The following is a 72,089-nucleotide window of genomic DNA, read 5'->3' as shown; positions in this document are numbered from 1 at the left end:
TCTACTTTGTCTTCTTCTCTTTGTCTTTTATTTCCCGCCATCATGGTTAATTTTCTTGGCACAAAGTCTCATCTCGCAGAACGTGAAAGTGTCTCTCTTCAAAAGATCACGTCTTGCCGCAGGATAAAAAGTCTCGTCTCCCAGGATTTTTTTATTATAATAGAGGGATATAGCAATATGAAACAGTCAAGTACTGTGAATGTAATGCAGTTAGTAATTTACCGTAAATTCTTTTACAGTGTATTAATTACCCGAGGACCACTGTAATTTTTAAGCTCCATTTGGAGAGGATTCGTTTTTACTCTTTGACAATGGGTGGACCCCTCCAGCAACATCTTAAACTGATTTCAGTCTTACTTAACAGGCAGAAAATTATCTGTGAATTGTAGTGATTGTACTTCTGAGATCCATAATATTGTATATGATGTACCACCAGGATCTATTCTGGCTCTGCTGCTCTTTTCGATCTCCAGCTACGCAGATGACACGCGGCTTCATTTATTGATAGCGGCTGATGGCCCTGACGCTCTGGGCTCTCTGATCCTGTTTCTTACTTGTATTTCCGAATAGACGAGCAGAAACTTTCTCAAACGAAATAAGGAGAAAAAAACAGAAATTTTAGTGATTGGCAAAAATGGATATAGTAAGAGTATCAGAAATAAACTTAATTAAAGTCGGAGGTAAAGAATTTAGGGGTAATCATCGACTCTGACCTAAACTTTAAATCACATATTAATTAGATTACAAGGACCACACCTTGTACAAGGTCCTTGGGTGTGTGGGAACTGTTAACATTTGAATTTGATAATTGTATATAGATATATTATTTACCCTCTACAATCATCTGTAGTAATAAAATGATGGTGCATCAGAAACACTAACACTGCCTTTACGAAAACATTACCAAATGGCATAAAACAGAGACATATGCATTTCATTTTTCATTCCAACAGATGGTGCACCAGAAACATTAACACTGGTTTTATGCATTCCATACCAAATGACTTATAACAGAGGCATATTCATTGCATTTGTCATTCCAACAGGTGGGTGCATCACAAACATGAACACTGGTGTTATAGATTCCATACCAAATGCCACAGAAGTTTACGCATTGCATGCTGTGCTGCAGATGTTAACACTGACTTGTACATTAATTGTTTAGATTTTGTCCCGTCTTAGACAGCATAGTACAGCTAGTACCATATAAAACAATGAAGTATCCACTTCTCTTTAAGCATTCAGTCAATAAATTGTATTTTATCGTACTTTTATTCATGTCCTAAATATTCCTCCATACTCCTCTGCTCCCGTTAAACTTTGGAACATTAGAACATTAGGACACTCTGGAAGAGAACAGGCCATTCAGCCCAACAAAGCTTGACAGTTCTATCCACTTATTTCTTCCAAAAAAGCATCAAATTGAGCATCAAACATTGTGATCCTTGGCATTACAAATGTAAAGTCGGTGCGTTAAGTTTGTCCTTTTTAAAAATTCCAAAATCTGTGATTGCAGCTTTCAGAATAAAAAATGGTTAATCCTTAGAAATCAGGTACAGGCATTTTTAGAAACTCTTTTAGGTGAAAGGCTACATGTTTTCCATATCCGTCATGTCCGTGTATTTGATTTATGTATTTGAAGTTGTGCTAAAAATATTGGAGCTTACAAGTTTCTTTCTTTAATATAGTAGGTTTTTCAGACATGGTATCTTTTTCATATTTAAAACTAAATACTGGACTGGGAAGCATTCCATTTTTTGTTTTGTTTGGTTTTTGTTAGTGTCACGTCCTTTATTGACGGCCATAGAATATTATTACATTTGGGACAAGGCCAGGCTTCAGATTTTTTTCCCAGCAGCATTCTTTCGACTAATTGGTAAATCGCGTACTCAAGGACAGAAGCAGAAATTAAGGGGAAGCGTTTTTCAGCTCTAAAGCCAGGGGGAATCTTCTTTAGGCAAAGAGTTGTGGAAACCTGAAACAAACTACCGAGCCACAGAGTTGAAGCAGAATCCCGGAAAACCTTCAAGAAGGATCTGGAGGTGACATTGGGACATTTTAGCCACTAGCTAAACAGACGAGTGACAGATGGACTGACTGGTCTCCTCTCGTATGTCTCATTTCTTATGTTCCTTCACTGAAGAGGGACCAGAAAAAGTATTAAGATGTCTCGCTGCTGGTGTGCGCCTCGACTGAACACTGCAGGCCTCCTTCTTATTACTAATGAGCTCTCTGGTGGGGGTGATGGTTGGGATTTTAGTGGGGTCTATGATTGCAAATCTTAATCATTTCTGTGATTATATATAGGATCCATTGTGTTTCTGATTGAACACACTCTTTAAGTCATTTTGTTATCCTAAGACTTATGATTGACTTTCATATTATAAAGGTTCTTCTGTAATGCATAAGACATGGAAAAAATAAAATTAATATGAAACAAAAAATCTAGTTAAGTAACTTCCTTCGTTTTTGTGTCCTGCAACATTTTCCCCATTGCAAAGTCCCATTGAGCCCTGATATAATAATATCATAATAATTCTTTACATTGATATAGCACTTTTCTCACTACTTGAAGCACAGGGAGAGGGGAGCCACTTCAACCACCACTAAGGTGTGGCATCCATCTGGAGGATGAGATGGCAGCCATTTTTGTACCAGTATGAGATAGTTAGCCGATGAGAGACAGTGATCAAGGGATGATAATGGCTTGTGTAGGCTGTCACCCCCATGTCCTTCCACACACACACACACACATATATACCACACATGTGTGTCTGTGAATTGGCTCAGCTCAGGCACGCAATACCACTCTTGGGACAAGAAGACAATTTCTTGAGGGTGAAAGGCTCTGACTTCCTTTGTCTGAGATGTCCCGCTCCTTCCTGCCTAGGCGACATAAAAGTGGCAGCTCCACAACCTACTGCAGGATGGAACTCCATAGACACACCGTAGTGAAGATCCATCAGTGGCAATTGCTAATTTCATTACCTCTTCACTATGTGCTTTTGCCATGGAGTGCCTGTTACTGAAAAGAGAGGTTTTTTTTTTAGTTATTATTAATGGGATGGCTGGGTTGGCACCACAACTTTTCTTGTCACCTTGTCTTTCCCTCATAATATATACTAGCAAAATACCCGCGCTTTGCAGCGGAGAAGTAGTGTGTTAAAGAGGTTATGTAAACATATATATACATATATATACATATCTACATATACACATATCTACATATACATATATATACATATATATATATATACATATACACATCCATATATATATATACATATATATATATATACACATATCAACATATATATACACATACATATACACACATACATAAACACACACATATACATATATACATATACACATACATACATACTGCATTGTAACACGGGCTGTGATTGTTACATGGGAGGGAGACGACAAATCACAACTTCCCGCTTTCTAATCGGGCCTGTGATTGGTGCTTTGACGGATTCCCAGATCCCAGAGAATGTCCCCTTAGGAGAGGCGTTAGGCGAGTGTAATTGAATAGCGGTGCTGCAAGTTTAGCTTTACACCTGTTTTTAAGGCTTATTGACTGAAAGGGGCTTTCATGAAAAAACTTAGGGCTTTGCTACAGGATACACCCTCCACAAGTTAAGGAAGTAAAAATAAAGGTATATATTTCTGTTTTATTTAAACCTTTTAAGTTTGTATGCGGGCGGCATGGTGGCGCAGTGAAAGGTGCCAGTTAGGAGACCTGGGTTCGCTTCCCTGCGTGGAGTTTGAATGTTCTCCCCGTGTCTGTCTGGGTTTCCTCTGGGTACTCCGGTTTCCTCCCACAGTCCAAAGACATGCAGGTTAGGTGCATTGGCGATTCTAAATTGTTCCTGGTGTGCGGGTGTGTGGGTGTGTGCGCCTGCGGTGGGCTGGCACCTTGCCCGGGTTTGTTTCCTGCCTTGTGCCCTGTGTTGGCAGGGATTGGCTCCTGTATTTAGGGTATAGCGGGTTGGATAATGGATGGATGGACATTTGTATGCATAGCCCCATTTGCCCGTTTTCGTTTTTTTTCTTTCTTCAGTAATATTTCAGCAAACCCGGAGCTTGTCAGTTCAAATCCTGGTACTGACACCACTGTGTGACCCTGAGGAAGTCACTTCACCTGCCTGTGAATGTAAAAAACAAAAATAATGTAACAAATTGTACCTCAGATGTTGCAAGTTGCTGGAATAAAGGCATAAGTCAAATAGATAAATATGTATTATACACATAGGAACTATTCATTTATTTTCAGTTAAGTCATCTGCAGCAAACCTTTATAAATGAGGGTTTCTCCTTTTTAGACTGCAAACTGTTTCTTCGTCATTGACGTTTTCTCTTGGAGAGCTTTTTTCATTTCATTGAAAATTAAAGCAGCAGCTGCCAAAATATGTAGCTTTCTTATTAATTTTTCAACATTGTGTAAAATAATTTTATAAAGTAACATAAAAGGTTTAAATACTGGTTATCCTTTTACACTAAAATATTACTAAAGAGATACAAAAAAAGTAAAATGCATATGTTCTTTTTCTTTAAGGAGATTAAGTATTACTGAAGAAAGAAAAAAAAAACTAAAACAGCCAAATGGGGCTATGCATACGAACTTAAAAGATTTAAATAAAATAGAAATATATACCTTTATTTTTACTTCCTTAACTTGTGGAGGGTGTATCCTGTAGCAAAGTCCTAACTTTTTTCGTGAAAGCCCGTTTCAGTCAATAAGTCTTAAAAAGAGGTGTAAAGATATTGACAATAAGCTACGCAAACACACCAAGACATGCAATCGTTTAAATCAAGGTGCGAGTCGAAAAACACCATCTGATACTATTAGTTAACGATTAACACATTTCTATATGTATTGTAAGCATACAATACAACTGATAATATGTTGCGCTTATTTATCTGGTGTTACCGACAATTTTGCTTGTTTAACGGCTGAAATCCAATGTGGTTTGTGCCCTTCAGAATGAAAACAGTTTGCATTTATCTTTTTAATAAAAGGCGAGCTTTTAAGCCTGAGAAATCACCCCGTAAATGCACACGTTTAATTCTTTATCACTTCAAACAACTAAACTATCCAGAACATTTCAGGCATATATCCAGCATTCAAACTATGTATAAAAAGCACAACTGTTAAATGAATTCAGCATTTCTTAATTGAAAATGTTCCTTTAATCCTCAACATGTCTCAATGAGTCGTTCTGGTGGTTTTACTTGACGTTTTGATCTTCTGGTTAATTGTGTTTGCAGTTGAGATGTTCTTTCCTGATTTATACTTGTATTCTCGTTAATATTTGTTTCGCTGGTGTTAGTGTTCTGATTAGAGGTTATTGGTCCTTTGATGTCTCGACGGTTTCTTCTTAGAACAGCTCCTATTACGCAATTCCGTCACATACTGGTCTATTGTTTCGCCGCTTTTCTGGAAACATGTAAAAAACTTCTGCCGCTCTAACGTCACATTGCGCTTTGGGTTGCAATACGTTTCGAATTTTTCAACTATTTTGTTTAATTTCATATTGTCTCCATTTTCTTCAAACTGAAAATTGTTATACACCTCTAGCGCCTCTTCGCCAATTACATGTAGAAGCATAGACGCTTTCATTTTTTCACTTTTCCTATCTGCTTCAATCGCAGCAAGATACATCTCGAATCTCTGTTTAAATCTTTTCCAATTTTCAGCTACATTTCCCTTTAACTGGAGATTTGGTGGGGGCTGTAATCCTAACATATTTTTTTTCGCTTTTGCTAGAATGTCTTAGCGCTTTCTGACCACGTTTTTGGGTTACTCACAGACACGCGACTCATTCAAAAGCTGAACCTCTTCTTCACATTCCTCTTCCAATCCGCCACTTCTGACACCATGTAGTGATCCTGTTAGGTTCGTAGTTTAATCAATACACAGGATTGAAAGATATAATAACTTTTTTAATAGACAGACTTTAGAGACATTTACTGTACAAGTTACTACTCATTCTTTAGTTCACGCCCATTCTCCTACTTGCATCGGCATTCACAGGCATTACTAATCATTCTGTAAGTGTCCCTTAATAGACCTTACTAATCAACTATCATTACAAAATCCAACGTGGTTTGTGCCCTTCAGAATGAAAACAGTTTGCATTTACTTTTTTAATAAAAGTCGAGCTTTTAAGCCTGAGAAATCACCCTGTAAATGCACACGTTTAATTGCACATGTGTTAATATGTATGCTTACACAGTATTAAACCCACCAAGACATGGAATCGTTTAAATCAAAGTGCTGCGCTACCTTCTTCCAGATCGGCCCCAAGGCGTTTCACGTGATTACGTAGGAGGTGTGATGACGCGATACGCGACTCCGCCCCCCGTCCATTACAGTATATGGACAAAAAAGAGGTTCCAGTTATGACCGTTACGCTTTGAATTTCGAAATGAAACCTGCCTAACTTTTGTAAGTAAGCTGTAAGGAATGAGCCTGCCAAATTTCAGCCTTCCACCTACACGGGAAGTTGGAGAATTAGTGGTGAGTGAGTGAGTGAGTGAGTGAGTGAGTGAGTGAGTGAGTGAGTGAGTGAGTGAGTGAGTGAGTGAGTGAGTGAGTCAGTGAGTGAGTGAGTGAGTGAGTGAGTGAGTGAGTGAGTCAGTGAGGGCTTTGCCTTTTATTAGTATATATATATATATATATTGTCGCAGTAGAGGCGTGGAACCACCTCTAACACCCTCAGGTACCACTCCAGACACTGGATAAAAGTCCAAGACTTCTTTATTTTGTTACAACATGCACAAAACACCCTCCACTCCACACTCATATAAACACAATAATAAACTCTCTTCAAAACCAATCCTCCTCGCCCAGACACCTGCCACCCTAAATCCCAGCTCAGCTCAGTGTCTGGGCTTTCCCACAGTCCTTTTATATCCCCTGACCCGGAAGTGGTTCCTGTCCAAACCCACAAGTCCTTATTCCTTCCGGGTCAGGGTAAACAGTCCTTTTCTTCAGCCCGGGAGCATGTCGTTCCTTCCTGTCACGTGACTGTGACGTACTCACGGGTTATAGGGCAAATAAGAGTCCACGAGCCCCCCTACAGCGACTCCCGGTGGCCCCCAAGGTATCCAGCAGGGCTGTGTATAAAAACTACATAGTCCATGAGGCCCTGCTGGAACTCGGGGCACGTCCACGCTGCTGGGAGAGCTCCTCCTGGCGGCCTGGGGGGGGAGGGCCGGAGTAAAAAGCCGGCAATCCATCACAATAAATATATATATATGATATATATATATATATATATATATATATATATATATATATATATACATACAGTGTGGTACCCGGCTGTGGTTCATGCCTGGCAGGGATGCCCAGGAGGACCGGAGGAGGGCTTGTGCCTCCTCCAGAACACGAGGGGTGTCTGCCCTGGTTGCTTTGGGGGCCATGGGTACAGAGCTTGGAAGCTCAACCCTGTAGAGGCCTGTGGTCACCGCCAGGGGGCGCCCCAATGCCTTGGGAGCCCTGGAAGTGCTGGGGGGGAAAAGTATTGGGGACACCAGGAGGACTTCCGGATACACAGACAGAGCTTCCGCCACACAGGGGTGTGTCAACGGAGGCTCCTCAGGATGCACCTGGAGTCCATCAGGGGTGTATAAAAGGGGCCACCTCACTCCAGTCAGGGGCAAGAGTCGGGTGGAAGATGACGAAGCTCAGAGGAGAGGAGTGGAGGCAGACCAGAGACTGAAGGCATTGTGTTGTGTGGCTGAGGACTTAAGGGGTGATTGGTGCTGCAGCACTGGGTATTGTGCACTTGGACATTGTATATAATGTATAATAAATGTGTGTGTGTGTAGTGAAACCAACATGTCTACCTGTCTGTGTCCGGGCTGTTCCCCACAACAGTCATGGCCGAAATTATCGGCACCCCTGGAATTTTCCCAGAAAATGCACCATTTCTCCCAGGAAATTATTGAAATTACAAATGTTTTTGTATATGCATGTTTATTTCCTTTATGTGCATTGTAACAACACAAAAAAACAGAGAAAAAAAGCCAAATCTGACCTCATGTCACACAGAACTCCAAAAATGGGCTGGACAAAATTATTGGCACCCTTTCAAAATTGTGGGTAAATCGTTTTATTTCAAGCATATGATGCTCGTTTGAACTCACCTGTGGTAAGAAACTGGTGCTGGCAATACAGCAATCACACCTGAAGCCAGTAAAAATGGAAAAAACGTTGACTCAACCTTTCTGTTGTGTGTCTGAGTGTGCCACACTAAGCATGGAGAACAGAAAGAAGAGCAGAGAATTGTCTGAGGACTTGAGAACAAAAATTGTGGAAAAATATCAACAATCTCAAGGCTACAAGTCCATCTCCAGAGATCTTCATGTTCCTTTGTCCACTGTGCGCAACATAATCAAGAAGTTCACAACACATGGCACTGTAGCTAATCTCCCTGGACATGGATGGAAGAGAAAAATTGATAAAAGACTGCAACGAAGGACAGTCCGAATGGTGGATAAACAACCCAATCAACTTCAAAACATATTCAAGCTGTGCTGCAGACTCAGGGTGCAACAGTGTCAGCTCGAACTATCCGTCGACATCTGAACGAAATGAAACACTATGGCAGGAGAGCCAGGAGGACCCCACTGCTGACACAGAAACATAAAAAAGCCAGACTGGAGTTTGCCAAAATGTACTTGAGGAAGCCAAAATCCTTCTGGGCGAACGTCTTCTGGACAGATGAGACCAAGGTAAAGCTTTTTGGTAAAGCTCATCATTCTACTGTTTACAGAAAACAGAATGAGGCCTACGAAGAAAAGAACACAGTACCTACAGTCAAACATGGTGGATGTTTTGCTGCCTCTGGCACTGGATGCCTTGACTTTGTGCAAGGCATCATGAAATCTGAAGACTACCAAAAAATATTTGGGCGAAATGTAAGGCCCAGTGTCAGAAAGCTGGGTGTGCGTCAGAGGTCATGGGTGTTCCAGCAGGACAATGACCCCAAACATACCTCTAAAAGCACCCAGAAATGGTTGACGACAAAGCGATGGAGAGTTCTGAAGTGGCTAGCCATCTAAATCCCACTGAACACTTATGGAGAGATCTCAAAATTGCTGTTGGGAGAAAGTGCCCTTCAAATCTGAGAGACCTTGAGCAAAAGAAGAGTGGTCGGAAATTCCAGTTGAGAGGTGTAACAAGCTTGTTGATGGTTATAGGAAGCACTTCATCCATCCATCCATTTTCCAACCCGCTGAATCCGAACACAGGGTCACGGAGGTCTGCTGGAGCCAAACCCAGCCATCACAGGGCACAAGGCAGGAACCAGTCCAGGGCAGGGTGCCAAACCACCGCAGGACAGGAAACACTTGATTTCAGTTATTTTTTCCAAAGGGCATGCAACCAAATATTAAGTAGAGGGTGCCAATAATTTTGTCCAGCCCGGTTTTTGAGTTTTGTGTGACATGATGTCAGATTTGGCTTTTTTTCTCTGTTTTTTGTGGTGTTCCAATGCACATAATGGAAATAAACATGTGGATACCAAAACATTGTAATTGCAACAATTTTCTGGGAGAAATGGTGCATTTTCAAGGAAAATTCCAGGGGTGCCGATAATTTCGGTCATGACTGTATATACTGTAATGTCACTTCCAGGTTATGGTTCCCTGGACCCTTCCAGCCTGGCTTCTTTGTAAGGGGTTCTGCCATCATCTTGGGTCAGTCTGTGGTTTGACTCCAGTCTGAAAAGACCTTTGATAGTTTAGGAAATTCTTGTTGTTTCTTTTTCCATCAGTTATATGAGGTTCGCCTAGGAGGAGCCTCAACACTTCATCTTGTTTTTATCTCTTAATTTACAATATAAAAGCAAAAATTAGAGATGCTTTGACCAATAAAAAAGACATTGAGAGTTTGCTATTCATAAAAAGCATCTCCAAATATGAAGCATGCGTCACAAAAAAGAGTTATCTCAGAAGATGAATGATCAAGAATAGTTGATTTACATAAAGCTGGAAATGTTTACAAAGTCACTTCAAAGTCCATAGTTAGACAAACTGTATATAAATGGAGAGGATTTAGTACTGGAAGACACAATGCAGAATGTTTAATATGACAGATAGATAGATAGATAGATAGATAGATAGATAGATAGATAGATAGATAGATAGATAGATAGATAGATAGATAGATAGATAGATAGATAGATAGATAGATAGATAGATAGATAGATAGATAGATAGATGAGAAAGGCACTAAATAATGGATACAGTGCATCCAGAAAGTATTCACAGTGCATCATCACTTTTTCCACATTTTGTTATGTTACAGCCTTATTCCAAAATGGATTAAATTCATTTTTTCCTCAGAATTCTAAACACAACACCCCATAATGACAACGTGAAAAAAGTTTACTTGAGATTTTTGCAAATTTATTAAAAATAAAACAATTGAGAAACAGGATTGTCTTGAGGCACAAATCTGGGGAAGGTTACAGAAAAATTTCTGCTACTTTGAAGGTCCCAATGAGCACAATGGCCTCCATCATCCATAAGTGGAAGAAGTTCGAAACCACCAGGACTCTTCCTAGAGCTGGTCGGCCATCTAAACTGAGCGATCGGGGGAGAAGGGCCTTAGTCAGGGAGGTGACCAAGAACCCGATGGTCACTCTGTCAGAGCTCCAGAGGTCCTCTGGGGAGAGAGGAGAACCTTCCAGAAGGATAACCATCTCTGCAGCAATCCACCAATCAGGCCTGTATGGTAGAGTGGCCAGACGGAAGCCACTCCTTAGTAAAAGGCACATGGCAGCCTGCCTGGAGTTTGCCAAAAGGCACCTGAAGGACTCTCAGACCATGAGAAAGAAAATTCTCTGGTCTGGTGAGACAAAGATTGAGCTCTTTGGTGTGAATGCCAGGCGTCACTTTTGGAGGAAACCAGGCACCGCTCATCACCAGGCCAATACCATCCCCACAGTGAAGCATGGTGGTGGCAGGAACTGGGAGACTAGTCAGGATAAAGGGAAAGATGACTGCAACAATGTACAGAGACATCCTGGATGAAAACCTGCTCCAGAGCGCTCTTGACCTCATACTGGGGCGACGGTTCATCTTTCAGCAGGACAACGACCCTAAGCACACAGCCAAGATATCAAAGGAGTGGCTTCAGGACAACTCTGTGAATGTCCTTGAGTGGCCCAGCCAAAGCCCAGACTTGAATCCGATTGAACATCTCTGGAGAGATCTTAAAATGGCTGTGCACCGACGCTTCCCATCCAACCTGATGGAGCTTGAGAGGTGCTGCAAAGAGGAATGGGCGAAACTGGCCAAGGATAGGTGTGCCAAGCTTGTGGCATCATATTCAACAAGACTTGAGGCTGGAATTGTTGCCAAAGGTGCATCGACAAAGTATTGAGCAAAGGCTGTGAATACTTATGGACATGGGATTTCTCAGTTTTTTTATTTTTAATAAATTTGCAAAAACCTCAAGTAAACTTTTTTCATGTTGTCATTATGGGGTGTTGTGTGCAGAATTCTGAGGAAAAAAATGAATTGAATCCATTTGGGAATAAGGCTGTAACATAACAAAATGTGGAAAAAGTGATGCGCTGTGAATACTTTCCTGATGCACTGTAGATAGATAGATAGATAGATAGATAGATAGATAGATAGATAGATAGATAGATAGATAGATAGATAGATAGATAGATAGATAGATAGACAGACAAAATCATTAAAAACAAAAGCAAAAATCCTGAAAAGTCAGAAATTCATAAACTTCCAAACTAATCCTGACTCTACAATACTTGATGACCCCCTGTGGAACCTTAGCCTTCAACCAGAATAAATAGGCTGAGGGCGGGCCTTCAACAATGACATCATGGTGGACCCGCCTCTTGGGGGATCCACCCACATAATAATAATAATAACAATGATAATAATAATAATACATTTTATTTATACTGTATAATGCTTTTCCCATGCTCACATAACACAGCCTATATACAGAATATTTAAATACAGAATTATGAAACAATGCAATATTTGAAAAAAATAAATATTTTTTGAAAAATGCAAAATCAATCGAAACACAGAACTAATATAAAGTTAAAAATAATATTTGAACAGCATCAAAAACTTGAGCCAGATATCAGATGTTGAAAATAAGGAGATCAGACTTTTCAGCACTCTGTGATTAATATGCGTTTAAATAGCCGCCATAAGTTGGCTTTTCAGTTTAAGCAAACAAACATTAAGAGGAGACCTGACTGAAGTTTTGAAAATGATGAAGGGATTTATTCCAGTGGGTCGAGACTGTGACTTTAAAATGAGATTATCAAGAACATGGGGACACAGTTGGAAACTTGTCAAGGTTAAATCTCACACAATCATTAGAAAATGTTTCTTTACACAGAGAACCACAGGCATATGGAATAAGTGACCAAGTAGTGTGGTAGACAGGAGGAGTTGATGGATCTCCAAAACTTGACTTGATGTTGATTTGAAGGAATTAGGTGGATGGGATTGGTGGGCTTTTTGGGCTAAATGGCCTGTTTGCATCTTGATTGTTCTAATGTTCTGCATTCCCACTGTGGAATTTAAGATGCTCCAGAGGCTGCTCATCAGCTCTCTTAGTTCTTGTCATTTTTTTTTTGTATTTTAATGCTCTGATGTTTTATATGTAATTGTTATGTGACTTTGTACTTTTCTTGTGCAGTTTCTGACTCTATGTCCATACAAGGTCACAGTAACTTGAATTGAACTGAATCAAACCATAACAGACTGTGATGTAGAGGTTGATTGCTCTTCAGTGTGTTTAAGCTGTTGTATGAGATCACAGGCTCAGAGAACACAAAGAATTAGAGACCCAGATGGAAAAACACCCAGTTTAATGAGGCATTGTGGTTATGAGGAGGGTAAAAAAAAGCTTCATGTTGACAAAGGTGCAGCTGTCATGGAATCCCTGAAGACCCTGAGACTCCATCTAGGCTGTGGTTCCACATCGTGTACTGTACTAGATGACGGATGGGCAGAGCTCCGTTGGGGTCACGGATCTTCTTCCAAGTCTTCTAATTCCTAAGTGTAAAGAAAAAAGAGATGAGTAACTTCTGTTGCAAATGCCAACGATGTCCCCCTGTGTCCCAAAAAACAAGAAATGACTATCCTGTTAAGGTGGGAGACAAAGACTAATTCCAGAACAGGTAAGAGTCCATCCATCCATCCATCCATCCATTATCCAACCCGCTGAATCCTAACACAGGGTCACGGGGGTCTGCTGGAGCCAATCCCAGCCAACACATGGTGCAAGGCAGGATACCACAAAATACTCAGAAAAACCAAGAATCTAAATTCTGGTCTGAGTTTCCCTAACTTCCCAACTCCTGATTTGATTTGATATCTGTCGGTCATTTTCCAACCCTATTAGTCCTGAACAAGGTTGTTGTGGATACTGGGGCCTACACTAACTATCACAGGGATCGAGGCAGGAACAAACCCTGGAAAGAGCGCTAGTTCATCGCAGATCAAACACAAACACACACCCCCAAACCATTTACGAGTGCCAATTCACCTAATCTTCATGTCTTTGGACTATGGGAGTAAATCAGAGCACCCAGAGGAAACCCACACAACATGGGGAGAACATACTTTATTAATCCCAGGGGGGACAGTGTGTTTTTGCATGACCTTTGCTGGCCATTGTTCAGCAATTTTCAGGTTAAGGGCCTTGTTGCAATGAATACTCAAGAGAAACATTTGTCTATTGCCATGCCACCATCAGGCAATTAGCAGAACTGTCACAACGAAAGCAATGTGTAAAATTCTGCACCCCATCAAAGTGACCGATGTATTAACCCGTTAACAACGAGTCACAAATTTACTATAAGGTTAGTGATGAGTGAAGCAATTCATGCAAAAATGAATTTGTATAGAAAGTCTGTTTTCCTTCACAAAACTTATAATCATGGAATAAATCGTTCTTCTCATTCACACAAGAATGTTTTGTTCATGTCTGTAAGTGTTTTCATGTTTATTCATCCGTTCCCTGCGGTTCTGCCTGCATTGTAGTGAAACAGGACAAACTTTAAAAAGCAATAAACAAAAAGGTATCGCTAGCTAAGTAGAGGCAAGGTACGCTCCAAAACGTGGCGAGAGATAGAGTGATTCGAACGGCGTCTGGCACATCAGTGAGGAGGGCCCTACCCGACTTCCCACTCTTGACGTCACGCTTCTCCCTCCCCTCAGCCCATAGCTTCTGTCTCTGATTAGCACGAATGTATCACTCCTGCAAGTGAACTATGATTCTTAGTGCGATGAGAGAAGTCACAAAATCAACTGGAATGTTCAAGCAAATTCTAGAAAAAACCTGATCTAAATCCGTTAAGTAGTTCTCTCGTTCGCTAGCTAAGCAAAAGTAAGGTATGGCTTGAGGCTAGTGTGTGAGTGAGGAGAACCCCGCCCCCCCTTCCCTCAGCCTGCAGCCTTTCTCTCGGATTCACACGAATAAATTGGTACCGCAAGTGAACTATGATCCAGAGCGTGAAGAGAGAAGTCGCAAAATCAACTGGAATGTTCAAGCAAATCCTAGAAAAAAAAACAGATCTAAATCCATTAAGTAATTCTTTCTTGAAAATCGGATAGACATAAAGACAGACAGACAACAGACAAACGTTGGATTTTATATATATAGAGATATGTACGCATTGTTAAGTAATCTCTGCCTGTGTTGTTAAGGATGTGCCTGCTGCCTGATGCAATGTCACAGCAACCATCTTAATTATGATAAGAGCTTCAGTAAGAAAGAGTCTGAACATTGTTAAAAAAGGAAGGCTAAGTAAAAGTATATGAAAGTATCTACCAGTTAAAAAATTAGAAATTAATTTTGGGATTAACACAAAATTGAATTTGCAGCAAAATTATGGTGTTTCATTTCACAAAAAAATGATGTCATCAATAATTAAGTGGAAATTATTATTATTAAAGTTTGGTATACGTAGTGCGGAAAACCACAGACAACCCTGTAGCAGTGCTACTTAAATGGACTGCAAATCCCATCAACCTCAGATGCTCTGTGTTATTGGGCAGCCTCAGCCTCAGTGCCTCTTCCACTCCCTAGATCTGAAAACTGGCTCCACTGCCATCTTGGAGTCAGTCCATAGGCAATTCACATCTGCAGAATATGTTGTTGCATTTATTGTGTGTTTTTCTGCTTATTCCACTTCAATTATAGATGGAATCACCTTAAGGCACCCAAAACCTTTATAATCTCTTGGCTTTATTCATTTCACACAAGCCATGGGGTCAAGGAATTTCCTTCAGAACGTAGAGACAGATCTGTTGAAAGCTATGATAAAATGTCTGCTACATTGAAAGTTCCCGAGAGCACAGTGGCTTCCATAATTCTTAAATGAAAGAAATTTAGAAAAAGAATGACTTTTCTAGAGATGGCCACTCAGGCCAAACTGATCAATCACATGAGATGGGCGTTGGTAAGAAAGGGGACTAAGAACCCATAGGTAACTCTGGCTGAGCTGCACAGAACCTGTGTGCAGATGTGAAAAATTTCAAGAAGGACGATCGCCAAGAGACAAATGAAAGCCCAATTGGAGTTTGCAAAAGGCACCTAAAGGACACTCAGACTATGAGAAATATATTCTTAGAAATATGAAGCCAAGATTCAACTTCTTCTTCTTTCAGCTGGTCCTGTTAAGGGTTGCCACAGTGGATCATCTTGTTCCATATCTTTCTGCCCTCATCATCTTGTTCTGCCACACCCACCACCTTCATGTCCTCTCTCACCACATCCATAAACCTCCTCTTGGGCCTTCCTCTTCTCCTCTTACCTGTTAGCTCTATTTTCAGCATCCTTTTCCCAGTATACCCAGCATCTCTCCTCTGCACATGTCCCAACCAACACAATCTCGCCTCTCTGACTTTGTCTCACAAACGTCCAACCTGTGCTGACCCTCTAATGTTCTCATTTCTAATCCTGTCCATCCTCGTCACACCCAATGCAAATCTTAGCATCTTTAACTCTGCCAACTCCAGCTCTGTCTCCTGCTTTCTGGTCAGTGCCACCGTCTCCAACCCAGATAACATAGCTGGTCTCACTACCGTCCTGTAGACCTTCCCTTTCACTCTTGCTGATATCCGTCTGTCACAAATTACTCCTGTCACTCTTCTCCACCCATTCCACCCTGCCTGCACTCTCTTTTTCACTTCTCTTCCACACTCCTTGTTACTCTGTACTGTTGATCTCAAGTATTTAAACTCATCCACCTTCACCAACTCTACTCCTTGCTTCCTCACCATTCCACTGACCTCCCTCTGATTCACACACATGTATTCTGTCTTGGTGGTCCTACTGACCTTCATTCCTCTCCTCTCATATCTCCAGCTCTCCAGGGTCTCCTCGACCTGCTCCCTACTCTCCCTACAGAGCACAATGTCATCAGCAAACATCACAGCCCACGGTGAATCCTGTCTAATCTCATCTGTCAACCTGTCCATCACCATTGCAAATAACTCCTACTGAACACCTCACCACTGTCACACTTGCCTCGTACATATCCTGTACCATTCTTACATACTTCTCTGCCACTCCCAATTTCCTCATCCAATACCACAGTTCCTAACGAGGCACCGTGTCATATGCTTTCTCCAGGTCCAATATTCTGTTGAGTCAAAACTCTAAAGCAAAGTCAGATTTATGTTGAATGTGGAATGAACAATGATGGAGGCCGATTGCTCTTGTCTGTTTCAGGTTATTTCAGAGACAATTGTGGGTTCTTCTTTTTTTTTGTGGAGGGGTACCAACAACTTTGTCCCCATTTGTATGTGTGAAAGTGCATGAGTAGCCCCTCAGTGGTTCTGATGTTCTATCCAGAGACAGTTCCTGCTTTGTGTCTGATGCCACCAGCACAGGCTTTATCACCCCTTGACCCTGATGTGGATCAAGCAGGAGTGACATTGTCATGTCATGTTCTATCCATCCATTACCCATTTCATTCAGGGTTGTGTAAGCTGAAACTTATTGTTGAAGCCTCTGATGCAAGTTAGCAACTAACCCCGGAAATGGCATCAGGCAGTCATATGTAACACTCACCGACACGTACATCCACGCTCACTCACAAAGGTCGATTTCGAGTCACCAATTAACCTTAAATGTTCATCTTTGAAACGTGGGAGGAAAATTCGAGCAACAAAACAAACTTTCTCAAACCAGTTTGATCCAATTCAGGGTCTCAAGGAACACACAAACAACACATACGGTCACATACAGGTGCATAGGGGACAGCTTAAGGGGTCTAGTGATTGTAATTCCATGCCACTCCTGAGGATGACGCTGTGTCCTAATCCTTTTTCTCCTTCTCCCTCTGCAGAGCAGAACATTGATGACAGTAGCACTGCTGAGATCACTTCCTGTGATCGTCCACCTGGACCCGCCTCTTCCTGACGGTAGGACATAAAAGCAGAAAATCCGCCATCATGAGTCAGTTCTGTTATGAAATCATATCTGTGAAGACGTCTCTGCAATTGTTATGTGTTTTCTTTTGCTGCCGGTCATTCAGCTTTATTGGGTTACCAGGGTGGTACCCCAAACTTTCTCATGGTCATATATTTCTCTTATAGTATACACCAAGGGTGGGCAAAGCCATTCCTGGAGGGCCGCAGTGGCCACGGGTTTTTCTTCCAACCCAGTTGCTTAATTAGAAAACAATCCTTGCCAATAATTACATTCATGACTTGTTAGTGCTTTAACTCTGCTATGTCAAGTCATTCTCATATCCTAGACTTTTTTTTCATTCTAAGGATATCATCCAAATACTTTGAAGTGTAAAACGGATGAGTAATTCTCAATCCTTCACTTTTTTTCTCTTCTCTTTCCTTCCAAGTATTTAATTAAACCAAATAGTGCCTGATAAATACACACAGGTGTAAAGGGTAACAAGCAAAATGGATAACTGCTGGTTTCTTTTGTCATTTGCATCTTATTACTAATAAGTAGCAATTAAAAACCGAGAATGTAGCTGTTTAAGACTTAGATAGATAGATAGATAGATAGATAGATAGATAGATAGATAGATAGATAGATAGATAGATAGATAGATAGATAGATAGATAGATAGATAGATAGATAGATAGATAGATAGATAGATAGATAGATAGATACTTTATTAATCCCAAGGGGAAATTCACATACTCCAGCAGCACCTTACTGATACAAAAAACAATATTAAATTAAAGATTGATAATAATGCAGGTAAAAAACAGACAATAACTTTATATAATGTTAATGTTTACCCCCCCCCCCCCCCCAGGTGGAATTAAAGAATCACATAGTTTGGGGGAGGAACAGTTTTCTCAGTCTGTCAGTAGAGCAGGACGGTGACAGCAGTCTGTCGCTGGAGCTGCTCCTCTGTCTAGAGATGATCCTGTTTAGCGGATGCAGTGGATTTTTCATAATTGATAGGAGCCTGCTGAGCGCCCGTCGCTCTGCCACAGATGTCAAACTGTCCAGCTCCATGCCAAATAAGCAATAAGGGTTCAAAATCTTAATGAGGGAGACAAGTAAAATGAAGCAGAAATGTTTCTAGAGCAATAAGTGCTTCTTATTAAGCAACTGGGTTGGAACAAAAACCTGCAGCCACTGCGGTCCTCTAGGAATGACTTTTCCCACCCCTGGTATACACACTAGGACAAGTAACAACATTGGTAAATCTTTAAGTGAGACATCTTAAATGTAAAAAATTAATAGACCTGTTCAGGCTATGATTCATTTAACAAAAGAGAAGAACAATGTATGGTGAAGATCGTTTGATAAGATAACTGTCCAACAAAGTCTTTTGAAGTATCAGATGAGTTTTTCCATACAATGTGGCTCTGTAGTCAGGTTTGTCTGGCCATAAAACTCTTGTCTCTATTTAAACCATGTTGTAATGTATTAAATTGTAGCATTAGTTTCTCTCTTGCTGTGCTAAAATTTATCAAATTACAACATGGTTTGAATAGACACAAGAGTTTAATGGCCAGGTATGAGGACTGTTTGCATCTCTCAGACTGACAGACAACATGACTACAGATCCACATTGTATGGAAAAACTCATCTGAAACTTCAAAAGACTTTGTTGGACAGTCATCTTATCCAAAGATCTTGACCATACATTGTTCTTCTCTTTTGCTTAATGAATCATGGCCTGAACAGGTCTATTATTTTTTTACATTTAAGATGTCTCACTTAAAGATTTACCAATGTTGTTACTTGTCCTAGTGTGTATACAAACACAGGGAATTCCAGTTTCTGTTTCAGTTTTCTTGCCTGAAGAAGGGGCCTGAGTTGCCTTTGAAAGCTTGCATATTATAATCTTTTTAGATAGTCAATAAAAGGTGTAATTTTGCTTGACTTCTTCACTACATTCATCATGGCTAACACGGTACAACACCCTAGTCTTATAGTACAGTGGGTACGGAAAGTATTCAGACCCCCTTCAATTTTTCACTCTTTGTCATATTGCAGCCATTTGCTAAAATCATTTAAATTAATTTTTTCCCCTCATTAATGTACACACAGCACCCCATATTGACAGACAAAAAAAAGAATTTTTGAAATTGTTGCAGATTTATTAAAAAAGAAAAACTGAAATATCACATGGTCCTAAGTATTCAGACCCTTTGCTCAGTGTTTAGTAGAAGCACCCTTTTGAGCTAATACAGCCAGGAGTCTTCTTGGGAAAGATGCAACAAGTTTTTCACACCTGGATTTGGGGATCCTCTGCCATTCCTCCTTGCAGATTCTCTCCAGTTCTGTCAGGTTGGATAGTAAACGTTGGTGGACAGCCATATTTAGGTCTCTCCAGAGATGCTCATTTGGGTTTAAGTCAGGGCTCTGGCTGAGTCATTCAAGAACAGTCACAGAGTTGTTGTGAAGCCACTCCTTCATTATTTTAGCTGTGTGCTTAGGGTCATTGTCTTTTTGGAAGGTAAACCTTCGGCCCAGTCTGAGGTCCTTAGCACTCTGGAGAAGGTTTTTGTCCAGGATATCCCTGTACTTGGCCGCATTCATCTTTCCCTCGATTGCAACCAGTCGTCCTGTCCCTGCAGCTGAAAAACACCCCCACAGCATGATGCTGCCACCGCCATGCTTCACTGTGGGGACTGTATAGGACAGGCTTCACAACAACTCTGTGACTGTTCTTGAATGGCCCAGCCAGAGCCCTGACTTAAACCCAATTGAGCATCTCTGGAGAGACCTAAAAATGGCTGTCCACCAACGTTTACCATCCAACCTGACAGAACTGGAGAGGATCTGCAAGGAGGAATGGCAGAGGATCCCCAAATCCAGGTGTGAAAAACTTGTTGCATCTTTCCCAAGAAGACTCCTGGCTGTATTAGCTCAAAAGGGTGCTTCTACTAAATACTGAGCAAAGGGTCTGAATACTTAGGACCATGTGATATTTCAGTTTTTCTTTTTTAATAAATCTGCAACAATTTCAAAAATTCTTTTTTTTGTCTGTCAATATGGGGTGCTGTGTGTACATTAATGAGGGAAAAAATTAATTTAAATGATTTTAGCAAATGGCTGCAATATGACAAAGAGTGAAAAATTGAAGGGGGTCTGAATACTTTCCGTACCCAGTGTATATAAAGTGTCACACAGGTCCACATGGAAGGTAGCTAAAGGGCCTGAATGAGGGTAATAACCCGCCAGAGCAGGGGGTGGTGGAGCGTACTGATCCTTTCTCTCTTTCCACTGCAGAGTGATTGACCCTTTAACCACCAACTCCCTAAATATTCCCCATGCCGGGCGAAATCTGAACAATTTTCGTTTTTTTACTTTTTTACATTTATTCAAGCAGTATTTACCTGCTGAAATACCTGCTGAAATGTTTCAAATAAATGGTCAATCAAAGGACGTAGCTTGAACAAGCGGTCACGGTTTGGATCTTTCTTATCTGGCTCAGATAATGGGCAGCAGTCCAGTTGAGATGTTGGGGATACTCCAACTCATCGCCATCATCCGATACGTCATCATTCACAGTATCATGCAGCGCACGTTGCTGATCATCATTGTTGCTAAAATCTTCTTCAGAACTGCTACAATCATGATCAGAATTATTGTCCAAAATCGCCTGCAAAACCTCACTTGAAGTCAGTTTACGTTTCGCCATATTCACAGCTTTCACTTCCGAATCACATCACGTGACCGGCCAATACAACCGCAGAGTTGTCGAAATACAACGTAGTAATAATACCAATGCCAAACTGTCAGTTATACTACGCGCCAGGCATTCACATAACCACAGGCAAATGTGCCGGATAATTCCGGCAGTAAGGCATCAGCAATAACGCTACGATGCCGGATATATCCGGCAGAGGGCGGTTAAGAGGTTAAGGGAAATTCTGCCAGGCCCTGATGATGACACTTCCAGTCCCAGGGCACAATGATGTCACTTCCGGTTCCAGTCCAATGACCTCACTTCTTCTACTCTCCTTTAAAAATACCATCTTTTGTGTCATCAAGACAGCTCTGTTTTGGACTTGAACCTGTACTCAATTTAACTATTTTCCAGCCGGGAAAAATTATACGGGTGGCTGCCCCAAATTTTTTTGTGGCTCTTTGTCTCTTCTTTGACAAATTTAACAAATACTGATAGCTGCATATGGCATATGACAGATACAATAGCTATTGATAATAAAATGTGTTTGAATTTAATGATTGTCTAATTTTTTATGACAGCGTCTTCTCTTCTGTGCTGCATGTAAAGCGTTTTTCTTCCTTGGTTGTCTTGAATGCAAATTATATTCAGGACTGTAAATGTATGTTAGCGTGATTAAAGATGCCCTCAGCAAATGGAATTAATTGACTTTGTTTATATTAACATTATGAATAAATTATACTAAGACTTGTATTTATGTCAAATGCTATTTGTTAAATATTAATAGATATCCCAATGCACTTTAAGTTCACACTAATTGTTTCAGCAGCAATGTAATAATTCATTATTCGTCAAAACACACAGATTCTAATTTCCTTATTATTGGTGTTTTGAGGCTTCTAATTTATATTCAGCAATTTGCCTTGTTTAACAATTCCTAGATATGCAGCGCATTCATGAAGTATTTAGACCCCCTTCACTTTCTGTACTTTATTGTGTTGCAGATTTAATTTTAAAAGAATAAATCTGGCCTTTTTCTCCGTCCATCTACACTCAGTATCCCATAATGACCAAGTGAAGACATTATTTCAGAAAGGTTTGCAAATTTATGAAAAATCAACAACTGAAATCTCTCATTCATGGAGGTGTTCAGACCCTTACTTCACTACTTTGTAGAAGCCCCTTAGGTTGTGGTTCCAGCTTTGACTGTTCTTTTGTTAAGTCTCTACAAGCTTTGCCCACCTGGATTTGGGCAGTTTAATCTTCCAGGCTGATCCCCTTCTGCTCTACTAGAGTTGATGAAAATCATCTGTGAACTGCCATTTTGAGGTCTCCTCACACATGTTCTATGGGGTTTAAGTCTGAGCCACTCAAGGACACTCGGGGATGTGTCTCGAAGCCACTCCAGCATTGTCTTGGCTATATGCTGTGTTGTGGAGAAATCTTCATGAAAAAATGAGCAGAGTCTTCAGAAAGGCAGTCAGAATTTAGACTTTATTGCAGAGCTTAGGAAACAATTGCAGAGCACATACTGTAAATCCAACGACGGATTGGGCGCGGCTCATTTTTATTTCAGTTCTAATCACAAAATATCCCATATCCGTACATGTTATCTTCACAATAATGATCTCGTGCTGTACCTGTTTCCATAACAATTACCTCACCTGGTAAACTTCTTATCCCCGTTTTCCTCTAGGGAGCGCTAGCTCCCTGGTTGAAATAAGTTCTTTGCAATTGTGGCGTCTTAAGTAACCTGAAACTCTCTATTATAAAAAAAAAAATCTTGGGAGGAAGACTAGGGAGACGAGACGAGACGTGATCTTCTCAGAAGACAATTTGACGTCACGCGAGACAAGGCAGTGAGACAACATTTAAAACAAGTTCATGGACATCTAACTTAGCAGTTGTTGGAATGCTTTCGGCATACACACTTCATGTGCTCCCAGCTCTTAAAACAGCAACAAGCAGAACAATGCAACTCGCCAGCAGCAGCAAGCCAGCAGATGATCCGACCGTTTCCCCTTAGTGTACGTTCATCCAACAACCCCCATAAAATGCGATACACGAAGTTGCAAAAGGACATCTGCTTTACAGGCTTTTAAATGATCGACGCACAGCGCAACAAACAAAACACGCAGTGTGCCAGCAGCAGCAGCAGCAGCAGAAAGACAGCAGCTGATCCGATGGCATCTCCTTAGCGTGCGTTTAGCCGACCCCCCTTCACAACACGAGCAGCGTTATACGTCCCGCGAGAAAGAGATGGAAATAAAGGACAAGTATTGTTTTTACAAAAATTTTAAAGTAAAAATGAAAATAATGCACATGTAACAATACCCATAAAAATAACAAGCTCTTTAAATTGTATATCCGGTAAACCAAACCGCGAAGTGAGCAGGGGGCAGAGCCCTCTAGTATAGATATAATATTAAAAGGCAATACCTCTCCCATAGTGATACGGCGGTAAGAAATCACAAGAGAAAATAACTTAGCTTTCTTTAATGATGATTTACGCGGTTGTAACAGATAGAGGCACTGTCGACCCCTTGGACCCCTTGAACCCTCAGATCAGACGTCAGACTCAGATAAAAGTCCAATGACTTTATTTTATAATAATAATGTGCACCAAGCACTCTACACTCCACTATACTCATATAATACACAATAACTACACAATAATCACTATAATAACCAATACAATAATCAATCCTCCACTCCCAGACGCGTTGCCACCCTTCCACCCAGCTCAGCTCAATGCTCTGGTGTTGCTGAGTCTTTTATAGTCCTTTACCCGGAAGTGTTTCGCCCTCTCTGTCCTTTTCTTCACCCCGGAAGCACGTCATTCCTCTTGTTCATGTGACTCTGACATACTTCCAATACGTAGGGAAAATAATTACTTCTCCTCCCTGCAGCGCCATCTAGCGGCCCCCGTGGTATCCAGCAGGGTTGTAAAGGAAAACTCCAATGTCCATAATTCCCTGCTGGCATTCAGGTTACCTCCATACTACAAGGAGAGCGCCACCTGGTGGCCTGGGGGTATTGGCCGGGATAAATGGCCGGCCACCTATCACACGGTATAACAGGTGAAAGGAAGCCAAATGGCAAGACAGTTACCGAAGTGGAAGTTCGATGTATACAGTCTGCCCTTTTTATCGCTGCGCTGGAAGGGTTTTCACGATCGGTTGACGTTATCTCCCATTTATCTGTCGGCTTCCCAGGTGTTTGGATGCTGTCCAATTCTTTTATACTGTTTTCTCCACGTGCAGGCCCCCCTGTAGGCAAATAGTCCAATTCCAAACAAGGAAAGAAGATCTTATGTCACACCGACTCTTACAGACAAAAAATAGTATACATCTGTTGTCAGGCTGACTCCATGTTCCCCCAGCTGTCTTTGTCTATCTGGTCCTATGCTTGGCGTAGCAATTCTAAATTTTGAGCCCCTCTGTGCTAAATCTGGCCTGTACATGTGAGTGGATTTATAAAATTTTTTTGTATAGAGTACAGTGATATTAAACTTATGTTCTTCACAATCCCTAATAATAATCTTTTCATAACAATCATTAGAGCTCCAAGGTCGTACTTGCTGTCTGGCCCGGAGATGACCATCATCTGATCATGTTTTGCATTCTTCACGTTCTCACATTCCTAATCTTGAGCTAATGAAAACTGGTGGCCTTTAAAATCAATCAATCTTCATCATTAATTTGGAACCAGGATGACCACCTTATGAGAAACTGAACTGCTCAATTAATAATTGCTTGTTGAACCAGCATCCAGTAAGACTAAAATCACAGGCAGCCGTGCTGGCAAGTACAGCACACAACTTCACTGATAAGAGCTCAGCTGCTGGAGCTGGAAGCAGGCAGCTATTTTGATAATCAACTCTTAAACTCCTGTAACATAACAGAACTGACTCAAGATGGCGGAATCTTCTGGTTTTAAGTCCTGCCGGCAGGAGGAAGCGGGTCCAGGTGGATTAACATTAGAAGTGATGTCAGCAGTGCTACAGCCGTCAATCTTCTGTTATGCAGAGGGAGGAGGAGAAAAGGCATAGAACACAGCACCAACCTCTAGAGCGGCAGGGAATTTCAATCACTAGACCCCTTAAGTTGTCCCCTATATACCTGTATGTGACAGTATGTGTGTTTGTTTGTTCCTTGAGACCCTGAATTGGATTAAACAGCTTTGAGAATGTTTGTTTTGATTCTTAACTTTTCCTCCCACATCTCAAAGATTAAAGATTAATTGGAGACTCAAAATCGACCTGTATTTAAATGTTTCCGTGAATCAAGAGAGTCGGGGTCATCAGGTGCTATTGATAAATAGAGCTGTGTGTTGTCAGCATAGTTGTGGTAGCTCACATGCCCCGAGATAATCTGACCAAACGGAAGCATGAAAATTGAAAAGAGCAGCGGACCCAGGATGGAGCCTTGTGGAACACCATGTAGAATATCATGTGTCGTTGAAGAATACCACAACTAACAAAGAATTTTCTACCAGTCAGGTAAGATTCAAACCAATTTAAGACACTTCCAGAGAGGCCCACCCATTGACTAAGGCGATTTCTAAGAATATTATGATCAATGGTATTAAATGCGGCACTCAGATCTAAGAGGATGAGAACAGATAAATGGCCCCTATCTACATTTACCCGCAAGTCATTTACTACTTTAACGAGTGCAGTTTCTGTGCTGTGATTTGTTCTGACACCCAACTGAAACTTATCAAGAATAGCAGGTTTATTGAGGTGGTCATTTAACTGCATTATGACGGCCTTCTCTAGGATTTTACTTAAGAAAGGCAGGTTAGAAATAGGTTTAAAATGTTCAAAAGCAGAGGAGTCCAGATTATTTTTCTTGAGCAGGGGTTTAACTACAGCAGTCTTAAGACAGTCTGGGAAGACCCCCGTATCTAATGACGAGTTTACTATGTCAAGAATACTATCAATTAGCACGCCCGATACTTCTTTGAAAAAACTTGTTGGTATTGGGTCAAGGATGCAGGTGGAGGGTCTCAGTTGAAAAATTATCTTATATAAATCGGGTAAATCTATCCTGGTGAAAGAATTTAATTTGTTTATAACGGAGTACTGGGGTTTAAGAGTATTGGGGAGATGTACTATATTGTTTCAAATATCATTCATTTTTTGATTAAAAAGTACAGCAAAAGCCTCACAAGTTTCACTGGAAGTATTTTGGAGGCATTCCATTGAGTTACCTCTGGGTTTATCAGACGATCAATCGTAGAGAATAAGACTCTGGGATTACTAGCATTGTTATTTATCATTTTAGAGAAATAGCAGCGCCTCTCAAGATGGACTATGTTATTGTATTCTGCTATTTTAACCTTCAGTATCTCATAGTGGATAATCAGTTTAGTTTTTCTCCATTTACACTCAGCTCTTCGGCATGTTCTCTTAAGATCAGACACTCTTTGGGTCTTCCATGGTATAACAATGCTAGAAGATTTTTTAACTATCTTTTCAGGTGAGACTATGTCAGCAGCAGCTCTCACCTTAGTATTAACATTTTCCACCTTTCTATTTACATTATTCTCACTATTGTAGTAAGCACTACAAACGGACTGGTTGCTTAGAATGTTTGTAAATTTTGAAGCTGCTGATGAATCAAAGAAGAGTTTTTTAACAATATGCTTCTCGTGAATGTTTTCTATCATTGTTTCTATATTAAATAGTAAAAGAAAATGGTCTGATAGTCCAATATCAATGATCTGCTTCACATCAACTTTTAGTCCTTTTGTATTACTGTCTAACATATGACCTGCTTTATGTGTAGGCTGACTAATAGAATGCCTTTTTTTTATTGTCACTACACACATGTACAATGAGATTAAAAGCAGCTTCTTCAGTGCAGACATATACTGTATGTAGAACACAACAAGTAAATAAACAAATAAACAAATGGTGCAAAAAGTTGCAAAGAAGATACAAAAAAGTTCTGCGACGCTATATACCTATGGAAAGAATAATAACTATTGCACTATTGGGTTATTGCACATAATTTAAATATTGCACAATAATGATGATCATGTGATGTTGGACCCTGAGAGTAATGATATTGTACAGTATACAGATATTGCACAGTTATTATCAGTACCATTTAGATATTAGATATTGCACAGTTGATGGATAGAAGGAAGTCCAGGGGTTGGGAGGTTAGACTGTGTAGTCAGTCAATGTGTGAGTTTAGAATGGTTATGGCTTTTGGGAAAAAAAACTGTTCTTGAGTCTGTTTGTCCTTGTTGTGATGCACCTATAGTGCCTCCCTGAGGGCAGCAGGTCAAACAGATCAGAGCCAGGGTGGGAGCTGTCCTTAATGATGTTTTTTGCTCTGCTGAGGCAGCGAGAAGTGTAAATGTCCATCAGGGAGGGGAGAGGGCAGCCGATGATCTTCTGTGCTGTCTTTACTACTCTCTGAAGCCTCTCCCTGTCTGTCATGGTGCAGCTGCCATACCATACTGTGATACAATACGTCAGCAGGATCTCGATGGACGAGCAGTAGAAGGTCAGTAGCAGGTTGGAGTCCAGGTTGTGCTTTCTGAGGACCCTCAGGAAGTGTAACCGCTGCTGAGCCTTCTTGATGACTGCTGTGATGTTGTCTGTCCAGGAGATGTCAGCAGAGATAAGGATGCCGAGAAACCGGACGGTATGGACCCACTCCACACATTCACCGTTGATGTAAAGGGGGGCTAAGTCGCTGCTGTGCCTCCTGAAGTCGACAATGATCTCCTTGGTTTTCCTGGTGTTCAGAGCCAGATTGATCTTTGAACACCAGACTGCCAACTTCAGGACCTCCTCTCTGTAAGCTGCCTCATCTCCCTTTTAGATGTGTCCGACCACTGTGGTGTCGTCAGCAAACTTGACAATGATGTTGTTGTTGTGGGCCGGACTGCAGTCGTGGGTGTAGAGACAGTACAGAAGGGGGCTCAGCACACAGCCTTGTGGGGTACCGGTGTTCAGTGTGCGAATGGAGGAGTGGTGGGGGCCGAGTCTCACAGTCTGGAGCTGGTTTGTAAGAAAGTCTTTTATCCAGATACATGTGAGAGGGCGGAGGCCAAGAGTGACCAGTTTGGTGATGAGAATGTCAGGAATGATTTTATTAAAAGCTGAGCTGAAATCCACAAGGAGCATCTGGACGTAGCTCTGCTGCTGCTCCAGATGGCTCAGCACAGAGTGGAGAGCTACGGCGATGGTGTCTTCTGTGGATCTGTTCGCGTGATATGCGAATTGGTAGGGATCGAAGTCTTGGGGGAGATAGTCCTTGATGTGCTGGAGAACCAGTCTCTCGAAGCACTTCATGATTACCGGAGTGAGGGCCACAGGGCGATAATCATGTAGGCTGGTAATTTCTTCAGCACTGGAATGGTTGTAGCTGATTTTAGGCAGGACAGAATGTGCTGGCTCAGATCAAAAGAGTCCAGGAGGTTCATGAATTTTTTTACTTTCGGGTCACACTGATTATCGATATGAAAGTTAAAGTCACCGACTATTAGGAGTGTGTCATAGTTTGTAATTACAATTGACCCCAAGTCTGAGAATTCCTCAAAGAAAGACGCATTGTATTTAGGAGGTCTATACACGGATAATACTAGAAACTGAGAAACTCAATGAATAACAATGGCAAGATACTCAAAGGATCTTTACACTTTAACCGGCTCAAGTAAATGTTTGCTAAACCGTCGCCTTTCTTACCTTGCCGATCCGCATGAGCAAAGCTGTAATTCAGAGGCACAGATTAAAACAGCCGCACCATCAGAGCTAAGCCACGTTTCACTTAGTGCAATAAAATCAATTTTCTTATCACAAATAAGATGGAAAACATCTTGTTGGTTAATGCTCTAACATTTAATAAAGCCATTTTTAATGTTTCGGAAGAGCAGAATTGAATTGAATGTGCGTTATGGGTATTCGAGATAGAAATTAACTTATTTTTATTAGCGCCACTCTATGCATATTTTTTTATTTAATCTATAATCTGTTTTTATAGTTTTAATACATTGTTCATCTAGAGGTGTAATTGTAATTAAGTTATTCGTATTAATGTCGCACTGCCTAGTTTTTTTTACATGCATTGAGGTTAGTTATTAATGCAGTGCACTTTGGAGGAAGATTCTGTTACCGAATTATCACATCCTAGCAAAGCATTATGGAAAGGTTTAGGAATAAAAATAAACAACGTCAAGAGAGACAAATTACCTTAGCGATGTTTTCAGAGAGGACCCGAGCGCCAAATCTATTTGGATACAGACCATCCTGCTTGAAGAAACGTGGCCTCCCCCAGAAGAGGTCCCAGTTGTCTATGAACCCGATGTTTTGACTCTCGCAGAAGCCTTTCAGCCAGATATTTAACGCCAGCAGACAACTGTAATACTCATTCAATCTTCAAACGAGGGGTAGGGAACCCAAGATGAAGACTCTTGCAGGTGGGGTCCTCTTCTTTGTGGCTTTAATAACTGCTGAGAAGTCTACCTTGAGAATCTCCGACTGTCGGTGTCTTACGTTGTTCACCCCGGCGTGTATTACAATGGATCCCACTGTCCTGTTCTTGTGCCTCTTGAAGACTGTCGGCGCTCGTCTCATAACATCTCGGAGACGAGCACCGGGAAAACAATATACAAAACTTTTCTGATTAGGGCAAGAGATAGTTAGGTTTCGTACGATTGAATCTCCAATCACAAATACATCACCTGGGGTAGAAGGCAAATTGGGGGTGCAGAGAGGGTTGAACCGGTTCTGGGTGGAGATGCTTGCCTGTGCCAATGGAGGTGTTCTAGCCTTTAACCCCCACCTGCATAGCTGAAACAGGCTGAGTTCTTCATCATTGATGTCATCGCTCCGATGACGAGGCGCTCACTTGGCCTTGAAAGTGAACGGCACAACGTGGAGTCAATGTTACTGAACCATGATTTACTGTGATGATTTCAGATGTCGGGGATTTAAGACTCTGCATCCTGTGCCCATCTAGTTTCTAGACTGGAGTCTGAGTCACACACATTAACCTTGGGGACAGCTTAAAAGTGGTGGTAATTCCTTGCTGATCCACAAGATGGTGCTGTGTAGTAACGCCTCTTCTCTTCCTGCCTTTACAGGCCGGATAATCAACAGCACCAACTACCTCTGACATCACTTCCAGTGTGGACACGCCACTTCCTGCCCTGATCTGTACTTAACAAGACGTGTTGCCATCTTGGAGTAGTCACTTTGAGACTTGCGTCTATAAAGACATCTTTTTGCCGTTTCTCATCATCACATGTATTTTCACTTACCGTATATAGTCGCGGATAAGTTCTTCTTCAGAGAAGTCGGGAGTTGATTTTAGCGTATAATTTCTGGTATTTTATAATGTTGGTTATATAAGTCGAATGCGGAAAACTCACGCTATTGGTCCAAGAGATTATGATATCCTAACGCCCACCTGTGAGAGTAACCGCAGAGCACACAGACTTTGTTTCCTATGTATTGTGCCCACGTGGCCACACGGTAACACCTGAACTATTCTGAAGCGACGTTTGCACTGTGTTGTCTTTTTTGTACCTCATACACCTTTATCGTAAGAGCATCCCTTATCTACAATGGAGCATTCGATTAGAAGAAAATATGAACCTGGTTTTAAATTAAACATCGTTGAAGTAGCGAGATGAATTGGTAACTGCGCTGCTGCAACAAACTTCGATGTGCCTGATAACCTGATGAGAGATTGGAAGATGTAAAAAAAAATGTAAGTGTCGCATTTTTGAACGGGCGTCTAATTTTATGATCGATTTTTCGGGTTTCAAGACCCGACTTATACGTGATTATATACGGTATATGGGATTTCCCATGTGGGTGCCCCAGATCTTTACACTTGTCTGTGTTTGTTTTATTACACCTGGAAGACTTTTGGGTCACTGGACTCCCTGGACTGCAGCCTCCTCTCACATGGGTAACTAAAACCCCTCACCTTAAGGTACTGATGAGAAGTTTCAGGTTGTTCCTATTCTTGTGTTCTGGTGAGGGGCTCCTCAAGCTTCATGTCAGGCTTAGCCACCTGCAGAGGTGATAATTGATACTAAAGGTAATAAGAGCATTTGGTCACACGTGTATTGTCATTGAAGTTTTCATTTGTGACTGGACATTCCTCCTTTGATTGGCTCCTGATATGGAAACAGCAGACTTTCATTGCAGTAAAGCAGTTATTTTGAGTTTGTCTCTTTCCCCGAGTCACAGTTTTCTTGAGGAAAAAGTGAACGTCTGTAAATATTGAACAAGCCGTGTGCTCCGACAGATGAGTGATGAGCAATGTAATTTCTATGAGTCTCTAAGGCTTTTGTCCTCACACAGATTTCTCCTCTGGTTCCTAACCTGTGCACCGTTGCTGCTTTATTGGTTTTAGCTTTAAATGAAGCGAATAGATCTGCCTGAATAAAGTAGACATTGCAAAAATCACTTGAACATGGTCTCTGGGGATTAGCTGCACACACGGAGACGTTGACAAGGAGGCCTGGAAGTCACATCAATGATTGGTGGTCCACGCCTTGCCTCCAGTCATGCTACCGACCCACTTCCCATTTGCATTCAATTCCTCTTGGACCACTGGAGGAGATCTTGTTGAAGCGAATCATCAGAGGATTAAAGAGGAAAACAAACAAGATATGTGTAGATGTGAACACACACACACACACACACACGTCTTTGGATGTAAAGTAAGCTCTTGATAGAGTTGAATGAGGATCTTTGTGTCTTCTATAAAAATCTCCTCTTTTGATTCATCAGTCCACAGAGCATTATCCCAAACGTTTCAGGGGTAATCAAGATGTTGTGAAATGATCAGACAGACACAGGAAGAGGTTTGAGAGCAGCCACCCGTATACTTGAATTAGGCTGCCAAAATTGAAAGGCTGGCTCCAAAGAACAACTCTCAACAGACTTCTGTCCAACAATAGAACAATCATAATAGGCAAAAATGGCGGTTTTAAAGCTGGACAGGGGAAGGGATGTCACCGGGGCAGGGACCTGAAATGATGTCATCGGGAGCAGAAGTGACGTCATTGGTCCCGGAACCGGAAATGATGTCATCAGACCCCAGAAACTAGAATTGATGTCCGTGTGAAATTTCCCGTGGTTGGTCTACCGATTAAAAGGAGAGAGGATCAGTGCACTCTGCCGCCCCCACTGGTCTGGCATGGAATTATCCCTTTGTGAGCCTTTCGGCTGTCTACCATGCGCACGTGTGTGGCAGTGTTTATTGGCAAATGTTAGATGTGCCTTTATGTTCGTCTTGTTTAGCTGTGGTTTTCGCCTTCTAATTCTCCGATTCATGTCATTTTTGCCCAGTATCTTGGTGAGGATTGCTGTGTGACAACAAGGCTGTTTGTACAGCTGTATTGTACTTCCAAGATGGCCATTATAGGTTGTCCATCTAGCTCTGTGAAGGGGATTAGTTAGGTTCCTTTTTGTGTGTTTACCCCATTTTTTTGGCCCACATTGCACACCCTATGTACCTGGAAGGGGGTCTCTCTCTCTGAATTTCCCTTCCCAATTTTTTTATATCTTGTTCTCTTAGAGAGTCAAGGCTTGGGGGCTGCCAAAAAAAAAAAACTCACCTAGTAAAGTCCATTGAAGAATTCCTTGTGTGATTTTGGGCTATAGAAGAAGTCCATCAGTGTTGTTGGTGTTGTATTGTTGTGATGGTGGAATTAAGAATACTGAAGGAGGCCTGCAGTTCCTTAGATATTCATTCATCTTCTTCTGTGACTACCATGTGCTCATGGGAAGATTTTCCACTGTCCCAAGATCTCTTCATGGTTCTGGTGTCCCGGTTGGAATGTGAAACAGAGACCTCCAACACTGGATTTACTGTTTGGTATTTTTATAATTGCATATATTTTCCCCTGCAGTATCTGAGTTTCCTGAAGTTTTGACATCTTTGGATATAAAGTTAGATCTTGACAGAGTTGAATGAGGAAATTTGTGTATCGTATTGTGCAAATTTGGGTTTGGTCTCAAAGTCTGCATGTGGATTCAGGTACTATACTGAATATTACAACGCTAGAACAATCTGGATGAGAACAGGCCATTCAGCCCAACAAAGCTTGCCTGTCCTGTCCACTTATTTCTTCCAAAAAAACATCAAGTTGAGTTTTGAAAGTCCTTAACGTCTTACTATCCCAAGATTTCTTTTCCATTTTGTTTTCTTTCAAGGTTTGACTCTTAGAAAGTCAAGACTTGGGAGCTGCCAAAAAAAATAAGAGACCTGATAAAGTCTATTGAGGCACTCCTTGTGTGATACTGGGCTATAGAAGGAGTCAGTCAATGTTGTTGTTATTGTACTGTGTGATGATGGAAGCAAGAACACTGACCTTAAATGAGCTGAGGGAGGCCTGCAGTTCCTAGGAAAGTCCACTGAGGCATCATTTGTGTGATTTTGGGCTTTAGAAGAAGTAGTTATCCATCTATCCATTCATCCATCCATCCATGTATCCATCCATCTATCCATCCATCCATCCATCCTCTTCCGCTTATCCGAGGTCGGATCATGGGGGCAGCAGCTTGAGCAGAGATGCCCAGACTTCCCTCTCCCCGGCCACTTCTTCTAGCTCTTCTGGGGGAATCCCGAAGTGTTCCCAGGCCAGCCGGGAGACATCGTCCCTCTAGCGTGTCCTGGGTCTTCCCCGGGGCCTCCTCCCGGTTGGACGTGCCCGGAACACCTCACCAGGGAGGCGTCCTGGAGGCATCCTGATCAGATGCCCGAGCCACCTCATCTGACTCCTCTCGATGCGGAGGAGCAGCGGCTCTACTCTGAGCCCCTCCCGGATGACTGAGCTTCTCACCCTATCTTTAAGAGAAAGTCCAGACACCCTGCGGAGGAAACTCATTTCAGCCGCTTGTATTCGCGATCTCGTTCTTTCGGTCACTACCCATAGCTCATGACCATAGGTGAGGGTAGGAACATAGATCGACCAGTAAATTGAGAGCTTTGCCTTATGGCTCAGCTCCTTTTTCACCACGACAGACCGATACAGAGCCCTCATCACTGTGGACGCCGCACCGATCCGCCTGTCGATCTCATGCTCCATTCTTCCCTCACTCGTGAACAAGACCCCAAGACACTTGAACTCCTCCACTTGAGGCAGGATCTCACTCCCAACCCTGAGAGGGCACTCCACCCTTTTCCGGCTGAGGACCATGGTCTCGGATTTGGAGGTGCTGATTCCCATCCCAGCCGCTTCACACTCAGCTGCAAACCGATCCAGAGAGAGCTGAACAGGACAACATCATCTGCAAAAAGCAGTGACTCAATCCTGAGTCCACCAAACAGGACCCCCTCAACACCCTGGCTGCGCCTAGAAATTCTGTCCATAACAGTTATGAACAGAATCGGTGACAAAGGGCAGCCCTGGCGGTGTCCAACGCTCACTGGAAACGGGTTCGACTTACTGCCGGAAATACGGACCAAGCTCTGACACCGGTTGTACAGGGAAAGTAGTAATACAATACAATACAATTGATTTTTGTGTAGCTCAAAATCACACAAGAAGTGCCGCATTGGGCTTTAACAGGCCCTGCCTTTTGACAGCCCCCCAAGTCTTGACTCTCTAAGAAGATAAGAAAAAAATGGAAGAAACTGTGGAAAGGCATTTCCAGGTAGTGAGTGTCACAAAAAGGGGGGTAAATACAACACAATACACAGGAAGGTCCATCAATGTTGTTGTTGTTGTATTGTTGTGATGGTGGAATCAAGAACACCTGACTTTAAACGAGCTGAGGGAGGCCTTCAGTTCCATAGATGCTCATCTGTTTTCTTCTGTGACTTCCTGGATGAGTTTTCGGTGTGCTCTTAGATTAGTAGATTTTCCACTCTCCCAAGATCTCTTCATGGCTCTGGTGACCCGACTGGAACGCGAAACAGAGACGTCCGGCACTGGATTTACTGTTTGGTATTTAAATAATTGAATATATTTTCCCCTGCAATATCTGCATTTCCTGAAGTTTTGATATCTATGGTGTCACACACGTGTGCATGAGAAGCAGCTAAAAGGCTCGAATGAGGATAATTCCATGTCAGACCAGGTGGTGGCGAGATGCAATAATCCTTTCTCTCTTTCCAAATCCTGCCTGACCTTGATGACGTCACTATTGGTAACGACCTCGAGGATGCCACATCCGGTCCCGAAATCGTCACTGCCTGTCATGGTCAAGATGATGTAACTTCCGGTCCCCGATAATGCAATGGATGCCACTTCCAGTGCCAAAGATGTCCTTGCCAGTAATGGTCCTGATGACGTCAATTCCGGTTCCTGATGATGCAATGGATGCCACTTCCAGTGCCGAAAACGTCACTGCCGGTCATAGTTCTGATAACGTCACATCTGGTCCCCGGTGATTCAGCATCCAGTTCCAACCCCGTTGACGTTACTTCCTCTGCCTTTTCTTAAAGCCACCATCTTTGCTTCATCCAGGCAGTTCTGGTTTAGACTCAAACCTGTACAACCTGTACACCAATTTTGCAGCTAGGAAACATTATATGGGTGGCTGCCCCAAACCTTTTTATGGCTCCTGTCTATTCTTTTGACATTGGATATAAAGTTAGCTCTTGACAGAGTTGAATGAGGATATTTGTGTATCGTATTGTGCAAATTTGAGTTTGGTCTCAATGTCCTATACCGAATATTAGAACAATCTGGACAACAACAGGCTATTCAGCCCAACAAAGCTCGCCAGTCCTATCTACTTAATTCTTCTAAAATAACATCAAGTCGGGTTTTGAAAGTCCCTAACATCTTACTGGTGACTACACTACTTGGTCACTTATTCCAAGTGTCTATCGTCCTTTGTGTAAAGGAAAACTTCCTAATACTTGTACGAATTTTACTCTTCGCAAGTTTCCAACTATGTTCCCGCGTTCTTGCTATAACATCCAGTAAAGCTGGGAAAGTCTCTAAAGTCCAACTTGGATTATTACAAGGATTAGGAATGACTGGGGATTGCACCACTTGACACAATACTGTGGCTTAATATGCAGTGACATGAAAAAAGAATTTGCCCTCTTACTGATTTCCTTTATTTTTTTCATTAACAATTATTTCTGATAACTAAAAAATGTGGTGGACTATAAAGACAACATTGCACAGTTTTTAAATGGTCACTTGATTTACTGAAGATAGAATGTTCATCCGTGTGAAAAAGTAATTGCCCCCTGTCACACATGTGCAAGTAGGACGCAGCTAAAGCGCTTAAGTAATGGTAATACGACATCCAACCAGGGGGCAGCGGGGTGCACTGACTGTCTTCCTCAATTCCCTGCAGACCCTTCCCGAGAAATCCACCTTCCGAAGACCTCACTTCCGGTACCCGCCCCCTTCGATGATGTCACTTCCGGCCCAGACAATGTCAGTTCCATTTCTGGGGCCCTCGATGATGTCACTGCCGGTACATAATATGTCACTTCCGGTTCTGGGGCCTTTCATGGCGCCACTTCCGGTCCCCGACCCTTCGATGATGTCACTTCCTATAGAGGCCTTTAAAGCCACCACCTTACCACCAATGAATCAGTTCTGTTTTGGACTCAGTCTTGTGAACAACTCTGTTCTTTTCAAAAAGCCTTTTGCAGCCAGGGATATTTTACGGGTGGCTGCCCCAAACCTTTTTACGTGTGTGTTTCTATCACATCCCTTAGCCACAGATTCCACCAATCCAACGAGTTTAATTGGACTATGCCCACCCAAGCTTGATTGCTGCCAGACCTATTGATCCCAAACATCACTTCAGTAGAACCTTTCCAGCAATGTGATGTTGGCCAACAGAGATCTCAACAAGCAGCACAGAATGCCTCGGTCAAAAGAAATTACACAAGAGCCGAAAAAGAGAGTAATTGAAATAAAAGTGATCTCGAAAACCTTGGGACTCCAGCAGACCAGCTCAATTAGTAAAGAAAAGATTGAGCGACACAAGTCAAGAAATGGAGTGTTAGTGAGCGGCCACCATGGCTTTAGACGGGTGAGTTCACGTTTCACTGATTTAGGGTCACTCTGTCTGAATCTGTAATGAAATAACAGGAAACACTGTTTGCTGTGAAATGCCATGGAGGATAAAACTAAACGTCTTCTCTCTTTCCTCCTTTTTATGCCTCTACTAGTGAAGCTCTGTCGGCTCTTCTAGTTTTAATTTATTTCTTATTTCTTTCATCCAATGTGTCATCTTCACTCCACTCATCTTCATCTGCCTCACCGTCCCCGTTGTCTCCTTCGGTGTCTTCTCTCTCTCGTCACGTCTCGTCCTGATTTCATTCAGTGTCAGCTCCGGCTCTTTCTGTTTGGACATACAAGATGACATGCGTTGTCAGATCAGAATTCACTTTCGTTTTCTTGATTTCTTGTTCATTTCATTTTTACAACCCATTTGCTTTACATTTCAGGAGACAACTTACTTTTTTGTCACACTTGTCATCATTTTGACACTGTACGTGACACACAAATTTGATTCCTCAAATACAAAGAGTACAACAAGATTAGAAGAAAAGTTTAATTTACCAGTTAGAGTGAAGATGGGGATTGAGTTGGAAGAGTGTGACGGATAAATGAAAGAGTTTGAAGGCACACCGGTGTACAAGTCAGGTCTTGAGATTTAGACGACGAGTTGGAAATGATGAGTTGACACACACAAATCAAAATACCGGACACTGTAGGTTGAAGAAATGCCTGAAAACCCAGGAGGATTTGGACATGTAATGGCTGTAGTGCAGTGGTTCTCAAACTGTGAAGCGGGCCCCCCTAGGGGGGGCGCAAAGTAACAAAAAGGGGGACGCGAAGATGTGAAAAAAAGAAAACAAGAATCGAAAATATGAAAAATACATCCATTGAAACCAAAACACATTAACTTAAACTACATTCTGATACTAGAAAAATAAATATAGAGTTAGATAAATGTCGATAAAAGTTAAATAGGTATAGTAAAATATGCATCTATGATATATCATTAATTAAAAAAGAACAAATTGGTATTAGTGGGCTCCTTTCAAAAAAACATTAGAGGGGCGCGATTAAAACTGTTATGAAAACTCGGGTCGCAAATACTTAAAGGTTGAGAAACGCTGCCGTAGTGGAAGGACCTACAGCATCATTTGATAACCCAAGTCAGAATTGTGAATTGTTTTATCATTTTTCTGAGTTAAATGTAACATCTGATGCCACTGAATCAAATGAGTTCCGAAAGAAAGTCAATTTAAAGGAATTCTCTGACTAAAAATGATATTTTGTTATATGGTGCTTACCCCATGTGTTGTGTAGTAATGACTGAAAAATAATAATTAATCTCATAATTTCATGGAGAACGAAGGTAAAATAAAAACAAGTTTACGATACAAGCCAATGGCAAACATAAAAAATGCCTATAGGGAAAAATGACAAAACAAATATATATATATATATATATATATATATATATATATATATATATATATATATATATATATATATATATATATCTCACGTCATATGATCCACATGCAAGTTACCCAATCGTTCACTCACTACATTCAAAGTACGTTACCTGTTTTTTCCTAAAATATTTTTAAATAGGTACTTCAATAAAAATTGTAAGTAGGAAATGCATTTGCTTACTATTGAGCTTTTTAATTGAAGACACGACTCTTGACCAATGAATGAGGGGGGAGAAGCGGATCTGCCTTATCATGACAGAGCAAGTCAAGGACATCTTGTTGAACTAAAATTAGTCAAACCAAGCAGACTTTAAGAGAAGCTGTTGAGGAAACCAGGGGCGCTCCAGCTGCCCCAACCCTGACACAAACAGGCAGAGACATGAGTTTGCCACACAACACACGTTTATTCACATGGGAAACGTTTTTCCCTCGCTCCCCACACAAGCACAGTACAAGCACCAAAATGGCATAGTCCCTTCTCCTTCTCTCCTTGTCATCCGCCTCCATTCCTAGGACAACACATCCAGCAAGAGTTTCGAAAAACCGACAGATCCAGGATCATACCAAATCATCAACAATTACATCCGGCTAAACAAGTAATCCACGTATGAAAAATACCCCCCCCGGTACGTAGGGTGTGCAATGTGGGCCAACAAATGGGGTAAACACACAAAACAGAACCTAAGTAATCCCCTTCACAGAGATAGATGAACAATCTATAATGGCCACCTTGGAAGTACAATACAGCTGTACAAACGAGTTTGTTCTTGCACAGCGTTCCTCACCAAGACAATGGGCAAAAACGACATGAATTGGAGAATTGGAGGGTGAAAACCACAGCTAATCAAGATGAAAATAAAGGCTCGTCTAACATTTGCCAAAAAAACGTTGATTACCCCTAAAAACTTTGGGATAATGGTCTGTGGACTGATGACTCAAAAGACAGAGATTTTTGGAAGACGTGGATCCCATTATATCTGGTGTAAAGCTAATACATTTTGAACAATAAGAACACCGTGGCCACAGTAAAACATGGTGGCAGTAGTGGGATACTGTGGGATGATTTGCTGCTTTCAGGCCTGGGAGACTTGCCATAATTGAGGGAAGCATTAATTCAGCATTCTACCAATAAGAATTGAAGGAGAATGTCCGGTCAACAGCCCATGATCTGAAGCTCAAGTACAATTGAGGTAAACAGCAGAATAATAATCTGAAGACCAAGACCAAGTCTGTGTTGAAAAATAACAAATTAAAGGTTTTGGATTGGCCAGCACAAAGTCCTGACTTGAACCCCTTTTGAGATGTGGTGGGACCCTAAATGTTTGTAATATCTATTTATCTGTCTATGTAATTTTGTGATCCTGCTGACTATACTAAAATTAGCATCTATCTATCTATCTATCTATCTATCTATCTATCTATCTATCTATCTATCTATCTATCTATCTATCTATCTATCTATCTATCTATCTATCTATCTATCTATCTATCTGTTATATGGTGCCTTTCACATCTACAGTGCATCCAGACAGTATTCACAGTGCATCATCACTTTTTCCACATTTTGTTATGTTTCAGCCTTATTCCAAAATGGATTAAATTCATTTTTTTCCTCAGAATTCTACCCATAACACCCCATAATGACAACGTGAAAAAAGTTTACTTGAGGTTTTTGCAAATTTATTAAAAATAAACAAACTGAGAAAGCCCATGTACATAAGTATTCACAGCCTTTGCCATGAAACTCAAAATTGAGCTCAGGTGCATCCTGTTTTTCCCTGATCATCCTTGAGATGTTTCTGCAGCTTCATTGGAGTCCACCTGTGGTAAATTCAGTTGACTGGACATGATTTGGAAAGGCACACACCTGTCTATAGAAGGTCTCACAGTTGACAGTTCATGTCAGAGCACAAACCAAGCATGAAGTCAAAGGAATTGTCTGTAGACCTCCGAGACAGGATTGTCTCGAGGCACAAATCTGGGGAAGGTTACAGAAAAACTTCTGCTGCTTTGAAGGTCCCAATGAGCGCAGTGGCCTCCATCATCCTTAAGTGGAAGAAGTTCAAAACCACCAGGTCTCTTCCTAGAGCTGGCCGGCCAACTAAGCTGAGCTATCGGGGGAGAAGGGCCTTAGTCAGGGAGGTGATCAAGAACCTGATGGTTCCAGAGGTCCTCTGTGGAGAAAGGAGAACCTTCCAGAAGGACAACCATCTCTGCGGCAATCCACCAATCAGGCCTGTATGGTAGAGTGGCCAGACGGAAGCCACTCCTTAGTAAAAGGCACATGGCAGCCCGCCTGGAGTTTGCCAAAAGGCACCTGAAGGACTCTCAGACCATGAGAAAGAAAATTCTCTGGTCTGATGAGACAAAGATTGAACTCTTTGGTGTGAATGCCAGGTGTCACGTTTGGAGGAAACCAGGCACCGCTCATCACCAGGCCAATACCATCCCTACAGTGAAGCATGGTGGTGGCAGCATCATGATGTGGGACTGGGAGACTAGTCAGGATAAAGGGAAAGATGACTGCAGCAATGTACAGAGACATCCTGGATGAAAACCTGCTCCAGAGCTCTCTTGACCTCAGACTGGGGCGATGGTCCATCTTTCAGCAGGACAACGACCCTAAGCACACAGCCAAGATATCAAAGGAGTGGCTTCAGGACAACTCTGTGAATGTCCTTGAGTGGCCCAGCCAGAGTCCAGGCTTGAATCCGATTGAACATCTCTGGAGAGATCTTAAAATGGCTGTGCACCGACGCTTCCCATCCAACCTGATGGAGCTTGAGAGGTGCTGCAAAGAGGAATGGGCCAAACTGGCCAAGGACAGGTGTGCCAAGCTTGTGGCATCAAATTCAACAAGACTTGAGGCTGGAATTGCTGCCAAAGGTGAATCGACAAAGTATTGAGCAAAGGCTGTGAATACTTATGGACATGGGATTTCTCAGTTGTTTTATTTTTAATAAATTTGCAAAAACCTCAAGTAAACTTTTTCACATTGTCATTATGGGGTGTTGTGTGCAGAATTCTGAGGAAAAAAATGAATTTAATCCATTTTGGAATAAGAATGTAACATAACAAAATGTGGAAAAAGTGATGCGCTGTGAATACTTTCCGGATGCACTGTATCTATCTATCATTTAGTGCCTTTACATCTATCTGTTTAATTAAATATGCTGGAATAAAAGAGCAAATGTTAACTTGAAAAGTCTGAGTTTTATCGCAAGTTCATTGCATTCATTTAAATATAAATTCTGAATTCTAAAACAAATGTTTTGAGCAAATGGACAGAAAACAGAAATCTCATGAATCAGAAGGAGTGCAAGTGGCTTTTTTGCTGGAGTTTGTGTCCCTTTTAATTTTGATTTGAATTTTTAATAAAGATCTTTGTGTCAGCTCTGCATTTCCCAGGGCACAGACCCCCTGAGCTCGATTGTAAAATGATTTTTTGATACAAGCCGCGTCACTCTCTTTAATGATTTTATTAATTGAAATGGTTTACAATTTAAAATGGTTTATATCACGTTAAGCAGGCAGGGTCTACAATTTGGGCAAACTTTCAAATAAATGAACACTTTACCTTTTTTATTTATATAAGCACCTGTTTTTATTTCATCAAGAGTATTTATGCAAGTCTCATTTAGATGGGACAAATAATTGTGTAGCAACGTCTTTTCCAGTTTCCCAAAATCAAGCTGCTACAGCCAAATGTGTAACAAAAGAAACATATCAGTCCAATAAAGTTCATTTTAAAAAGGTTTACTGAAAATTCAAAGGAAGAAAAGTTATTACACAATCAGGATAAAAGACAAAAAATGAAAAAATGTTCTTCCACAAACAGCTTTTTCTGGTTAAACTTCATTTACTTTCTATACTTAAAGGTTGTGTAATTTCTCTATGCAAGCTTAAATATGACCTGCTTATCACATTCAGTATGTTCTGTGTGTACAGCACGTCCAGTGCGGTCAGTACAATTTGTTACGGGGTACAGTTTAAAATCTGTGCCCCCCCATGCCTTACCAACTGTAAGGCAGATCACAAACTGGGACTGATCAGCAGTCAGAGGGACAAGAAATAATTGGAATATTCCATTTTCATTTAGCTTGTGAGGGTTATAATAGAATATTTCATAGACTCTGAATTAATACTGTATATAGGCACACATTTTAAAATAACTAAGAAAATGCTTCTAGCAGTTTAACATGACCTAAATAAATAACAAATGATTGTAAAAAAAATTAGAAGTAAACTTTATAAGAATGAATAGAATATGATAATTTATTACAAAAATACCTGAGTTCTACTGTCACCTCGGTATGAGGGATGGCATTAGTGGGTTGAACTGTGGTACATATTAAGGGGGCATAAACTGCAAGAAGAAAAAAAATAAAAAATATATATATATCTAAAAATAAATACAAAAGCTCAAAATACTGAGTTCACTGAAGAAGAATAAAGGACAAATCATAAAGTGCATACTGTTGTTATTCTCTTTATTTGGAAATATTACATTGTTTCTAAAATACTGTCATAACACATTTGATCTGGCCGTCACTACAAGTCTGCAGAGTTTCAGATTATTTTTGTAAGATAGCATGAGGAACCCTGCAGTGAAAATTGTGAGGTGAAGTTGCGGTCAGGCCGCCTCTACTTGCGTCTCCAATGCAACAGCCATGTCACTTCGCTGGCACTCATTAAAGCAAATCTGCATTAATGTACGCTGAGTGTGCCGTCTAGGGGGGCACTCCCACTTTTAGGCATTCGCATTTAATGAACGCTTCAAATTATGGAAACCGGTGTAAGCGACGCAGAAAACCCGGGGTGAATTAAACAGACAGACAGAGGAGTGCAGACAGGTCAGCATCGGAAAATAGGAATAAATCAGCAAGGGAGGGCGACGTCGGAGCTTCTGGACTTTCATGGGCAAAGTTATGAGTGAGTCTCAATCAGGTCTGCCATTGATCAGTTCAAATCATGTGGACTCTCCAACTTTATGTGAAATTAGCTTTGGCCTCTTTCTTTTTGTTAATAAATTTCATGTTTATGAGTATTGACATTCATTTATAGTATAAAGAATATCGGTAAGTAAAGAATTTCACACATGAACGATGAAAATGTCTATCTATCTATCTATCTATCTATCTATCTATCTATCTATCTATCTATCTATCTATCTATCTATCTATCTATGACTTATATGTATTAGAATTAGAATTAGCAACCTTAATTGTCATTATACCATGTATAACAAAATTCAACAGAAGCTACTCCTTCACATCCAACAGGAAAAAAAATCAGTCATTTATACAATCACGATAAAGTACTACATGAAAAACCACTAAATGAAAAGAATATAAAAAATACTAATTAATAGGTAACAATGAGTTATTGCTGAGCAACAAATGCGGTATTACTAACAAGAAATATTACCGATCATGCAGGCATTGTACAATGAAGTACCAATGATATGAATATTACACAGAGAATGGCAGTTTTATATGTAGTACATTATAGTTACTTTATAGTTAAATTGTTTTTTTTTTTATTTTTATTTTGTCGCATCTGAAGGAGTAGCTGCTCTGTAATTTCATTATTTATGGTATAAGGACAACCAAGGCTTCTAACTCTATATTTTACTTCAAAAAATATGATAGATAGATAGATAGATAGATAGATAGATAGATAGATAGATAGATAGATAGATAGATAGATAGATAGATAGATAGATAGATAGATAATAATAATAATAATTCATTACATTTATATAGCGCTTTTCTCAGTACTCAAAGCGCTATCCACACAGGGAGGAACTGGGAAGCGAACTCACAATCTTCCACAGTCTCCTTACTGCAAAGCAGCAGCACTACCACTGTGCCACCTGTGAGGATAGATAGATAGATAGATAGATAGATAGATAGATAGATAGATAGATAGATAGATAGATAGATAGATAGATAGATAGATAGATAGATAGATAGATAGATAGATAGATAAGACACATTATAATAGCTAGCAAAAAATTACTTAAATAGCCAAAAATATTAATAAAACACCAATTGAATGTAATATTGTGCTTCACTTCATATAATTGGATTCTTCCTTTTTATGTATATTAGTTTTTGTTTCTTTCTTTTTGGCTTTGAATTTCATGTTTATGAGTATAGACTTTCATTTGTAATATAAAGAAAATCAGAAAGTATAAAATTGCATACATGAACAATGAAAATAATGTATGAAAGCAGTATATGAGACACAGATGTAAAGAAATGAAACACAAGACAAAAATATTAACAAAGACACTATATAAGACAATTAGGTAGATAGATAGATAGATAGATAGATAGATAGATAGATAGATAGATAGATAGATAGATAGATAGATAGATAGATAGATAGATAGATAGATAGATGTTTTAGTGTAGTTGGTTTTGTAACAGAAACGTCTCAGCAGCCTCCTTTTTCCTAATGGCTGCTCTTTTGAATATACATTACAATAATTAACAAAGGGGTTCACATTTTAGGTTGGGAAGAATCAGAAAGTCACCGCTGAAATACTTCAGTAAAGAGAGAGCGTTTACCATGTACACACAGCCTTATAAAATAAGCTGCTGTTAAGGTGTTGTGTTTTTAATTAACTTAACGAGAGGAGCGTTGCTGTTAGTATCGACAGAACTGCATATCGCCCATTTTGCGCTGATTGAACCCTCTGAGACGGATGTGAGGATAGCAAGGGGTTAGCAGCACTACTATGTACATAAATTATTTTAGCAGAAATAGGAATTGTATAAAATGAGTGAGTGTTGAATGTTTTAATTCTGATAGATGGGTATCCATATTAATATTAATGTTGCCTTCTTTATATTCCATGGATTGTTTAACAAATGTCTACATTGTGTATGATGGCAGGCTGTGTTGAAGTACCCATTTGTTGTCAGTGTTGCTCTTTGTTTAGTATCTCGTCTCATTCACTCACAGAATGTTAACATTTTTTGATGAACATCGGGATGTTGAGTTTTACCCTAAGAATGGATGTGAGGTTCACTACCAGCCTGTACTCTCTTGTGCAACATATGCTGCTTACGATGTAATTCTAATGTGACTGTTTTTGTTTCCAAAAAAGATTAAGGTTAAATTTTAAAAAGTCACATACATAAAGTGTGACGTTTATTTGATGCAGCATTGCACTTTACGTCTAATTGCTACCAAGATCATGGTAATTCACAAGTCAATTCAATATGTACACTATTCATTTTCAAAATGCTATAATGGCGCTTTTTAAATTTGTTAACATTTGGATTCTCTCCGTTAAATAATAAAAAAGTCAAAAATTTAATTTGGTTAAGACTGGGAATTTTAGTAAGACAAGTAATTCAATTCATATGTGACACATTTGTAAATGGGAATGAAAATCCAAAGTACTGTAAAACATTTTCATTATTTTGATTTGTAACTAAATACGCCTCTTACAATATAATATTATTACATACAGTATGACCTAAAAAAAATATATAACACAGAAATAACTGATAACAGGAACCCCGGCCGTCTTTGGGCTGTCCAGTAATCAGGTGAGGCTCCAGATTTAACTGCATAATCACTGAGAGGAAGATTACAGAACACGTCCTGAGGAAAATACTCTGCCGCTCAAAGTTGTTACTGTCTTATTGGGAGCTTGTGCCGGGGACCAGGTGACAGAACTAAAGTGAAGCGAACATGTCGATTTGTGTCCTCAAAGGAGGAGGCCGAGAATCACAAAAATATTTTCAGTACTTCAATGAAAAAAGTAATGCTGGAGTCTACACCAATATGTCCTGATTCAAGGCCAAACAGAATACAAGGTGACAAAAATAGTAGCACAGCTTAAAAGATAGATAGATAGATAGATAGATAGATAGATAGATAGATAGATAGATAGATAGATAGATAGATAGATAGATAGATAGATAGATAGATAGATAGATAGATAGATTATTATTATTATTTTATTTAGCTAATGATGTGGATATGTTAGATATGTTTACACTTATTTTTCATGTTTAGAGCAGATGCAGGTTAAGCGACTGACTAGCACGAGGACTGAATTGCCAGTGGTTGAGCTTTAAGTTTCCGGGGTCTTTGCCACTACAGCACCCTGCCTTCCTTTGATTATTTTTATATTTTTCAGTTGGTTCCTTTTTTCAAGTCAGCTCACGAAATCAGGATACCTTCAAAGCAAACCTGGACACTTTCCCTTTGTCACTTCAACATTTTGTCCCCAGACATTTGAAATTTATCTCAGGTTCATCCCATTCTATTGCTCATCATTGAGATGTTTGTACACCTTGTGTGGAGCCCACCTGTAGCAATGAAGGTTCCTGAGAGCACGGACACTTTTATAATTCTTAAATGAAAGAGGTTTGGAACAACTAAAACTGTTGTCCCAAACTGGGCAATCTTAGGGAAAGGGGCCTGGGCATCAAGGTGGAGAAGCATCAATGTGGAGAAGGGGGAAACTTCCAAAAGGACAACCATCATTACTACATTCCAGCAATCCGGGCTTTATGACAGAGTAGCCAGATGGAAGCTTCTCCTCAATAAAAAACCCATGGAAGCCTGCTTAGAGTTTACATAAGTTACACCCAAAGGCCACTAATGCTGTGAGGAACAAGATTCTCTGTTCTCATGGAATCAAAATTATCATCACGTCTGGTGGAAACCTAGTACCATTCTTCTCCTTTGCAATACCATTCCAACGATGTATCATAGTGGTAGTACCATCAAGCGGTGGAGTTTGGAACTTGGAGACTAGTCAGAGTTGAGTGAAAGCAGAATGAAGAAAAAAACTACAGAAATACTGTTCATGAAAACCTTCTCCAGAGTGCTCCGGAGCACAGACTGGGGTTTCAACAGGACAATGACCTGGTGCAAAACAACACAGGAGTGGCTTTAGGGTCAGTTCTGTGAATATCCTTGGGTGGTCCAGCCAATGGCCAGAACTGAACTCAAACAAACATCTCTGGAGAGAGCAGAAAGTAGGTGTCTACTGTGGGAGATGGCCAGCTGTTCATCCCAGCCAATACCCCCAGGCCGCTAGATGGAGCCCTCCCTGTAGCATGGGAGTGCCCCGAAGGCCAGCAAGGAATTATGGACAATGGAGTTTTTATTCCCAACCCTGCTGGACACTGTGGGGCCCACCAGAGGACGCTACAGGGAGGCTCAAGGACTTATATGTGCCCTATAACCCGGAAGTACGTCATGATCACATGACCAGAAGGAACGACATGCTTCCGGGTTGAATCTGACCCAGAAGTGATAAGGAATCATGAACTGTAGGATTGGAATCACTTCCGGGTCAGGGATTATAAAGGATTATGAGAAACCCCAGACGAGTGAGCTGAGCTGGGAGGAAGGGTGGCTAAGTGTCTGGGAGTGGAGGAATTGTGATTATTGATTGTTTATTGATTATATGAGTAGAGTGGAGTGGAGGGTGCTTTGTGCACTTTGTTATTATAAAAATAAAAAGTCTTGGACTTTTACCCGGTGTTTGGCGTGGTACCTGAGGGTTCAAGGGAGCACTAGCGCCCCCTACTGTTACACTACCAAAGGTCTCCATCCATCCTGACAGAGTTCGAGAGGATCTGCTGAGAAGAATGGCAAGAGATCTCCAAATCGAGATGTGTGAAGCTTATGAAGTCAAACTTAGGAAGACGCCAGACTGGATTTGCCACCGACTATGGCATGAAGGGTCTGAACTCTTTGTGTGAATGGGATGTTTCAGTATTTTGTTTTTAATACATTTACAAAGAATTCCAAAATCCTGTTTCCGCTTGTCATTCTGGGGTGTTGAGTATTGCTCCATGAAGGAAAAAAACTGAAGTGAACGTAACAAAATGAGAAAAAGGTAAATGGATCGTAATAATTTAAGAAGGCGCTGTACGTTAGATTCATCGATCCATCCTTTAATACTTCAAGCAGTTATTAATTCATCCATTTCTCTCCATTTACCCTTCTGGCTGCTTCTCTTTATGTCATCTTTTTTGTTTCTTTTCTCGTATCCAAGATATGGAGAACTTTGCTCAGTGACTGGCTGCACATTAAACTTCCATGAAGCAGAGATTCACGTTGGACTTTTTATTTATTTATTTTTTCTTCTTGCTGGAAATTCAATTACATTCTAATGTAATCACGTCAGCCCCTGACAGCGCCGAAAGATATTTTCGGATAAAGCCACCAGCCCCACGAGTAAATGAGGTTGTGCAAGGTACAGATACTATTAATGAAAACACCCCTGACGGCGTGCGATAACAATTCGCATGCTCGCCTATCGAGGAACAAATGAGTCCCAGAAAACTTTGAAATGCCTTCAATACCAAAGTAGATTTTACTGAACACCTTTAAGCTGGTGAAGTAACAGTGGGAGTCGGGGCAAAGGTTCATTTTTGCCGACATTGTATTCCTTTATTAATCTACTTCAAGAAAATGCAAAGCTTACAATATCATAACATTGATAAAATGAAACGGTGGATGTTCTGCCCTCCCACTCAAAGTGTAATGCTGATGTCCTGAATGCCAAGTAATTGATAAGGAACAGTCGAGTGAAAAGTCATAAGCCCGTCCCACTACAGACACACGGTCCTTGTAGTAGAAGGGAAGAACAGGGGAAGAAATGAAGCCATAATGGAGAACTCAAGGACCATTTAGTAGCAACACTTATTAGAAAGATGGGCTGTTGGTCACGTACTGTGAACTTGTCCTGCACTGGAGTGGCTGCCAGGTTCTTAGGCTCTGTATTATGGTTGTCACACATAATAATAATAATAATAAGAAGAAGAAGAAGAATAGTAATAATAATAATAATAATAATAATAATGTGGCCAGATGTCCACATGACAATCATCATCTAATTCTTCCATGAGAAGCCTAAAAACCATGAGGTCTGATTTAGGTCATTTATGTTAGATAGTTAGTTAGATGGTTAGGGGGTCTCATGGCCTCAGGACCCCTGCAGATTTTGTTTTTTTTTCTCCAGCCCCCTGGAGTTTTCTTTTTTTTTTTCTGTCCCTTTTCCCATCATACCTTACTTTATTCTTTGTTACTTAGCATTGCATAATCTTATTTTTATATTTTTTTCATTTTTCTTCCTTTATCTTGTAAAGCACTTTGAGCTGTATGAAAACGTGAAATAGAAATAAATGTTGTTGTTGTTGTGTGCATGGGGGACAGTTTACAGGCTCAGAGAGTGTTATTCATCAGGCAGACCAGGGGTTGGCGCTCTCGCCTGATCCTCTCTCCTCTTGTTCCTCTGCAGTTCAACCAAAGATCCTGTCTCTCAGTGACATCACCACTGGTCCGCCCACTGCTGACGTCACTTCCAGCAAACCCTGATAACATCATTTCCAGTACCCAGAATGCACCTTCCTGCCATATCAGTTGCTGTTCCAGCCACCCTGACTCCACCTCTTCCTCAAAGCCACCATATTTATAAAGCAAACAACCTGCTAGTCAGTTTAGTTGTGAACTCTGATTTTGTGAAGTCGTGCCCAGTGGGGGCTGGTCAAGGGGTCTCGTGGCCTCGGAACCCCTCCAGACTTAGTTTTTTTTTTATCCAGCCCTCTGGAGTTTTTTGGTTTTTTTGTTTTTTCTGTCCTCCTGGCCATCGGACCTTACTTTATTCTTTGTTACGAAGCATTGCCTAATCTTTTTATATTTTTCGTTTTTCTTTCTTCATCCTGTAAAGCATTTGAGCTACACCATTTGTATGAAAACTTGCTATAGAAGTAAATATTGTTGTGTTACTTTTCTTTTGCTAATTTTTCAATATATGTGGTGGCCATCTTCAAATCTTTTTCTGTCTGTTGCCTAATTTACTACCACAGCGTTCATGAGTTACGGTGCCCTTCATAATGCTTGGGACAATGAGACATTTTTCTTTGATTTCTCCCTCTGCACCACAGTTTAAAATAGAAAAGTCAAACCATTCAGACATCGTGATTAAAGTGCACACTGCAGACTTTCATTTAAGGGGATTTGCAGACATTTTGGTCCCACCATGTAGAAATGACAACACTTCTGCTACATGGTCCCTCCAACCCCCATTTCAGGGCACCATAACATTTGGGACAGAAAAAGATCAGAAGAGAAAGTAGGGGTAAGTACGGATTTTGGTGCCACCATGAATAGTAATGATAATTAATTGAATATGCAGAGCATCAGGATTAAAATAAAATGAAGTTATGAGAAAGCCATGTTAAAGTAATGCGTTTTTAGCAGTGTTTTAAAGTGATCCACTGTATTAGCCTGGCAAATTCCTATTGGCAGGCTATTCCAGATTTTAGGTGCATAACAGCAGAAGGCCGCCCGCCTCACCACTTCTTTTAAGTTTAGCTCTTGGAATTATAAGCAGACCCTCATTCGAAGATCTAAGATACCTAAAGCAAGCACACCATCATATACTGTATCCTCATTTATTAAAGAAGCCATCATGAGACTGAAGAACAAGAATAAAACAATTAGAGACATCAGTAAAACCTTAGGATGACCGCAATCAACTGTCTGGAATATCATGAAGAAGAAAGAAGACACTGGTGGGTTGAGTAGTCATACAGGGACTTGTAAGGAAGACCAACACTGCTAAGCACAGAAGAATCCTCACTATGGTCAAGAAAAAGCCTCAAACGCCTGTCTGACAGACTAAAAACAGACTTCAGGGGGCCGATGTGTGTGACGACTATCAGCAGAAAACTTCATGAACAGAAACACAGAGGCCACACTGCAAGATGGAAACCACAAAAACAGGATGGCCAGATTACAGTTTGTAACTTAAAAGAGCCTGTAGAATTCTGGGAGAAAGGTCTTGTGGACAGACAAGACAAAGATGAACCTCAGCAGAGTGATGGTGAGAGCAAAATATGGAGATGACAGGAAAATGCCCAAGATCTAAAGCAGACCACCTCATCTGTTAAACATGGTGGTGCTGGGGGTGTTATGGCTTGGTCATGTATGGCTGCCACAAGTCCTGGCGCACTTCTCTTCATTGATGATGGAACTGCTGACGGGAGCTGCACAATGAATTCTGAGGGGTGTAGAAACATCTCTTCTGCTCAAGTTCCAGTAGATGTCTGCAAACTCACTGGACGTCACTTCATCCTATGACAAATATACTTCTGAGGGCTGGGGTAGCACAGGAGTTTATCAAAGCTAAAAAATGGACAATTCCTGAATGGCCAAGCCAGTCACCTGATTTCCATCCAACTGGGCAGAACTTCCATGTGCTGAAAAGAAAACGTAAGGGGACAAGCCCTCTGAAACAAGCAGGAGCTGAAGATGGCTGCATCACCAAAAAAGACTCTCGGTACCTGATGATGTCTATGTCTTCAAGCACTCATTGCATGCTGGGATAGGTGACAAAGTCCTGAATATGACAACGGCTCTAATAGCCCTGCAGTTACAGTGTCCAGACATGATGGTGTCCTGAAATGGGGGACTGTGTAGACAAATTGTGACAGAAATGTCTTAAATGAAAGTGTGCAGTGTGCACTTTAATCACAACGTCTGAATTACTTGATTTGTAATTTTAAACTGTGGAACAGAGGAGGAAATCAAGGAAAAATATTCCTTCGTCCCAAATGTAATGGGGGCACTGTGCTTAGCCACATGGAGGGTTCCATCAGGTGGATTAAACTAAAGAAGAACATTCATCACCCAGACCTGAATGTGGCCAGAAACTTAGCAGTAGTTGAGCCCAAGTTGAAATCCACCACCTGACAGAAAGGAAAGGTGACTTACATATTTTTACCGTCATTTTCCGTGCTCAATTATTCCTTTACAGAGATGTGTGGGCAAAGCTTATTAAGGCAGCATCAGATACAAGACACGACCGACCATTAATGGAAAGCTAGTCTAGGACACAGTATCCATATTGGCAGGATCAGGAACAAGACAAGCTATTAATCTAATCGTTCACTGTTCTCAGGAACAACCACCTTTATAGTATGGCATTATGATGGGGCAAACATACTTATGGTAGCTTTAGGAGCATGGCACGACCAGTCTTTCATGGGTCAGTATTCTAGGTAAAAATCATTTTAATGGTGTCATCAGGAACATAGCATGACCAGTCTTAAATGGAATGCCAGTCTAGTGAGCAGCCATTCTTATGGCAGCATTGAAGACAAAACATGAACAACCACTAAAGGGAAACACAAGTCTAGGGACCAGCCACGCTGATGACTGTACTGGGGAGAAAACATGAGCAGCAACTAATGGGACACTAGTATAGGGAATAGCCACACTAATGGCAGAATTGGGGACAAGACGCGAGCAGCCACTAATGGGAAACACTACTCTAGGGACCAGCCATGCTGATGGCAGTATTGGGGACAAGATATGAGCAGCTACTAATGGGACACTAATCTAGGGACCAACCACACTGATGGCAGTATTGGGGACAAGACATGAGCAGCCACTAATGGGACGTTAATCTAAGTAATAGTCACATTGATGGCAGTACTGGGGACAAGACAAGAGCAGCCACTAATGGGACGTTAATCTAGGGAATAGCCACGCTCATGGCAGTAATGGGGACAAGAAATGAGCTGCCACTAATGGGACACTAGTCTAGGGACCAGCCACACTGACAGCAGTATTAGGGACAAGACATGAGCAGCCACTATTGGGACGTTAGTGTAAGTAATAGCCATGTTGATGGCAGTACTGGGGACAAGAAATGAGCTGCCACTAATGGGACACTAGTCTAGGGACCAGCCACACTGACAGCAGTATTAGGAACAAGACATGAGCAGCCACTATTGGGACGTTAGTGTAAGTAATAGCCATGTTGATGGCAGTACTGGGGACAAGATATGAGCTGCCACTAATGGGACACTAGTCTAGGGACCAGCCACACTGACAGCAGTATTAGGGACAAGACATGAGCAGCCACTATTGGGACGTTAGTGTAAGTAATAGCCATGTTGATGGCAGTACTGGGGACAAGAAATGAGCTGCCACTAATGGGACACTAGTCTAGGTACCAGCCACACTGACAGCAGTATTAGGGACAAGACATGAGCAGCCACTATTGGGATGTTAGTGTAAGTAATAGCCATGTTGATGGCAGTACTGGGGACAAGACATGAGCAGCCACTAATGGGACGTTAGTCTAAGTAATAGCCATGTTGATGGCAGTACTGGGGACAAGAGATGAGCTGCCACTAATGGGACACTAGTCTAGGGACCAGCCACACTGACAACAGTATTGGGGACAAGACACGAGCAGCCACTAATGGGACGTTAGTCTAAGTACTTGCCACGTTGATGGCAGTACTGGGGACAAGACATGAGCAGCCACTAATGGGACACTAGTCTAGGGACCAGCCACACTGACAGCAGTATTGGAGACAAGAAATGAGCAGCCACTAATGGGACACTAGTATAGGAACCAGCCACGCTGATGGCAGTGCTGGGGACAAGAAATGAGCAGCCACTAATGGGACACTAATCAAGGGGCCACGCTGCAGCAGTATTGGGTACAAGACATGAACAGCCTTTAAAGGAACAGTAGGCTAGGGTACAATTATGCTTGTATAGGCAATGGGAATAAGACATGACCAACCACTAATGATACTCTGGCCTTGGGCATAATCACTCTTATGGCATCATCAAGAACATGACCTAGCCAGCCTTAAATAAGACATTGGTCTAGGACACAAACGCGGTTAATGACATCATCAGGAACACGATATGACCAGTAGTTAAGGGAATGCAAGTCTAGGGCACAATCATGCTTACTGTATGGCAGCACTGGGCACAAGACATGACCAATCTTTAATGGGAAACCAGTCTGCGGCATAGTCACTCATTCAGCATCATTGTGAACACGATTTGACCAGCCTTTAATTGTTCAGGACATAATCACTCTCAATGGCATCATCAGGAACATGATATGACCAACATTTAAGGGGGTGCTAGTCTAGGGCACAATGCTTATTGCAGAATTGGGAACAAAGCATGACCAGTCATTAATGAGACACTAATCTATGGACACACACACAGGTACTTACTTGTCCTTCTCTTAAAGTGGATACGCTGATTTCTGCTTATCTGGCAGGTACTCCCTGATATTATGAATTCAGCATTAACATTTGCAGTGCAGTGTGGCGGTCCGGTTGCTATGTCTCTGTTATATGCCGTTTGGTATATGATTCATAAAAGCAGTGCTAATGTTTCTGATGTGCCATCTGTTGGATAACAGAGACCTAGCAACCCAGATGGACACACAGATACACAGACACTTGTCATTGTATTAAGGCGGATATTCTGCTCACTTCCCTGCTATCCGTTTTATGTTCTGCCTCAACAGGCATACCCAGCAATTCAGCTTATCGCCCGTGTGGTTTGTTTATTTATGTATTTATTTTCAATTGGCTAACTTGAGTTTGAAGATAGACTTTCAAATGAATAATTGACCGGGCTTTATGCTTTTTTGGGACACAGAAAGCCATCTTCAATTGCAAGCAGCATTTTTTATTTTTGTTTTGCTTCACATGGAAACTGAAAGCCTATAAAATGTCCTCATATTCCCAATGTGTCACTCCTTAAAATCAGTCTTACACAGAGCACACTGACTTCAGTTTCCAGGGGGGCAGAATGACAAGCGTAAACCCGCGATTAAATTTGTATGTGCGGTAATAATAGAGCGTGTCGCTGCATTCAAACAAGATCTCATGATGTCTACCACAAAAACACTTTAAACTTTAGCCCGCTTACTGCAGCTCAGATGAAGAAAAAGCTGAAGTCCTGTCATTGAACTAGTGCACACAGTTCTGCTCGATTTTCATTACTGGAACGTTAAACTGGGAACATTTGAGCATCAGCACTACACACAGTGTATTGAGAAACTATTGAGACCCCTACACATTCTGCACGCTTTATTGTACGGTAGATTTGATTATCAAAAGACAAATTTACCATTCTTTTCTCCATCAACGTACACTTAATAATTGTGACCACAAGGGGGCACCACTTGAGCCCCATACCTCAGACACAGTGCTACCTCTAACAATTCTGGTGTTCATATCTCTTATATATTTCTCTTCTGGTTCGTCCTGCTTCCACTTCAAAACTGGTCCCGCCCACACACAGCCGACACGGCATTTCTCGATTCCTATTCGTCCTCTTACATGTCATGCACTACATTGGCCTGCTGAGCGTAATCCATCCAACAAGTACTCAAGGTGCTGCCACAACAGGTAAAGTAGCTTTACCACCTTTGCGGGAGCCACCTGTGTCTTTACAACAGCTTCTTACACAGCAAACATCAGAAGCTACAAATTATCGTGAACACATTCGAGAATACAACTCTTCTCTAGCGTTTGCTTCCATGGGTGCACAGATAACTCAACCTCCTGGCCATGGACCGTACTGTTTTAAGTTACATGGGCAAATTTATCACTGAATCTCTCCACTATACGCTAACACTTCTACCTCTCCAGGATATGGACAGCTGTATGTTTTTGACACAGCGCAAGCTACTGAAGTATGCTTACAAAATAAAGCAAACTCTGCATGCGGCGAAAATGTACTTCTCCAGCTAGATTCCATGCTCAGAACCATCAACCCCTTCGCTAAATCATACAAACACTTGCATGAAATCACTCAGTCCAATCCAACAGCATCTGTACGAATGGTTTTCAAGGAAAATCCTAGGCAGGATTTACGACGATACAATGCCCCGACATGTCACACCGATGTTGCAGCGATTTTCGTCGGAGAAGACGGAGAACCGCCTGCCGAAAGGGACATTTGCATCTATCCCATAACATAAAATGTTTTGGTTTGTGGTAATAAAGTTTTTAGTGGACAACCACCTTGAGAGAACATGACAAGACCAAATAGAAAATTCAAAAGCTGGGAAAAGAACCCCAGGTGGAGCCGAAAGTTAACAACAACAACATTTATTTCTATCTCACATTTTCATACAAATGATGAGCTCAGAGTGCTTTACAGGATAAAGAAAGTAAAAAGAAAAACATAAAAATAAGATGAGGCAATACTAAGTAACAGAGAATAAAGTAAGGTCCGATGGCCAGGAAGACAGAAAAATGAAACCAAAAAAAAATTCCGGAGTGCTGGAGAAAAATCTGCAGGGGTTCTAAGGCCATGAGACCACCCAGCCCCCCTAACATAAATGATGTAAATCAGTCCTCATGTCTTTCAGGTTTCACATGGAAGAATTTGATGGTGATGGTCATGTAGACCTCCGGCCTTCAATCATTCAATGTAGGGACTGCATGCCGCCCTGATCAGGTGGTGTGGGCGCTGACCGACACCACAGAAAACCGGAAGAAGAACAGCGGAGAAAGTAGGGGTTAGTATGGATTTTGGAGCCATGATAAGATGATAATTCAATGCATATCTCTTATATATATTTCTCTTCTGGTTCATCCTGCTTCCACTTCAAAACAGGTCCTGCCCACACGCAGCCGACACTGCATTTCTTGATTCCCATTCGTCTTCTTCCAAACCCTTCCCCACGCTGCCTGCAGATCCTGTGTCTTTACAACAGCTTGTTACACAGTAAACATCAGAAGCTAAAAATGATCGTGAACACATTCGAGAATACAGCTCTTCTCTAACGTTTGCTACATGGGTGCACAGATAACTCAACCTCCTGGCCACGGACCATACTGTTTTAAGTTACATGGGGAAATTTATCACCAAATCTCTCCACTTTACGCTAACACTTCTGCCTCTCCAGGATTTGGACAGTTGTATGTTTTTGACACAGCATGAGCTACTGAAGTACGCTTACAAAATAAAGCAAACTGTGCATGCAGCGAAAATGTACTTCTCCAGCTGGATTCCATGCTCAGAACCATCAACCCCTTCGCTAAATCATACAAACACATGCATGAAATCATCCATCCATCCACCCATCCATTTTCCAACCCGCTGAATCCGAACACAGGGTCACGGGGGTCTGCTGTAGCCAATCCCAGCCAACACAGGGCACAAGGCAGGAAACAATCCTGGGCAGGGTGCCAACCCACCACAGTGCATGAAATCATTCAGTCCAATCCAATAACATCTGTACGAATGGTTTTCAAGGAAAACCCTGGGCAGGATTTACGACAATACAATGTCCCGAAATGTCTCACCGATGTTGCACCGATTTTGTGCCGAAAGGAACATTTGCATCTATCCCATAGGCAACTCCTGTAAACAGATTTCCACGCTCAATATGAATTGCGATCCTATGGCTTACCCACTTTTATTCCCTTACGGAGACATTGGCTGGCACAAAGATTTACAACATGTTCCCGATAAAAGAACCGCCAAGCGAATAAGGCTTACTCAATACCAATTGTACGCGTACAGATTAGCAATGAGGAATACATTTAGTATTTTGCACTCCAGTGGCAAACTATTCCAACAGTACGTCGTAGATGCGTATGTTAAAACAGAGGGCGCACGTGTCAGCTATCTCAGATTACATCAACAAGATCTGCGCGTGGAACAATCAGACACATTGCAAGCAAATGCTGAAAATAACTACGTACGTGTAGGCAAAATGATCATATTACCGTCCACATTTCCAGGAAGTCCAAGATACATGCAACAAAACTATCAGGATGCCATGGCCATGGTACGTAAGTTCGGTAAGCCTGATTTATTTATCACTTTCACATGTAATCTTGCTTGGCTGGAAATTCTGCATTTTAGTATTTATTTCTTCTTGATTTCTGAATTCCTTTCTCACCATTTACCGTTCCTATTCTTACACCGCCGTATGCTACGGCGGGCATCGGCTAGTAAAATATATATCTTTTTTCACTAACACTATAACATATAAATGCCAGCCAAAAAATTCCAAACAAACAAATTTCTTCCTACTTCCGCCTTCAGCTGAGTGTCACCCGCTACCTCACGACTCTGACTCAACTGGAGGAGGCTGGACGGGCTTCCTTTTATGTTGGACCCGGGAACTAATTCTGGTCTCCTGTAAAAATTCTCAAAGTTGTATGAAAACCAGGACAGTCCTCCCCTGGCAGCATTCTCTGGTGGTCCCCAAAGACCCCAACCAGGCTGCCATTCGGACTCCAATGTCCATGTAACTCTGTGTGTGATTTAAATTATTCCTTTAATATTAGATCTTCATGCAAACAGAATTTACTATACTTTTCCGTTTTAGACCTTGTTTGCTCAATAGTCACCTAGAAGGTAGATTAAACTCCTGAGGAGATACCTAAAGCAAGCACACCATCATATATCCTCATTTATTAAAGAAAAACAATGATCATTTCCCTTTTTGTTGTTCCCCCTTTTACATCCCGTAAAGAACTAATTTTAACCAGAAGCAGAAGGTCTTTCATTTTCAGTGACGGGAATCTCCTTAAACCAAAGCTTTCCATTTTCCTTCTGTAGTATGTCATGGGTCCAACACCTCTGATATCTGGTTATGGATCTTTTCTTCAAAAATGCAAAACAGACTCTGAGGCACACGTAGGCCTCAGTCCTCCGTATATGGGCTGTACTGGCAATAAATAAATAACTCTATTTTATTCCTTCTACACCCCTGTTTGGGGGCTTTTTTTGTTCTGGATGTGCTCTGTCTCTAGGCATTTCAGAGGACTTGGACTTTGAGAAGTGTAGTTTAACCTCACTTGGGGAAGGAAAAATGGGGGGAGGTTGACGGAGGAGAGAAAGAGAGCAAGCTGTTTTTGATCTATCCTTGTCATCCCCACCATTGTAAGTACCAATACAACAATAGGCTTCATAGTCATAACTCCTTGCAATATTGGTAACTAAGATAAAAATGATCATATGTAACAATGTACAACCTTAATTTAAGATTATAGAATGACAACAAAAGTTCAGAAGCAGTGTCTCAATAGCTAAGCAGTAACCTTTGTGAGCTGGAATGTCAATGGTCTCAATCATGAACTAAAGATGAAGAAATATTTCTCTCACCTAACAGGTCTAAATGCCCATACAGGAGACCCACTTATTAAGCAAAAATCAGTTTTGGTTGCAAAGAGAGTGGACTGGCCAAATATTCCACTCCAGTTATACAAAGAAAACTAAAGGTGTGGGAATCTTAATTCACAGAACAAGAGGTGTGGGAACCTTAATTCACAGAACAATTTCATTTGTAGTATTAGATGTAGTATCTGATCCTGAAAGGCAATATGTGATGGTTTTGAGTAATTTATTTAATTGTAAAGTGACTTGGCTTTCCCTTAAAGATAGGGTGAGAAGCTCAGTCATCCGGGAGGGGCTCAGAGTAGAGCTGCTGCTCCTCCGCATCGAGAGGAGTCAGATGAGGTGGCTCGGGCATCTGATCAGGATGCCTCCTGGACGCCTCCCTGGTGAGGTGTTCCGGGCACGTCCAACCGGGAGGAGGCCCAGGGGAAGACCCAGGGCACGCTGGAGGGACTATGTCTCTCAACTGGCCTGGGAATGCCTTGGGATTCTCCCGGAAGAGCTAGAAGAAGTGGCCGGGGAGAGGGAAGTCTGGGCATCTCTGCTCAAGCTGCTGCCCCCGCGACCCGACCTCGGATAAGCGGGAGACAATGGATGGATGGATGGTAAAGTGACTTTGATAAATATCTACGCACTTAATGTGGATGATAGAGATTTCATCCAAATCGTATTTGAATACTAACAAAATTATAATGGCCAGAGGCTTAAATTGTGCTATAAATCGAGACCTGGATAGGCCTTCAGCTACAGAAGTGACAACATCTAGCACTGCAAAAATAATGACAGAGTTTTTAATTGATCATAACTTATCAGACCTATGGAGATTTCTAAATCCATACTTAAGAGAATATTCCTTCTTCTCACCAGTACATCATTGTTACTTAAGAATGGATTATTTCTTTATATATAACAATTTTTTGCACATGATCAAGTCTTGCAAGTATGATGCTCTTGTTATCTCAGATCATGCCCCTCTGATCATAGAGCTCACATCATTATGCCCCACATACTCATCTCACAGCTGGCATCTTAACCCCCTGTCATTAGCTGACGAGAACTGTACGGAATTTATATCCAAGCAAACTGATTTTTTTTAGAGACAAATGCATCCTATGAGGTTTCTGAAGGAATACTCTGGGAAACTCTGGAGGCTTTTATAAGAGGACGGATTTTCTTATATCTTTCCCACAAAAATAAATTGGAAACCAAGAAGGGCTCAGCGTTAATCAGTGAAATTACCGGAATAGATCGAGAACATATCTGGTGTCCAAATTAAGCACTTTTTAGGGAAAAGCCAAGCAAAATGACACCTTTTATTGGCTAACTAGAAAGATTACAATATGTAATCATCTTGCCTGAAGAAGGGGCCTGAGTTGCCTCGAAAGCTTGCATATTGTAATCTTTCTAGTTAGCCAATAAAAGGTGTCATTTTGCTTGGCTTTTCTCTACATTCATAATGGCTAACACGGTACAACACCCTAGTACTGCACTTTTTAGGAAAAGACAGACTATCCAATCAGAACTCAGGGGTAGGGGTTGATTTTATTTTATTTTAGTTTTGTTAAGTTTGACTTGATTGTATAGAATGTTATTTGCTTTTAATAAATTAAATTAAAAAAAAAAGATCTCAGTCCTCCATGAGGAACACTGCCACCTGCTGTATGGGGGAATGAACTACACCCGATGAGCCTGTTTTCTCAATCCTTCAATTATTGCCTTCCATTAGGAAGGATTCATACCCGGCCAGGATGCCTGTCCTTCCTCTCTGGCACCTACACTTGATATGTTAAAAAAGACAAAGCATTCCGTGGGGTGCACTTACTTTTTCACACAACAGTATGTAGTGTGAGAAATTATACCTAAAATGTCCGAGCCGAGACAAATAACACTGTGCCATATCGGGTTTCATATTTTTCACCAAGTTGGCACTCTGTTTGGTAAATCTCGGTGAAACTTAACAGTCGGAAAATCCGTAAAAAAACGTTAACTTTCTGGATTTAGTTGTAAATGGCGAGGCTGAGACACACAGCCAAAGCGGTAAGTGAAAATGAGGCTTTCTCAGTGCCCACTTTCAGCTGTTTGCATGCTATCTTAACCTTTAACTCATCTTTTTATAGTCTAATATCAAGTGCCACTCAAACTGTAAATCCAGCTCTGTCATCTGTAATAGCTTTTGTCTTCAGAGTCACTTCATTAGGCCTTTAGGCAGGACCGCACAGCGCAATCAGCGGCGTCAAATCAACAGCGCCAGTGGACGCAGACAGATATTTACAAGGGACAATTTAACTCCAGCAGGCCTCACACTGTTGATTTTGCCATGCACAGTCTCAGAAAGCTAACTGCCTCTCAAGACAAAACAAATTAATAATCCTGTAAACTGTCATGGGGTGACTGGAAGCCAGGATGATTCCATTAAAATCATTGCAAGTTCAAGCTTTAAGTATAAGACTGCACTCAGCTTCAAGCTTTATTTGCCATGTGATACTGTCACACATATGCACTTTGGGGACAACTTAAAGGTGGTTGTAATTCCTCTGCAATCCATTGGGTGGCACTGTACTCTTCCTCCATCCACAGACTGGATGATTGACAACCTCACCACCTCTGATGTCCATCCACCTGGACCCGCCTTTTCCTGCCTGACTGGCATTTAACCGAAAGTGTTGCCCTCTAGTGTCTAGTCTGAGACTCGCATTCCTTAGTGACGTTCTTTTGCTGAAAAGCTGCATTTATTTTTTTGTCTCTATAATATACCCCAAATCTTTGTCTTTGTCTTGCCCTCTTCTATCTACGTATATATAAAATCCGATGTCTGTCTGTCCGTCCGCTTTCCAAATTGCTTGAACATTCTGGTTGATTTTGTGATTCAGAACGCAACTTACCTCTGCTTAGCTAGCGAACGAGAGAAATACTTAATGGATTTAGATTGGGTTTTTGTCTATAATTTGCTTGAACATTCCTGTTGATTTTGATTTCTCCCATCACTCTAAGTATCATATTTCGGTTGCAGCGCCAATTTATTTGTGCGAATCCAAGATAAAGGCTGCAGGCCGAGGGGAGGGGGAAGTGGGCGGGGCCCAACGCCATCCTCCGTTCGAATCGCTCTACCTCTCGCCACGTGTTGGAGCGCACCTTTGCCTCTGCTTAGCTAGCAACACCTGTTTGTTCAGCAGACATTATCATCTAGAGATTGTTGAGGAGTAACGTTTGATGTTTTTGAGAGAGAGAGATCAGAGCTACATGTGTTTTAGAGGGTAGCTGATGACGGCCATGTGCTCTTCTCCCAACACGGGGGAGACTATCCCATCAGAGCTGAACACGATCAGATACATTGACAAGGTTTGACGTTGGAGCGTACCTACTGTAACAGAAGCCCGGACCACAGACAGACACCACGACTTTGCCACACAACACCTTTATTTTTCTGCTTTTTTTCAGCACACACAGTGCACCAATCACCACAGTACTCAGTCCCTTCTTCCTCTTTCTTAGCTGCCTCCCAGCAGGCTTCCTTCCTCCCGACTCTGGCCGCCAGAGTTGTGGCAGCTGTCTCCTTTTATAGAGGAGCCGGAAGTGCTCCAGCTGTTCCATGATCACCTTCCGGCTGCACTTCTGGGTGTGACGGCAGCCCTGCACAGGAGGGCTCAGCCATTCTCCACACACCTCCTGGTGGTGTCCATGGGCCACAGCAGGGTTGAGCTTCCCTGCTCCGTGGCAGGAGGGCTGCCCTCTGTCGACCCAGGGGGAAGTATTGTCCCGTGCAAGCTCCTTCCTTTACGGAGGTCTGTCGGGTGGGTAACCATCCCGGCTATCCATTACATTACCTTCCGCTTGCCCAGAGATAGCTTGCCAACTTTTTACATTTTTGGCAAGGAGGTCACAGCTACTTTCTTGCCCCTGATAGCAAAACCAAAAATATTGTATATCAAGAGGCCCTCGGATACGAAAGCTATCAATAGAAATTCTTCTCAATGCAAATTATTACTTTTTTTTATTGATTTTTAAAATTTGTCCTGTTTCACTACTCCACGGATGGAACCGCGGGGGACAGCTACTCTACAATATAAATCGCTGTCAATGTTAAAAAACAAAAACATGTCCACGTGTAACTTAGGCAGGGTGGCAGAACATTAAAACAAGGGGCACCCTGCCAAATAAGAAGTGACACTTACAACCATTTTAACTTCAAGTTCAAGCACTTTATTGTCATTGTGTAACACAACGAAATTACTTTTTGTCACAGCCCCAAGGTGCATTTAAAGAAAAGTCAAATCATTCCAAATATGTCGTATACAGTGTTAACCAGAGCTAATTATTATTGCTCAAAGTACAGCAGCATAAATTGTTAATGAATAGTACCTTACATATTCTATATTGTATTATATTAGCATATTGCACATTACCTATATAGCTTATTGCACATGTTCAATTAAAAATGATCTCAGACTGAGGAGATTCAGAGTTCAGAAAGTTTATGGCAGATGGGAAAAAGCTGTTTTGTAGTCTGTTTGTGCATTGTCACAGCTGGCAGAGGCTACGGAGGTGTAAGTAGCTCCAACCAAAGGGGCACGGAAACCTCAGAGGGGGTGCCGAAGGAGCAGACCCCAGGGTGCCGGTAGGAGGGGGGAGAGTTGCTTGTGTGAGGCATGACAGGACACCAGGTGGTGATGTCCAGGCAGCATCTCTGCCACTGTTTCTGTTGTTTATTTAACAGGACCGGACCCTGGCACTTCAAGAGTAGGACCCACTTCGGGGATGAGCTGCCCTCGTGGGATGAGCCGCTCCTCCCGACGGGTCTTCGCTGGTGGTGGGGCAATGTCGCAGGTGCTGGGGGGGGGGGGGGGGGGAACGGAAGAGGGCTTACGCCTTCCACAGACCACATGGGGTCAACATGGGGGCGGCTGTGGGAGACCCTGTAGGGACCTGTGGTCACCGCCAGGGGGCACTCCAATGCCTTGGGAGCCCTGGACCTCAGCACTTCCGCCACACCCGGAAGTGCTGGGGTGAAGAGGATTGGGGACACCCAGAGTGCTTCCGGGTACGCAGCCGGCACTTCCGCCACACTGGGGAGTGCCGGTGGAAGATTGCCGGGAAGCATCTGGAGCACATCCGGGTGCTTATGAAGCCCTTCATTTCATTCAGGGCTTGAGTCGGGTGGAAAACAGATGAGGTCTGGGAGGAGGCAAAGAGGCGGCCTGACGAAGAGAAGGCATTGTGTGTTGTTGTGGCCAGGACTTTGGGGACTTGGGGACTTGTGAGCACTTCATTGTAAATCTGGACACTGTGAATAAACGTGTGTGGAGTGATTTGAACGTGTCTGCCTGTCTGTGTCCGGGTCATGTTCCACAGTGTACAGGGATTGACCTAAAGCATCTACCTGACGGGAGGAGCTCAAACAAAGAATTTCCAGGATGAGTTTTGTCCTTGAGAATGTTTTTGGCCCTTCTCACACAGCAAGTCTTATATAAGAGTTCGAGTGATGGCAGTTCAGTCCCAGTAATGGCCGCTGCTGTTTTTACGACCCGCTGCAGGGCTTCTTTAACAGCCTTGGCACAGCTGTTGTACCTGCAGGCCATCATGCAGCTAGTTAAGATGCTCTCTATAGTGCATCAATAGAAATTAACCAGCAGCTTCTGGGGGAGGTCAGCTCTCCTTAGCTTCTCCTTTGAGGTGTTGTTGTGCTTTGCCTATTATAGCCAAGTTGTTGTCAGCCCAGGACAGGTCCTCTGAGATGGTGACTCCTAGGAACTTAAAGCTGGAAACTCTCTCCACAGCATCTGCATTGATTGTTATCGGACTGTGATTGGTCTTTTTAGTGGTCCTAAAGTCCAGAATAACTTTTTGGGTCTTTTTGGTATTTAAGACCAGGTTGTTGGTGTTGCACCATGCTGTCAGATTCTGAACCTCTTCCCTATATGTGTAGTATAGCGGGTCCGCGGCTTCCGAAAAAAAAAGGTAGTTTTTAAATGGTATAGCCGTGCCGTTCTCCGTGGGCGGGATTGCACGACCGCGGGGAGTTAATGAGGTGATTGCAGCGAGTCGCACCTGCATGTGTGGGTGCGGTTGTTCTTGTTTGCCTCATTGGCTTCCTGCGGCATGTAATTAAGGTGCTGTGCCCACTGAGGCACCCGTGGGTGTATATATACAGTAGATGGATGTATACAAGAGGAGGAAGGATAAATTGGAGAGAGAAATCGTGGAGGAGGGAAGGGAAGGAGAAAGGTTGATGGAGAGAGAAAAAGCAGATGCGGTAAAAGGTCGGAAAACCAGCAGTCGGGTGGTGGCGATCCGGCCACCTGGAAGGTGGAGACGCCATGAGCTGGGGCCCCGCGAAGGAGCGTTATGCTGATGCGCTCTGGGGGCTGGTTCGCCCCACTGAATGTATGAGTGAGTGGGGTGAGCAGGAGAGGTGCCCTCCCGAAAGATCTGAGGAGCGACTGCGGGTGCGCGAAGCATCAAGGAAGGAGAGTTGACCTTGGCGGTCTGGCAGTGACATCCTGATGGAGGCCAAGAAGGAGGTTAACTGAAGGAGCCTCGTGGTTGTTGGTTCTCTACCGACAGAAGGTGCAATGAGAGGAGGGCTGGAGAGCAAGGAGAGACTGCGTTTTAGCTACCGCATATATTAACCTTGTGTTTTATGGATTTATTTATTGTTGGTTTTTATCCTCACTGGACCTTTATTTTATGGATTTATTTATGGAACTTTGGACACTGCACTTTTGCACTTTTTGATTGTTTTAATAAAAGCACGTTTTCACTTTTGGAAATATCCCCTGGCTTCATGTGAGATTTGTCCCCATTTGTCAGCTCAACTCGGTGACATTACTGACAGTGTTGGGTTAAGGGCTCCCATAAGGTCGTTGGGAGCCAGAAGAGAACACGCATCGTCACAATATGCAGCTTCACTGTTATCTGTTACAAGACCAATGACAGTCGTATCAACAATAACAACATTTATTTCTATAGCACATTTTCATACAAATAATGTAGCTCAAAGTGCTTTACATGGTGAAGAACGAGAAAAAAGACAATAAGAATTATTAAGAAAAATTAGGGAACACTAATTAACATAGAATAAAAGTAAGGTCCAATGGCCAGGGAGGACAGAAAAAAAAAAAACAAAACTCCAGATGGCTGGAAAAAAAAATAAAATCTGCAGGGGGTCCAAGGCCATGAGACCACCCAGCCCCCTCTAGGCATTCTACCGAACATCAATGACCTCAATCAGTCCTCATTGTATTCAGGATTCACATGGAAGAATTTGATGATGATGGTCATGTGGACTTCTGGCCTTTAATCCATCAATGTAAGGACATCACGGTGCTTTGATCAGGTGGTGGTGGCGCAGATTGCCACCACAGAAAACCGGAAAAAGAACAGAAGAGAGAGATGGGGTAAGTACGGATTTTGGAGCCACCATAAATAATGATAATTAATTGAATATCATCCCCAAATTTAACAATAATGTTTGATTGATGGATGGGATTGATGGACAGTCATGGGTGAATAGTGCATAGAGAAGGGGACTTAGTACACATCCTTGCAGCACACCAGTGCTCACAGACAGGAACACAATTTCAGGTTGGACATTTCATGTCATGTCTGGCCCCGTTAGGGAAGCTCCACTCCCTTCGGCTGCAGAAGCCGTATAACCAACTGAGAAACTGTAAGTCGAACCGGCGACTGACGATGAATGGATCTCATATCTTAAAATCACGTCAAAAGAAGTCAGAGGCCGGCCACATCGCTCCTAGTGTGGACTCGTCAAAATTTCCCACAGTTTTTTTCACAATAAGTTTCCTTGGTCCTGTCACACACGTGCGAACAGGGGGCAGCCAACTGTCCCGATGCACCATGAAAACAATAACAGATGGAGTTTGACATCAAACACTAATGTCCCTCTCTCTTATACAACATGCAAAAAGAAGAAGAGTGAAACCCTTACCTTCTGGAATTGGTCGATAAACACACGCACTTCCAAACGAAAATCTTCATCCGGGTTCCGAAGATCTGATTCCCTTAGATGAGCTCACTTCCCTCTTCCCACTGTGTCCTCATCTCAGGTTCATCACTTCATTTACCTATGTCACTTTCTGTCCGCCCGCTATAAAAGTCCCCCTGTTTCATTCACCTATGTCTCTGGTGTATTCTGTGATATAACGTGTCTCAGTGTACTTCTGGACTCAGCAGTAACCTACAGTACATGGGACTGGTGCCCCAAACCTTTATCCGTGTCTTTATAGGCGTAGTGGTGGCTATGAGGCTAGGGATCTGCAGTGGCAACCGGAAGGTAAATGCCAATAGGGACTCTACTCTGTTGGGCCCTTAACCTGCAACTGCTGAGAGCTTTGAGTAGTGAGAAAAGCGCTACAGTATATAAATACAAAGATTTATTATTATTATTATTATTATTCTGTCTCTTGTGTCTTCACAGTCTGTTCATCCGTGACTTTACCAGCATAGGAGTTTCCTCCACCCATAATTACAGCAGCCCAGGTAAGCAGAGAGCTGAGGAGACTTCGTGCCAGCAAAGCAGCAGGTCCAGATGGAGTATCGCCACGACTGCTGAAGGCCTGTGCGTTGGTGCTGGGGAGTCCTCTACAGCACATCTTCAACCTGAGCATGGAACAGGGGAGAGCCCTGAGGCTTTGGAAAACATCTTGTATCACCACAGTCCTAAAGATATCACGTCCTAGTGAGCTGAAAGACTTCCGGCCTGTCGCTCTGACGTCACATGTGATGAAGACCATGGAGCGGCTGCTGCTTCACCACCTGAGGCCACAGGTCCGCCACGCCCTCTGCAGTTCACATACCAGGAGAAGGTGGGAGCGGAGGATGCCATCATCTACATGCTACACCGATCCCTCTCCCACTTGGACAGAGGCAGTGGTGCTGTAAGAATTATGTTTCTAGACTTCTCTAGCGCCTTCAACACCATCCAACCTCTGCTCCTTAGAGACAAGCTGACAGAGATGGGTGTAGATTCATACCTGGTGGCATGGATCGTGGACTATCTTACAGACAGACCTCAGTATGTGCGTCTCGGGAACTGCAGGTCTGACATTGTGGTCAGCAGCACAGGATGCCGCAGGGGACTGTACTTTCTCCGGTCCTGTTCAGTCTATTTCCATCGGACTTCCAATACAACTTGGAGTCCTGCCACGTGCAAAAGTTCGCTGACGACACTGCTATCATGGGCTGCATCAGGATTGGGCAGGAGGAGGAGTATAGGAACCTAATCAAGGACTTTGTTAAATGGTGTGACTCAAACCACCTACAACTGAACACCAGCAAAACCAAGGAGCTGGTGGTGGATTTTAGGAAGACCAGGCCCCTCATGGACCCCGTGATCATCAGAGGTGACTGTGTGCAGATGGTGCAGACCTATAAATACCTGGGAGTGCAGCTGGATGATAAATTGGACTGGACTGCCAATAGTGATGCTCTGTGTAAGAAAGGACAGAGCCAACTATATTTCCTTAGAAGGCTGGCATCCTTCAACATCTGCAATAAGATGCTGCAGATGTTCTATCAGACAGTTGTGGCGAGCGCCCTCTTCTATGCAGTGGTGTGCTGGGGAAGCAGTATAAAGAAGAGGGACGCCTCACGCCTGGACAAACTGGTGAGGAAGGCAGGCTCTATTGTAGGCACTGAGCTGGGCAGTCTGACATCTGTGGCAGAGCAACGGGCGCTGAGCAGACTCCTGTCAGTCATGGAGAATACAGTTTACAATACAATACAATACAGTTTATTTTTGTATAGCCCAAAATCACACAGGAAGTGCCGCAATGGGCTTTAACAGGCCCTGCCTCTTGACAGCCCCCCAGCCTTGACTCTCTAAGAAGACAAGGAAAAACTCCCAAAAAAACCCTTGTAGGGAAAAAATGGAAGAAACCTTGGGAAAGGTAGTTCAAAGAGAGACCCCTTTCCAGGTAGGTTGGGCGTGCAGTGGGTGTCAAAAGATGGGGTCAATACAATACAATACAATAAACAGAACAGAGCAAATCCTCAATAAAAAATAAAAAATTTTTTAGAAGTATGGAGCAGAATTTAACAGTAGATGATATCACATAATAAGATTTGGATAATTTTAGACTCCTGGAGACCTCATCCATCAAGCAGCCTCCCCCATTTGGCCATTCCACGGCTAAGACAGTGTTGGGCCAGCCAATCCGATGAAAGGACCCCTCTTTCTCACGATTCCTGCGATCCTCCATCAGGGATGACTTTACCTGCATCCACCTGAATCCACTGCATCCACTAAAGAGTATCATCTCCAGACAGAGGAGCAGCTTCAGCGACAGACTGCTGTCACCGTCCTGCTCCACTGACAGACTGAGGAGATCGTTCCTTCGCCTCACTATGCGACTCTTCAATTCCACCTGAGGGGGTAAACGTTAACATTATTCAAAGTTATTGTCTGTCTGTATACCTGCATTGTTATCACTCTTTAATTTAATATTGTTATTATCAGTATGGTGCTGCAGGAGTATGTGAATTTTCCCTTGGGATTAATAAAATATCTATCTATCTATCTATCTATCTATCTATCTATCTATCTATCTATCTATCTATCTATCTATCTATCTATCTATCTATCTATCTATCTATCTATCTATCTATCTATCTATCTATCTTTAATTCCTTGAATTTTTCCCTCTATAGTTTCCACAATCCTGAATATTTCTCTTCTCTTTAAAAAATGGGTGCAATCCCACTGTTCCTCCACTCCTCTGGTATTCTCAGGAAGGGGGCACACCAGCCAACCCTGGTGCCGGTCCCTAGATTGGATAAATGGAGAGGATTAGTGTCAGGAAGGGCACCCAGTTGTAAAACTTTAGCCAAAACCTTAATGATGGAATCATTGCCTAGAGCTCCTACATTTAAAGTGAATCATCAGTATGGGGCCACGTTGAAAGCTTTTTGAAAGTCTACCTAAGTTATGCCAACAAAAATATTGGTTTGGCAAGACCTTCCTGTCCTAAAGCCATGCAGGCAGTTATTTAGTATGTTATTTTCATATAGTTACGTCCCTCTTAATCCAGGCCAGAGCTGCATTGGGGGGCCCGAAGCCTATCCCAGCTAGCATAAGGCACAAGGCAGCAACAAACTCTGGACAGGGTGCCAGAACACACACACCCCAATCACACACTCAGGCCAATTCACCTAACATGCATGTCTAAGGACAGCGGTAGAAAATTCATACAGACACAGGGTTAACGTTCAAACTCTGTGCAGGGGTGACCGGGGACACAAACTCAGGTGTATTTACTGTGAAGGGCAGCACTACCACTCTGCCACAATGCCACCCATAGGTACTTTTTTGTAATTAACTCCTTATTATATTGCAAAGATTGCCCAGTGGATTTTCAATCATTTAAATTGACTTGGTCCAGTTGTCGAGATCTGAATTAACAGTCAGCAAGTCTGACATACCCTATGACCTGAAGTTGTGTAATGTGACATCAAGCTTAACCCGACTTAAAGTCACTGCTTTTTATTCCTCAGTATGCAGGAGCAAAATTTCTCTTAGAGTGGGTGCAAAACTGAAACCTGCAGTCTGTAGCCCCCTGAAACACTAAAGTGACGACTTAAGCTGACCACCCACCTACGGTTGAGAACCACGGATGGAGAGAGATGGGTTAGGAACCTGTACTGATAAAGCGTGTTGCAACACTCACCGCATGACAAACCACCTCAGGATCCCAGATTAGGACCCGAGTGCAGCCATGCAAGGAGTGACACCTCAGCACCACACTAGTTCAGATGGAATGGAATGGTGGGAGGTTTCCTATGGCGGCTGGAGTGCCAGTTCTGCCACCAACCCCCAGGTTTTTCCCTACAGGTTGGAGGGCCTGGATGCAGGCTAACGTCATATCCAGGATGGAGCAATGGCAGGTTAAGGGGCCAGCGGAGTGGGAATTACTTCTGGCATTTGCAGGATTGCCAGTACAGATTTCTAGCCTCAGAACCACCACTCCACCGGATAAAGAAACACAAATTTTGAACACACTGATTCACTCCTTGACACTTCCCAGATGGTGCAGATTCCTGTTTTACATTTCTTTTTAACAACATGTCCAACCCAACTGACTGGAAAACGGGACTTGTCGTCCCTATCTGGAAAGGGAAGGGTGATCAATTGGATTGAAGCAACTACAGGGGGATAACACTGCTCTCGGTCCTCAGTAAGGTCCTTGCTAGGGTCATCCTCAATAGGATCTGTGATCACTTGCTTACCTACCAGTCTGGTTTAATGCCTAAGATGTCTTCCATCGACCACATCCTGGCACTGAGGGTTCTCATGGAGCACAAACACGAATATCGGCAGAGTTTCTTTGCAGCCTTTGTCAATTTTCGTAAATCATTCAACTCAGTTGATTGAGGCATCCTGAGACTTTACAGGATCCCCCTGAGGTTGCTGGATGTCATGGCCGGTCTGTACACTGGTACGGTGAGTGCTGTGCAGAGTGGAGGCAGACCCTCTGGTTTTTCCCAGTTGATTCGGGGGTCCGTCAGGAGTGTGTTCTGCTCCTACTTTGTTCAATGCTTG

This window comes from Erpetoichthys calabaricus, chromosome 4, assembly GCF_900747795.2.
Source record: "Erpetoichthys calabaricus chromosome 4, fErpCal1.3, whole genome shotgun sequence".
Classification (NCBI taxonomy): Eukaryota; Metazoa; Chordata; class Cladistia; order Polypteriformes; family Polypteridae; genus Erpetoichthys; species Erpetoichthys calabaricus.
This window is presented reverse-complemented; position numbering follows the sequence as displayed.